At 42.2% G+C, this 71,777-nt stretch overlaps 1 protein-coding gene and 2 pseudogenes across 2 annotated transcripts; 1 reads left to right on the top strand and 2 right to left on the bottom strand.

Annotated features, from left to right (window-relative positions):
• Positions 1-33,508: 33,508 nt before the first annotated feature.
• Positions 33,509-33,596, bottom strand: LOC122730211 (annotated as a pseudogene).
• A 93-nt stretch (positions 33,597-33,689) lies between these two features.
• Positions 33,690-37,017, bottom strand: LOC122728892 (annotated as a pseudogene).
• A 3,125-nt stretch (positions 37,018-40,142) lies between these two features.
• FOXJ2 (forkhead box J2) lies at positions 40,143-69,390 on the top strand. Of its 2 annotated transcripts, XM_043966766.1 has the most exons (11): positions 40,143-40,497; positions 48,932-49,278; positions 55,203-55,277; positions 56,218-56,286; positions 56,480-56,620; positions 57,052-57,253; positions 61,116-61,496; positions 62,442-62,543; positions 63,182-63,391; positions 65,657-65,755; positions 66,704-69,390. In XM_043966766.1, the coding sequence occupies exons 2-11, from the start codon at positions 48,946-48,948 to the stop codon at positions 66,790-66,792; spliced, it is 1,701 nt and encodes a 566-aa protein (XP_043822701.1). In that variant the 5' UTR covers positions 40,143-40,497; positions 48,932-48,945; the 3' UTR covers positions 66,793-69,390. The 2 variants fall into 2 exon arrangements, with proteins under 2 accessions (XP_043822701.1, XP_043822702.1); XM_043966767.1 differs by lacking the exon at positions 63,182-63,391 and having other exon boundaries at positions 40,368-40,497.
• Positions 69,391-71,777: the final 2,387 nt, after the last annotated feature.

Below are 71,777 nucleotides of genomic sequence, written 5' to 3'. Positions count from 1 at the left end.
TAAGGGCAGAGAGTAGTCTAGTTTTGATGGAGCTAATGAGATAAGGTTGTGATAAGAGACTGATGTCAAATTTAAATTTGCCTTGAATGCCAAAGTAAAATATTTTGAATTACACTCAATAAACCATAAGGAAACAATGAATATTTTTTTAGCAGAATGGTAACCAAAGTCATAATCAAGATTATTCTGTTAATGTTGTAAAGAATAACTTGAAGGGGGGCAGCTAGATGGCGCAGTGGATAGAGCACCGGCCCTGGAGTCAGGAGTACCTGAGTTCAAATCCGGCCTCAGACACTTAACACTTACTAGCTGTGTGACCCTGGGCAAGTCACTTAACCCCAATTGCCTCACTAAAAACAAAACAAAACAAAACAAAACAAAACAAAACAAAAAAAGAATAACTTGAAGGAAGAGAGCAGAGACAGGCTGTTGAGATTGCACATATATAACCTATATCAAAGTGCTTACCATTTCAGGGAGGGGGATGGTATGAAATCCCTCCTGGGAGAAAATTTGGAACTCATTTTTTATTTTAATTATTATTATTTTTTGTGGGGCAATGAGGGTTAAGTGACTTGCCCAGGGTCACACAGCTAGTAAGTGTCAAGTGTCTGAGGCCGGATTTGAACTCAGATCCTCCTGAATCCAGGGCCGGTGTGCTTTATCCACTGTGCTACCTAGCTGCCCCCTGATTCCCTTCTTTCTTAAATGTGATAGGAATGATCATAATTGCTAGCGTCCTGTGCTATTTTTATCACTTCATTTATTAATGTAGCACCCCTGTGGAATGCTCCTCCAAATCAGCACTCAACGGTTGGGTCCCTAATGGTTCAAAGTCCAACTGTAGGTTACACTACTATTGCTTATGAGTCCCCACCATGGTGTATTTCCCATTAGAAATCAGGCAGAAGACACAATAGGCATTTACTCAGATGCACAGTACAAAGAGCAGCTACAAAGCAGTCAACCTGGGCTGCACTTTCCCATAAACACACTATATGCCATGTCTGTGAGAAGAGTGAGTACAATTGTGTAGTACAGTGGTGAGGCAATGAGGCACGTATGTAGTATACATATGTGTAAAAGGCAGAGCTAATAACTCCTGGTACTGCAGGGTCTAGAAGCCTTTTCTCTCTTTTTAAGGTCCTTACACAGCTTGTTTCCTTTGCAAATCAGTGGCTGCTGAGTTGCTGATCTACTTTTCCAAGATTTGCTCCTCATCATAGTTCAACTGTTCTCTGCTTATTCTCACTGGATGAAGTGTCTCCTACTGATTGAGTAGCTTCCCTTCAAACCTACAGTGGATGTGGTAGGAGGGAGAAATTCCCTTTCCCCCTGGCTCAAGGGTCTCTTCCACAGAATAAGCTCCTAGCTAATTCTTTTTTTTTTTTTTTTTTTTTTTTTTTTTTTTAGTGAGGCAATCGGGGTTAAGTGACTTGCCCAGGATCACACAGCTGGTAAGTGTTAAGTGTCTGAGGTCGGATTTGAACTCAGGTACTCCTGACTCCAGGGCCGGTGCTCTATCCACTGCGCCACCTAGCTGCCCCTCAATTTCTTTTTTTTTCTTTTTTTTTTTTTTTTTAGTGACTAGCTAATTCTTAAATGTCTCACTTTTAAAATGCTGAAATGCCTTCAAGGTTTAGCTAGTTAATGTCCCCAGGGGAGTGACTAAGATATATGCTCAGCCAATCCAGTTGTTTAACCTTTTTCTCCTAGTTAGAGAGCTGTTCCCACTTTATCAAGCTATCAGGTTGTACATTTAAATTAACCCTTGTATTTATATCTTGGCTTTGCCACATAGCTGAGCTAGAAAGCTCTGCTTTAAATGAAATTAACACCATACTAAAGCAACATTAAAAGTCATGAATATGATTTTAACCTAGGGAGCACATACAGTCATCTTTTTTGGGGGGTGGGTGTGGGGCCATGAGGGTTAAGTGATTTGCCCAGGGTCACACTCAGGTTCCCTTGAATCCAGGACCAGTGCTTTATCCACTGTGCCACCTATTTGTCCCTACAGTCATCTTTGGGGGATATATACATGGAATATGTCACCACTCTACAGTAATAGTGAACATATTAGGGCATAAAGAACATATTAGGAATATATTAGGGTACAAAGAAAAATAATGCATTGAGGTAATATATCTTGGTTAAATCAAACATTTTGGTAATTAAAGTCCTTCTTTTGTAATTTAAGGCACTTTTATAGACCAAATGCAGTTCAACTTTTATTTAGTGCCCATATGGAGCAGTGTTAGCCTTAGTACCAGATCAAGAAAAAGAGCTCAAAATCCCTCTGCTTCTAAGTATTACCTGCTAGACATTAAGATTGTCCTTATCTTCTCATTAGGAGATAATGACATATATCAAGATATGTATGATGTATATTGAGCAGAACCCTGGATCTCTATCAAGCACTCTGCCACGTATACTATAATATCTGGAAATTGCTGATTAATAATGAAATTCTCTAACTTGGTTTGCTTATGACTGACTTCTGAACTAGGTCAGGAAATCTAAATAGGTTTAATTTCTTAAGGATGTACTTGAGAGGTTATGCACTGCAGTAAGAGGACTCTTTGTTGAGTCAGAAAACCAGGCTTTAAGTTTCAGCTCTGATACTTTCTCAAATGACTGGCCAATCTATTAGTTGATAAGTATTTATTAAGTACCTACTAAGTGGCAGACATTTTGCTAAACTCTGTGGATAAAAAGAAGCTAGACACTTCTTGGCTTCAGGGAGTTCCCAATTTAAGTCACTTAAGCTCTTTAAGCTTCCATTTCCTCAACTGTAAAACAAAACAAAACATAGAATTTTTGTAAGGAAAGCACTTTACACATGTTCAAGCACTCCAGCCAATTTATTTTGTCGGCTTTGTGAAGTACAAATTGGAGGAAGCAGAGAACCCAGGCAAAACTACCTGTTAAATGGCTATGATGAACCCAGCAGATTTCCTCTTGGAGACCTGAATTATGGATAAACTAGCAAACAATGCTAGGATATTCCAGTTATTCCAGGCCTCCTGGCTTGTGAGTTAGCCTGCAGTTAGCGTATTTGTTCAGAGAAAGAAGTGTTGGCCAACCCAGAATTTCCCTTTTTTTTTTTTTTTAGTGAGGCAATTAGGGTTAAGTGACTTGCCCAGGGTCACACAGCTAGTAAGTATTAAGTGTCTGAGGCCGGATTTGAACTCCGGTCCTCCTGACTCCAGGGCCCGTGCTCTATCCACTGTGCCACCTAGCTGCCCTCAGCATTTCCCTTTTTAAAAAAATATTCAATAATAATTTACATTCATATTTAAGGTTTACAAAGCACTTTCTTTAAATTCCATTGTCTTTTTGAAGAAGAGCTTTAATTTTATTTTCCTCCTTTAGCTTACAATTAGAGCCTAAGAAACTCGAAGCAAAATAGCCTGTTATTTACCTAAGCCTATCTCTAACTTTATCACTCCCTTGTTCAGCACAGTAAATGTTTGCTTTGCCTCCAATTGTTCTATAAGGCCACCACTTTGGAGCTAAAGACATTTTTACCACATGACATAAAGAATATTAAACTTCGGTAAGAAGAAGTCTCTGGGACCTCTAGTGTTTAAGAAGGAAGAAGGGAACAGTGTCGTAAATTGGAAGTGGCAATAAGCGGACCATTGTCCAGTCTTCAGAGGACTGAAGACCTAACTTCCTGCGTTGGGTTGGAGTTAGGGGCAGGAATCAGAAAGCATGATGTCTACTATCCCTTCCAGCTTAAAAAGGCTAAGATTCTAGGATTCTAAGATTTCCTCCTCCACTGCCACTTTCACTCATCTAGCCTTTCTCAATTTCCCTGACTGTTAAATAGAAGGGAAGACATATTTGTTGAAAGGAAGGTTGAGGGTTAAAGGCTTCTAGGTAAATCTCACACATTTTGATTGGGTTTGGGTTCCTGAGATTTCCTACCAATTCCTGCTGTTCTTCCTGTATTATCCTTCAAATGAGTGAAGTCAAGACGTCTCCCTTTTCCTTTTTGCTTCCTATTTCTCCTGGAACAGAGAGGCCCTCCCAGTGAGATAATACACAGTGAAGGCTGGGAAGCATGTTTGTGGCTGTCCAATGGGGCCGTTGACATCTCACCTCATTGCCAGTCTTCTAACTCGGTTCACTAAACCCTACCTGAAAAATATATCAGGAATTTAGCATTCCAGTCCAGGATACCCTTTCCAGACTTCTTTCCCACTTTAGAAATGATGGGAAATTCCTAAGTCGTTCAGAAATTTCTGTGCCTGGATTTTGGTTTGTTCTCCAGTTTAATCACTGAACTGATTATTAAAAGAACTGCTGGGATTGGATGAGTCATTGGGAAATGATGGTGAAGCTTAAAAAGGGTGGAGGGGGAGAATCAATAAAATCTAATAAAAGTAGAAAGAAATTTTAAGTGAGAGAGAATCTGTTTAATGAGTGGGCCATAAATGCCTTTCTTTGACATAATAGCATTTTGCAAAGATATGGGGTTGTTATTGAATTCCTATTCCACTCCATCTCCACCCTTAATCCCTAAGAGACTTTATTTTTAGATTTTTAGAATAAAGGAAGCCCTCCTCTCAAATACCGGATAAACTTCACTGGGCAACAGCATCCCTATTCTTGGCAAGACTGGGATGTTATTCCAGGGAAGGCCTATAGTACCAAGAGAGACATGTGCATGAACCATCTGGGTTCTGAGGGAAAAGAGGAAACAGGATTATTTCTGTGCCTGTCTATGCCAGAATTTGGCTCTCTTGCTTTACAAAGCACTTTCTCATTTTTCCAGAACCCAGATTGTCCATGCACACATATCTCTTGTCACACTGGCCTTCCCTGGAATAACAAGCTGACCACACTAAAAGCAAGGTACTTTTGCCCAGGGAAGTTTATCTTGTATCTGAAGGCTGCTTTCTCCAAATGGGTGTATTGTTCTTCATTTTTGAAGAGGACCATGAAATTTCGAGGTGATGTCATGACTTGCACTGAATTGGATTTAAGTGTGGGAGGGCTGTGCAAGGTCACCAACCTCACACTCTCCTCCAGAGCCATCTGGGTCCAGTGGCAAGATATACATCAGGATGACTGGAGATGGCCCTGGATGTTTAAGGTGATTGAGGCTAGGTGACTTGCCCAGGGTGACACAGTAATTTTCTGAGGCGAGATTTGAACTCAGGTCCTCTTCAGGGCCAGTGAATGAAATGACATCTCTGCAACAACCACCTTTGTAAAATGCTATTGAGGGGGAAAGGAAACTACTACTCTGTGGAATTCCTGTACTAAATCATAGGAGTCTAGTCACCTCTCAATTATATTCCTGTGGCTTATCTGTGACAAAATATGAATCTCATACTGGCTTCCCTCTTCTGGTTTCTCCTCACTTCAGAACCCTTCTGAACCACCTTTCAGTGCTGTTCATTGGCTTGTACTCAAAGTACGGGAATCTAATTTTAGAATTAACCTCAACATAATCACAAAGGCAAATATGCTAAAATAAACAAACATAATACTCCAAAACTTAATTTAAGTACTTTTGTATTACCAGACATTTTGGATATACTACGGAACTCCTTTCTATTAGCTGAGATAATTAGGAGCTAATTATATGCACACATGACTTTCAGGGCAACTTTAAATATCTGGACCGCTCCTGGTAGTTTCTTTGTTGAGGGTCCAGGTAGACCTTCTCATTTGTTCAATAGCATTTCTTCCCATAGAAGACCCGAGGCAGCCATTGTCTGTGCTATCTCCCCAGAAACACGATTTTGTTAGCTGCCAAGGTGACCCCTCAACCGCCACCTTGGAGACCGAACCATCTCTGCATTTCTGCACATGTCTCTGTCTCCCTCAGGGAGGCACCGGAACCTCTGTCACCTTGTGCTTTTTTTCTCCTTACCGGAGTCTTACTCATGAGAGATGTGATTAGATCTTGATCTTCACCTAAGCCACCACATTCCTCTGAGGTTGGCTGGCAGCACCGCCCTAAGCCTATGGCTCTTCTCCTCTCCCCATGCCCCCATTGCTATTTTACACACAATTTTCCCATTCCATATACATCGTACACACTGCCAGCTCTTGTTTTAGGTGTGTATTCTCCAGTGCCTGATCTCTGATTCTCATCATTGCCTTTTCCTTTGCATTCAGGCCTTTCCTCCAAACCTGGTTCTTGGATTCCCCCATATCTTGCCCCCGACCCTGCCTTCTGGGGGTTCCCTGAATGGCTCTTACCTCCATCTGGGCAGGCTATTTTCAGCATATGTGTTCAGGTCTGATTGCAAGTCAATAGCTCCCACCTCATCCTCCTCAACTCAATTTTACTTATGCCTTTTTCTCAGTTATGGTGATTTGGCTCTCATTACAGCCAAGAAAAAAGCCTGCTTTCTAGTCAAGGCCCTTTTTCTTAGGAGACGGGGACATTTGATATACACTGACACCTGGTGGCCTTTCTGTGAATAAGTGGTAGGCACTACGTACAAATAACTTTAATCAAGCATTTTGGTAACCAGCCCTTGAGTGTGGATGGGTGAGGTTGCCAAGTATATGGTGTGTTCTGACACAGACAGATACAGGCAGAAGAGGTTTTTTGTTTTTGTTTTTGTTTTTTGGCAGGGCAATGAGGGTTAAGTGACTTGCCCATGGTCACACAGTTAGTAAGTGTCAAGTGTCTAAGGCCACATTTGAACTCAGGTCCTCCTGAATCCAGGGCCGGTGCTTTATCCAGAAGTTATTGCTGAGCTTTGTACCATTTCTTCCACTTGGAATATGCCTCCCTTCCCTTCTATGCCACCATCCCTTGTAATCTCCTTTAGTTAATATCCTACCCATCCTTCAAAGTAGGGCTCCAATATCACTTCCTCCATGAAACCTTCCTTAATATTCCTAGTTGAAAGAGATCTGATCTGTCTTCAAGATTCTATATAGAATTCTGTTAGAGGAAAAGTGCAGCCATTCGTCCTTTGGGGAGGGAACTACTCTGTTTTTTTACTTCAGGCCTTCTAGTATCTGAGTATTTGAGTAAAAAGAGCAAATTGATTGGGAGGGGTGAAAGAAGAGGGAATTACTATACTACAACTAATAGGAGCTTAACAAATGTTGCATGAATGAATGAATGAATGAATGGAAGTTAGACATGAATGTAGGCAAGTGCAAGTTAATGTATTTAGGGAAGTATCTAAACTGTGATTGAGGCTAAGTGACTTGCCCAGGGTGACACAGTCTTGCCCAGGGTCTTAAGAAGATGAGCTCCAAATTCTAAATGACATAATACGAAAGCTTTCTTAAGAATCAGACAATTGGGGCAGCTAGGTGGCGCAGTGGATAAAACACCAGCCCTGGATTCAGGAGTACCTGAGTTCAAATCCGGCCTCAGACACTTGACACTTACTAGCTGTGTGACCCTGGACAAATCACTTAACCCCAATTGCCTCACCAAAAACAAAAACAAAACAAAACAAAAAGAATCAGACAATTTAGAGAACCAGCCCTGGAGTCAGGAGACTTGAGTTCAAATCTGGCCTCAGACACCTAGCTGCCCCCACAATCACTTCTTATGAAAGAAAAAAAAACTGGAAATAAAGTGGATGTCAATCAATTAAGAATGTAATGGAGTATTAGCTCACTATAAAAATGATTAATATGAATTCACATAAAGGACGACTTGTATGAAATGATATAGATCAAGGAAATTATAACCAAGAGAATAATATATGTGATGACCACAATAATGTAAATGAAAACAAAAGCAAAAGACATTAGAATTCAGATGAAATGCAAGGATCTTGGTTCCAGAGGAACAATAATAATATCAACTTCTCTAGGATGAAAAGTGGTAGACCACAGGTGCAGAATGTTCCCAACACTATAAGATAGGGAAGAGACCTTCCCTTTCCTTAAACCAGCCTCCAGGAACCTGTTGTCCTGTTCTTACTAGACATCAATGCCAACTCTCAGCTGGTTGCTGACCCTCTCCCTCCCATTCCCACTTCTACTGGAGGTATTACAGTGCCATCTGCTTTCCTCTTGGTCTGGGATCATCTGCCCTGCCTTTCCTCCCAAGGGCCTTTGGGGCTTTGCCATCTGCTGGCTACTTTGCCACCAGGACTTTTTATCCGCCGTGAAACTGAAACCTCCTTTATCTTACCTAATTAGAATGTAAGCTCCTTGAGAGCTGTCTCCATTTTCTATTTATATTCCCAGCGCTTAGATCAGTACTTGGCTACCTATACATAAATGTCCAAACCGTAGGTAATATGCAAAGTATACTAGAGATCCTAAGCAAAAAAAGGCAAATGTCGCTGTAAGAGAATCACTGACATTTGCTGGGAAAATATCCATGACTAGAAATCTTGGCTAAAAAGTTGGGTAGGGGCTGGAGCAGCGTTATAAAAAGATGTACTCATGTGAGCATGACAGCTCAAAATCTGAGAGGTTTGCTGTTATACAGAAGAAAGGCAGGAATGAATGCCAAGTGAATGAAGAATAATGACCTAGAGTAGTGTTTCTGGGGATCCAAAATATAAAATGGGGCTGCCCCAGGTGCTACATAAAGAAATCAAGGAGAGGGCAGCTAGGTGGCTCAGTAGATAAAGCACTGGCTCTGACCTGAGTTCAAATCTGGCCTCAAACATTTGACACTTACTAGCTGTGTGACCCTGGGCAAGTCACTTAACCCTCATTGCTTTGCCAACAACAACAGCAAAAAAAAGTAAAAAAAAAAAGGAATCAAGGAGTGGATTGGAAGAGGGGTGAGGAGAAAGCAAAGTATAAAGAAATTAGGATTAATGTAGATAGAAACAGAATATTTCTCTCAACAGACCACCATCAGATAATACAACAGATTACCTAGAGGGAGGAAATCAATGAAGTTTGTGAAACATCACAATCCTGGCATACACAATGCATCAAAGGAGGAATGGGGATTGGAATTTGGGGACAATTAAGACAATGTTAATAGAGGACAGAGTGAATGCACAAATAGCTCTTAGTTTGCCTTTTGTTTCTTTGTCAAAGACACTGGAGAAGACAGAACAAAAATGTCTAAACAGGACTTGACATTCACAATATGTAGGAAAACAGCAAGAGCACCTACCTGCCCTTTATGTGTTCATGTCACCAGGCCCAGATGAACTACATCCTGAAGGAATGAAGGACTGGTTGATCTGATTGCTGAGGTACTGTCATTGAACTCTGAAAGACCATGTAGAATGGTATCACAGGACTGGAGAAGGGCAAATGTTGTCCTAGTTATCAGAGGGAAGAGAAAGGGATCTGTGTGAATTCTGGGTAAGACTTTTTTTTTTAATTAATAAAGTATTTTATTTTTTTCCCATTACATGTAAAGATAGTTCTCAACTTTTGTTTATACAAGCTTTACAATTTCAGATTTTTCTCCCTCCCTCCCCTCCCTCCCCCCTCCCCATGACAGCAGGTAATCTGATATAGGTTTATATATATGTGTATATATATATATATATATATATATATGTGTGTGTGTGTGTGTGTGTGTGTGTGTGTATATACACACACATAATAACATTAATCCTATTTCTGCATTAGTCATGTTATGAGAGAAAAAAATCAGAGCAATGATGAAAAACCTCAAAATAGAAAAAAACAACAGCACCAAAAACAAAAGAAATAGTATGGTTCATTCAGCATCTATACTCCACAGTTCTTTTTTTTTTTTTTCTTGGATTTGGAGATCCTCTTCTATCATGAGTTCCCTGGAACTCTTCTGTACCATTGCATTGGTGAGAAGAATTTAGTCCATCACAGTAGGTCAACACTCAATGTTGATGATACTGTGTACAATGTTCTTCTGGTTCTGCTCATCTCACTCATCATCAGCTCACGCAAGCCCCTCCAGGTTTCTCTGAACTCCTCCTGCTCATAGTTTCTTACAGCACAATAGTATTCCATTGTATTCATATACTGGGTAAGATTTTCAATGGACTTCAATTCTAGGTAAAATTCTAGAACTCGTTAATAGAGACATGGTTAGTGAATATCTAGAAAAAGAAGAGGTCATCACAAAGAGGCAATATGGCTCTAATAAAAACAGGTCATGCCAGAATAAATGACCTCATTTTCTCTTTTGACCAGGTTATTGATTGAATTTACCTAATTTTTTTTCATACTTAGATTTTGGAGAAAGCATTTGACAAAATATTTCATTTTATTTCTGTGGAGAACATGGAAAAATGTGGGTTAGGTAAGAGTAGAGTAAGAAGTATTTAGAACTGGTTGAAGGGTCTGAACTAAACAGGAGTCATTAAGTTTGGTTGGTTTAAAGAGATCTGGTGATTATACAGTAATCTTTTATTGCCTATATGCTATTTAATGTTTCTGTAAATGATTTGGGTAAAGGATGTTGTGGGATATTATTAAATCCCCAAGAGACAGTGATTATGAGAAATTCAGAGAAACATGGAAGATACCAGTCAAGAAGGTAGAAGTAAGGACCACCTAGTTCTCCTTCCTCATCTATGAAAGATTTAAGTAAAGCAGATCTAGTAGTGATCAGGAAATCCAAGGAAAACACACTATCATTTTTCCAATCCAAGGAGCAGAAACAGGAGCCAATCAGCAGCTGTATCATTCTGACCTCAAAGTTGGGTTACAGATCCACCAGGAAAAGGTTCTGGGCTAGGTTCCTGGGCCTGTCTCCTTTGAAGATCCCTTCAGGTCATGCCTGCTAACTGTGGCTATCCTCTGTCCTGTATAACAACTCCTCTTTGCAGTCTTCTTACACATTACACAGCCCCACTAACTCTTCAGTCCAGTGACACTGGACTTGTTATTCTTCAAACAATTGTTTTCACTGGATATTTTCTTTGGTTGTCCCCCATGCCAGCAGTGGAGTGACTTTCTTCCTCATCTTTGCTTTCAGAGATGAGCCATCATTCTGGTTGCTCTGTCTTCCTTCAAGTCTCAGCTAAAATTCCATTTTCTATGGCAAGCCTTTCCTGATCTCTTTTCATTCTAGTGCTTTACCTCTCTTGATTCTTTCCAATTTATCCTTTACGTAGCTTGTTTGTTCATCATTTTTGCATGTTTGTAGTTTGTAGCTCCTCCCGAGCAAGGCCTCTCTTTTCTCTTTCTTTGTATCACTTAGCACTTAGCACAGTGTCTGGAACATAGTAAGGCTTAATCCATAGGTATTGACTGACCTGCAGGTGAGGTGTGTACTGCAAGCAGCAATAGAGCAGCTGTGTCTCCAGCAGGGACTGACCCTGTGTACCATGCAAGGAGCAGGAATAGGAGCCAGCCAGCAATGTTGCTGCAGGAGTCAGAGTATTGCTTAGACTCCCCAGCTGGGTTGCTTCACCGGAGTCCAGACTAAAACAGGAGCCTACATGGCTTGGGCTATGTTCTAGGGTTAGGAGAAGTTGCAGTTCCACTTTAGGCCGAGTTTGAAGCTGTGACTAGACAGAAGTACACAGAAGTGAACAGTAGCTGTGTGGCCTTGACTCCAGAGTAGAGTCATGGATTCAGTCTCTAGCCTTGTCTGAGGCCTGCAATTAGGTAACTAGGGCAAGGAACTCAGATCAACCAGTGGAGCCTTCCAGCTAGCTGATAGGGATGGGATGGAGCCAGAAGAAGTCTAATAGAATTCTTTTTTTTTTTTTTTTTTTAGTGAGGCAATTGGGGTTAAGTGACTTGCCCAGGGTCACACAGCTAGTAAGTGTTAAGTGTCTGAGGCCGGATTTGAACTCAGGTACTCCTGACTCCAGGGCCGGTGCTCTATCCACTGCGCCACCTAGCTGCCCCTAGTCTAATAGAATTCTAACCAAGGCAAGACCGTTATATCATAGAGACTTAAACCGTGGTCAAAGCCTGCAAAACCCAGATCATGAGGGAAACAATCAGATTTCATCACGGAACAGACTGGCAAGGGTGTGAAAATTTGCAGATCACCAAGCTTGGCTGGCCCTGAGATCCTCAAAAAACATAGCACCTAAAACTTGGCTCTAATGCAAAGTACCAATTAGGGAAATAAGGCTAGAAGAATTAATAAACAACCACAACAAAAACTTCCCCAATTAAAAAAACAAACAAACAAAAACAAACTTCCCCAATAAAGAACTATGGTGTCAAGAATATCCAAGATACAATAACTCTAAACCATCTACAAGAAAAGCCTCAAAGAAAAACGTAATTCAACCACAGTATCAATTAGAATTCCTACAAGGTTTAAAATTACATTATAAATGAAACAGAGGAAAAAATTGAAAAGAAAGCTTTCATAAAATGACTTGGAAGGAGAATTAACAGCTTAGTAAAAAGGTCCCTGGGGGGGTGGCTAGGTGGTGCAGTGGATAAAGCACCGGCCCTGGATTCAGGAGTACCTGAGTTCAAATCCGGCCTCAGACACTTGACACTTACTAGCTGTGTGACCCTGGGCAAGTCATTTAACCCCCTTTGCCCCGCAAAAAAAAAAAAAAAAGTCCCTGTACGCAACTTTACTCATATAAGAGACTTCTTGACAATTAGAATGAAGGAGGCAGCTAGGTGGCACAGTGGGTAAAGCACTGTCCCTGAATTCAGGAGGACCTGAGTTCAAATCTGGCCTCAGACACTTGACACTTACTAGCTGTGTGACCCTGGGCAAGTCACTTAACCATCATTGCCCCGCCAAAAAAAAAGAAAGAAAAAAGAAAGAAAAAAGAAAAGAGAATTAGAACGAACCAAGCAGAAATTGACTCCACAAGAAAAGAAATACTAAAATTAAGTTAAAAGCCTGAAATAATAAAGAAAATGTAAAGTTTCTTATATTAAAAAAAAATTACCTGGAAAATAGATCTAAGAGAGATATCACCAAAAAGAGTCTCTGGTTATCATATTTCAAGGCATCATGAAAAAAAATGCCTAATTTTCCACATGCAAGGTCTCCTGCCTGGTTCCCTGACAGTCTCAGAAAAGAGAAACACCATTCCAATAAGCTCTAGACTCCTCCATTTTAGGGAAGAGGAGGAAAGTCATTCCCTAGAGTCTCCAGCCTGGTCTCTTGTCTTGTCTTCAGCTTTTAGCATGTGTTCCTTCCCTTGAACTGCCTGACCCTGGAAGAACCCTACCCTGGGCAATGAAAGCCTACCATAATTCATTGCTCAATAATGATTAAGCTTGGGGACAGCTAGGTGGTTCAGTGGATAAAGCACCGGCCCTGGAGTCAGGAATACCTGAGTTCAAATCCGGCCTCAGACACTTAACACTTACTAGCTGTGTGACCCTGGGCAAGTCACTTAACCCCAATTGCCTCACTAAAAACAAAATTTAAAAATTATGATTAAGCTCTCTCCCCGCCTCACCCCATTTTCCTCATTCCAGTGATTCTGAAAGTCTTCACCATCATTTAAACCCTACACCTCATCCCCTACTGTCTGATCCCTTATTCCAATTTCAACCCAACGCCCTCAGTGTCCCTAAATCTACCCACTCCTTCCATTGTGCCCTCTGGAATGCTTGCTCCATAGGCAACAAAATTGTTTTCCCCTTAAAGTCTTTCCTTTCCATCTCCTCCTGATGATACAATGACCCAGCATTCCTTTCCAGCACTAGTCACACTTTCACTCATTCTCCCCAACTCACTGGTTGAGTTGGGGAAGTTGGAATATTCCTTGGCCCCCATTTCTACTCAGCAACCTCTCCTCCTCTGAGGTACACTTAATCCATCTCTACCACCCAGTCATAATTCTGGTGGCTGTTGTCTCCCAATGTCCAAAACATTCCCTTTCTTCAATGAATTCGCTGCCTGGCTCACAGTTTTCCTCTCTTAATCAACTCCTGTTCTTATACTGGGAGACTTCAACATACATACTGATAATCTCTCAAACACGCCAACCTCAAGCTTCCTCAGATTACTCATTTCCACATGACCTACTTCTCCCCATCTCAGCCACACACAGATTATCATGCCCTTGATCTTACCACACACACAAATACATCACTTCTCTATTTGTATATGTATATTTCTAATTAACTCACCATTCCATTCCAAATCTTTTCATCCCTCTTAAAATGTCTTAAGCTCCCCAACCTACCACCCTCCCCCCAACCACCATCACCACCATCTCTGCTGAAAACTTTGCCTCACAGTTTAATGAAAAAATTGAGGCTTGTCATACCCTTTTCTTCCTTATACCTCATCTTATATGACTCAGATATGTTCTGCTACTATCTCCTCTTTGACTCTATCTCACATAATAAGGCAGCCCTTCTCTTTACCAAGGCAAATCCCTTAACATGCACATATGATCTCATTGCATCCCATTTTCTCTTGCCAATTGCTCCCTCTATAATCGCCACACTCTCACTTATCTTCAATCTCTTCCTGTCCACTGAGTACTTCCTGACTGCCTGCAATAATGCCCACATCCCTCACTTGAATGCTGCAATCCTCACTAGCTATTGTCATATACATCTCTTCCCTTTTGTGGTTAAGCTTCTCCAGAAGGATATTTTCCATATTTGCCTTTACTTCCTTTTTTCTTTACCCTCTTAAAGCTCTACCATCTGGTTTCTGACTTCATCATTCAAGTGAAATTTCTCTCCCCAAAATCACTAGTGATCTCTTAATTGGCAAATCTAATGGCCTTTTCTCATTCATTTTTTTTTTTGGGTGGGGCAATAAGAGTTAAGTGACTTGCGCAGGGTTACACAGCTAGTAAGTATCAAGTGTCTGAGGCCATATTTGAACTCAGGTCCTCCTGAATTCAGGGTTGATGCTTTATCCACTGCGCCACCTAGCTGCCCCCTCAAGCATTCTTTTTTTTTTGGTGAGGCAATTGGGGTTAAGTGACTTGCCCAGGGTCACACAGTTAGTAAGTATCAAGTGCCTGAGGCCTGATTTGAACTCAGGTCCTCCTGAATCCAGGGCTGGTGCTTTAATCCACTGAGCCACCTAGCTGCGCACCCCCCCCCCCCAAGCATTTTTTTTGTGTGTGTGTGGGGCAATGGGGGTTAAGTGACTTGCCCAGGGTCACACAGCTAGTAAGTGTCAAGTGTCTGAGGCTGGATTTGAACTCAAGTACTCCTGAATCCAGGGCTGGTGCTTTATCCACTGCACCACCTAGCTGCCCCCACCCTCAAGCATTCTTGATGAAAAGATCAGAGTTAAGTAGAAATTCTGAAATGCCAACATGAGTAAGAAATAGAAAAGGTAAATATGAGGAATTAGAAACAATGATACAAGGACAAAGTGCTTACCTTCTAATGGGAGATGATATGTGTCTTTTTAGAACCTTAATTCAGCAAAAGGTCACAAAATAAGTTGAACAATACAAAGACTTGGGAGTGGTTTTGTTTTGTTTTGATGATCTTAAAAGGAAGAAAAAGGAGAAATATTGGAAGACTTGCATGAATTAATACAAAGCAAAGAAAACAGAAGCAGGATAACAACATACATAATAATTATCATCATGCAAATAAAAATAGTGTTAAAATAACACTAACACTCTGAACTCAGATTAAAGCCTATGATCAATATTAGTATCATTAAACATGATTCTTTTCTTGATTTCATATATGTAGATAGCGGGTCAGTTGGTTTTGAAGAAATCTTTTCTTTAACAGTGAATACATGTGGTTGCCTAGGTGAGCCTGAGATTGCATTTCAAGTCCCTACCTATATTTTCTGCTTTGTGTTTCTTTCCCTGAGCATAGGCAACCAAATGGTGATTTTGAAGATGGCTGCTTCTAGCCCTGGTGGATACTTTGGGAGCTCAAGAGGTCTGAAGTCACTGAGAGGTCCTGGTACTGGAAGCAGGAGGTCTTTCCTATACCTGCCCTATAACTTGGTAGAGAAGATGATCCTGAATAGGAGGATGAGCCCTCCATCCCTTGATGGCCAGAAGAGCCAGACCTGGAATTGTTCAGACAATACAAAGTTCCACCACCATTTTCCTACTTTGCCACTATAACACAGTATAGTGTCACATATAAAATAGCCCCTCTAAGACTAGTTTCCCCAGATTCTTAGTGTACTGTGTTATGGAAATGCTTGTTTTGTTCTATGAATTGAAAATAAATTTTTTAAAAACACTGTTGGGCCAGGACCCCATAGGGGGCATAACATCTCCTAATTAGATATTTATTCCCTGGGAAGAATGGGCTTATGCTTAGATAGCACATGCTTTCTAGAAGTCCTTTTTCTCACATGAAACTTCCTTTTGGTGGGAGGAGCTCTCTCCTGGTCTGGGGGGGCGGGGGTGGGCGGAATCAGTGACCTTGCAGGGCCGTAATGCTGCCTTACTTTGGTCTGCTAGTTATTGCTTGGCTTCCTGATTCTGTCACTGGCACACTGCCACCTGGGCTAATAGGGTGCAAACATCTTTTGACATCTATCCTCTGGTCAAGGGGAGGGGAGGAGGGAGCCATTCTCCCCTTGACACAATAAACCTTCCCAAGTAATTCCTTCTCAGGGCCTTGGATGGAGCTGCTCTACAACTAGGCTGGCCAGGCATTGGAATGCTGGATTCTGAATTGGCTTGTTGTTTCATCTAATCTCCAAAGATCATGACTGATTCTATTTAACTAACTCTAAGACTTCCTGTGGGGTATCATCAGTTTTCAATCAATCCCAGGACTTTAGTCTTTCAAATTGATTATTTGTACCTAATTTATCCCTTTGATTGAATAGAAGTACTTAGGAATTATTCATATCTATTTTATGACTTTAATTGATTGATTCTGTAACTTAATCAAAGAGGAATTCTTACCTGACAAAGGTAATCAAAGCTCAGAGCATCTTGTTCTTTGGTTACATTAATTGAGATTCAGGGATATGGAATGACCCTCTTACACCACCATGCCGCCTGATCACTAAACTCTCTCAAGTGGACCCCTACTACCCAGCCTGGGGCCATGATGATTGGGGAGAGCTCACTGTATCTAGCTGACCCCAGATACATACCCATACTTCATCCAGCATCTTCTTTCCAGCCCCAATGTACATGCACTCAGCCATCGCTTCCAGGTAAGGCTATGTCAATCACTTTATCATTCATCACCACTCCTCTATACAACCAGCCTTTTCCTTTTAGAATATATGATCCTTGAGAGCAAAGCCTAGTTATCTTTTGCATTTGTAGCCCCAGTTCTTAGCTCAGTTCCTGGCACATAATAAATACACAGGTTCCTCTTCATTCATTTATTTATTATAAGAAAGAAAGACCATATATGACAGGGCTTTTTGGAAATGTCTATGTTGTAAAAAACACATTAAAAATTTTTATTGTAAAATTCATAGTGCTGTGATGAAATAATGGGATTTAGCAGATACTCAAAGACCCACCTGGAGATTAATCTGGACTGATTGAATCAAGTGAGAGTGATTGACTGCTGATTAGCCTACTCCAAATTAACTGAATTGTAATCACACCTGGCTATCCCTTAAGAAGCTATTGTTCTCAGAAGCTAGACTGTGAACTCAACTTGAGAACACCTTCAAAAACAATGGATTTGGATGATGCCAACCAATCATCTTGAAGCAGTGTGTAAGGACCGCCTCTGTTCCAAACCTATAAAAAGCTTCCTGATTAAAGCAGGCTCTTGGAGGAGGACTTGAGGAAGAACCCAACCAGGCTGGAACTCTAGGCTAGATAGGCTTTTTCTTAACTTTCTGAACTCCTTGTGAAAATTTGCATGCTTTAATAAAGGTTTAAAGCCCAAAGACTGGTGCTAAATCTTCTAATTTAAGGTGATCAAACAATATAGATTTTAAACATCACAGTTTGACGACCACAAAGGGACTCGAACCCTCAATCTTCTGATCTTCACATTTGGTTTCATTCACTTAACATTGTGCAAAAAACCCCACCATGGATAAAGGTGTGCAGAAGACGTCCAGTCTACTTGAAGATGAGGAAAAATGGAGAGCATTTCAGTCTACCAGTGGCATCTCAAACCCATTTGACATTCTAGATTCCCTCCTGCTAAAATTAAGTGAGGAAAAGAATGAGCTGAGTCACAACCAAGGGATTGGATTAATCAATTGTGATTCCCTAGTCAAAGATACCTCAGAAAAGGACAAGGTTTGTGACAATGATACCACTAGGAAGAGTAAATTCCTGGAGAAGAATTGCAGTCAACCTAAGAATTTGGACCATGGTAAATTTCAGACTACCAATCACCTCCTGGATCTAAAGTCTACTGAACATTACTTCCTGACTAAATTTCCAGAGGCAAAAGAACAGGACCAGAATCAAGTGACAGAACATGTGAATCTACCTCACTCAAGTAATGATATAGAAATCCTGCCAAGTTCACAAAGTGACCTGTCCAGCCAGGAGCAAAAGGAGCCAAAGCTGAAAGTAAAAAGGAAGAAAAAGAAAAGGAGTTCCGTAAAAAGTAAAAAGTCTCTCAGAAGAAAGAGGAAAGAGTTTTTTCAAAGGACAATGACATACCTCTTGGAAATAGCTGAAATTATGGTAAATGTTATAGACAATTTCATGAGAAAATGAAACCATGAGATGTGGTATGATAACCTTTCCATAACATTTTCAGGTGTCATGAACACATTACTAAATTTGGCTTTGATCTAGACACATGGTGGTAAGAAGTGTTATAGATTGCATAACTACCTCAACCCTCTATTATATAAAGGAGGGAATGTAATGGAATGTATTAAATTTGATCATTGACAATGCTATGCTAAGGTTTAGTAAAAAATCCAGCAATTCAAACAGTTAAAGAAGAGAATCCAGCTTTCCAGACCAGAATCCAGCTTCTTCCTGATGACATCTTAGCACTCCAAGAACACAAGAGAACTGAGAAAAGACTTCCAAAGACTTAATTAATTTTTTTACTGTTTCATCAAAGAACACCTGTTCCTAGAAGAAACAAAGGGGGGAATGTGATGAAATAATGGGATTTAGCAGATACTCAAAGACCCACCTGGAGATTAATCTAGACTGATTGAATCAATTGAGAGTGATTGACTGCTGATTAGCCTACTCCAAATTAACTGGATTGTAATCACACCTGGCTATCCCTTAAGAAGCTATTGTTCTCAGAAGCTAGACTGTGAACTCAACTTGAGAACACCTTCAAAAACAATGGATTTGGATGATGCCAACCAATCATCTTGAAGCAGTGTGTAAGGACCGCCTCTGTTCCAAACCTATAAAAAGCTTCCTGATTAAAGCAGGCTCTTGGAGGAGGATTTGAGGAAGAACCCAACCAGGCTGGAACTCTAGGCTAGATAGGCTTTTTCTTAACTTTCTGAACTCCTTGCGAATATCTGTATGCTTTAATAAATATTTAATGCTCAAAGACTGGTGCTGAATCTTCTAATTTAAGGTGATCACACAATATAGATTTTAAACATCACAGTGCTAAATGTCAAGTTTTACACTTGTATTAAGAAAAATCAATTTAAGAAGAAAGCTATGGGAGTGGGGTGGCTAGGTGGCACAGTGGATAAAGCACGGGCCCTGGATTCAGGAGGACCTGAGTTAAAATCTGGCCTCAGACACTTGACACTAGCTGTGTGACCCTGGGCAAGTCACTTAACCCTCATTGCCCTGCAAAAAATTGTATATGTGTGTGTGTGTGTATGTATGTGTATATGTGTGTGTGTATGTGTATATGTGTATATGTGTATGTGTATGTATAGCTATGGGAGGCATGGCCAAACAGTAAATTTTTCTTAGGTTGCATTGAGAGGAATTAGGGAAGTCAAAGTGCCAGGCACTGTGATAAGCTCTGGGGACAAAAAAAAAAAGGCAAAAGATTGTCCCTGCCCTCAAGGAGCTCACTTTTTTTTTTTTAATTTTATTTATTTATTTATTTAATTTTTTTAGTGAGGCAATTGGGGTTAAGTGACTTGCCCAGGGTCACACAGGTAGTAAGTGTTAAGTGTCTGAGGCCGGATTTGAACTCAGGTATTCCTGACTCCAGGGTCAGTGCTCTATCCACTGTACCACCTAGCTGCCCCTGGAGCTCACTTTGTAAAAATTGTTTTTGTTTTTTCTGTTTTTTAATTTTTTTTTTTAAGGAGCTCACATTCTAATGGGATGTAGTCCTGCCTTACTCTGCCCTAATCAGACAACATCAGGAGTATTGTGTTCAGTACTTGCTGCCACATTTTATAAAAGACATTGATTGATAAGCTAGATGGCACCCAAAAGAGGGCAACCACGTTGTTGAACAACCTTAATGTTGTCAGGTCATAGGAGAATCATCTGAAGAAACTAAGGCTATTTAACCTGGAGAAGTTATTTAATGGGGACAATTCTGGCCCTGTTCCTAATTGTTTGAAAAGCTGTGTTGTAGAAAGGTTTTGAGTTAGATGTGTGGCCCTAGAGGATAGAATTAAGATAAATGGGAGTTGCCAAGAGGCAAATTTAGGCTTGATAGACTGGAAAACTTCCTAACAATTAAGAGTTGCTCCTATGTAAAATGGGCTGTCTTCAGAGAGTGGGTTTCCATCTCTCTTGAAGACCTTTAAGGAAAAGCAGGATGAATGATTATTCTTCCAGTATGTTGTAAAGAATATTCTTATTTAGGCAATGGTTATTATGCTAAACTGGGGCCTTGGAAGCAATTCCAACAATTCCAACTCTGAGAATATGATTCTGAGATCCAAAAAAAGGGCAGTTAAAATTGATCTATTATTTACTATTTTCTATTTGCTATTATTTTCTGAGCCCTGTCTGGTAAGATCTTCTTTAAAATTCTTAATTAGGGGCAGCTAGGTGGCACAGTGGATAAAGCATGGGTCCTGGATTCAGGAGGACCCGAGTTCAAATTCCACCTCAGACACCTGACACTTACTAGCTGTGTGACCCTGGGGCAAGTCACTTACCCCTCATTGCCCCGCCTAAATAAATTAATCAATTAATTAATTAAAATTCTTAATTAATTCTTAAAAATTATAACCACTACTAATAAATAAAAACCATCAAAAGAATGGTTCGTTTCACACACAGGCAGAAGGCCTGTTTTTACTCTGCTACTACTTCAGTGTGTGATCTTAGAAACCTCTCTGGGCTTCAGTTTCCTCCTCTATAAAAATAGAGGGGAAAAAAAAATGAAAAAAAACCAACAACAGAGGAGAGAGGGCTGCAGTGGACGATCGCTAAGTCCTCTTCCAGCTCTAGAAACTGAAATCATTGGATGATTGGCAAGCAAACCGAGTGTGACAACCCTAAGGCAGGTCAGTCATTTTGATGCAGATCAGGCTACATCTGTTCCCAGCGTTCCCCTCTGTCAGGTACCCCGAGTTGCTCTTTCCTTGCTCAAGGCCCACCTGAGAAGGCCACCTTTGTTGTCCTCAAGGTCCTGCTTCTCCGCTCCCTTAGTGTTTTTTTTTTTTTTGTGAGGCAATGGGGGGTTAAGTGACTTGCCCAGGGTCACACAGCTAGTAAGTGTTAAGTGTCTGAGGCCGGATTTGAACTCAGGTCCTCCTGAATCCAGGGCTAGTGCTCAATCCACTGCGCCACCTCGCTGCCCCATCGGCTCCCTTAGTGTTAAACTCCCCACAAACCCCTAGACCCTGAACTTGTCTTTTGGGATCATCTGGCAAGAGTTCTGATGGGGTGACATCATCCTCATCCTCTTTGGGGGACACTTATGGCAGGGGTTTCTGGAGCCGGAACTTCTATTCCAGGTTGGGCCACTCGTAAACTACGTGACCTTGAACAGGTCCATTCAACCCGGTTTCCCCCTGGCAGCGAAGGTGGAAGGCCTGGGGAGGTGGGGTTGGGGTCCTTTCTTTCCTGACTTCCGAGCCCGAGGCGGGCACTAACTAGCTGCCAACCCCGAGAAACCAAACCGAGCCCGGGGCGGGGGCTGTATGGGTCTTCTGGCCCATGGCTCTGCAGGTCTAAGCCCGGCGGAACCTAGTTCGAATTATCCGTTATCTTGGTTCCTTTTGAATTTTATCCGTTCACCTGCTCACCCCCAGGTGCAGAGATGCCTCTAACATACCCCCCCCCCCCCCCCAAGGCTGGAAGGCCCCATCCCCATCCCTATCCTCATTGCTATCTGCATCCCTACTCCCTCCGGTCTGGTCCTCCCCAGCCCCACCCCACCCCACCCAGCCACATCCTCCTCATCCTGGCCTCGCCGGGTCCCTATCCCCGCCCCGCACCTCCCCCTTGGTCACTTACTCAGCTCCGGGCTGGCCGCCCTAGCTCTGTTAGCCTCGGGAGACGCTGGGCCTGTCAGCGTTCTTGGTGCCCACCATTCTCGCCAGCCGCGTGAGGGTCTCCTCCCATTTCTCCTTTCAGAGCTGCCCACCGGGCTCCCAGAGATCTTCCTCCTGCTCCCCCGTCCCCGGGGCCTTGGGACAGCCTCTGGGGAGGAAGAGGAGGAGGAGGAGTAAAAGGAGAAGAGCCGGGGCTGCCCCCAAACTCCACTGCCCACTGCCCAGGAGGCCAACGGCTTTTTCCCCTCGGGCTCCTGGAAAAGGCCCCGCTCCAGGGTTCGAGCCCTCGAGTGTCCACGCCTCACCTCCCCCCTCCCCCTTTCCACCGCTCCCTGGCCTCAGTGGTGCAGTCCATAAGTGGGGCTTATTCAGGCGGTCCTGTGGTCAACTGTGTGTGGTTGATTTAGGAGTTTGGGAATTTTATTTCTTAAATACGGTCTTGAATAAATTTGGCCTGAAGGATCATAGGAAAATATGTAGAATCTTGTTTTGAATTTGAGGCTGGAAGGGTCCATCCTACTTAGGGGCTTAGAATCGAACTATCTAGACCCAAGCCCCTACTTTTTTTTTTTTTTTTGCAGGGCAAGGAGGGCTAAGGGACTCGCCCAAGGTCACACAGCTAGTTAGTGTCAAGTGTCTGAGGCCGGATATGAACTCAGGTCCTCCTGAATCCAGGGCTGGTGCTTTATCCACTGTACCACCTAGCTGCCCCCAGCCCCTACTTTTTTAAAGATGAAGTGACTTTTTGGAGGCCAGGAGAGAGCTCAAGTGTCTTGCCCAAGGTTCTCACAGGTAGTACTCATTTGAGGAGGGTGTTTGCACCCAGGTGTTCTGACTTCAAAGCCAGTGTGCACTCGACTAGACTTTAACATCATGGGATCTTGGCCTGGAAGGGACCTTATTAATTGTCTAATAGTTACAACTTGCACTTACATAGCACTTTAAACATTTTAGTTTAAAAAGAAGATCAAGGGCAGCTAGGTGGCACAGTGGATAAAGCACTGGCCCTGGATTCAGGAGGACCTGAGTTCAAATCCGGCCTCAGACACTTGACACTTACTAGCTGTGTGACCCTGGGCAAGTCACTTAACCCCCACTGCCCCACAAAAAAAAAAAAGAAGAAGAAGAAGATCAAAACCTTGTAGCAGAGTCAAGCAAAAAACAAAGTATTATTTTATACCCTGAGGCCACCACCTCTCTGTCAAGAGGTAGGCAACATACTTTACAGGTGGTTATCTGGAGTTATGATTAGTCCATTGAAAAACCATGCCTTTCAAAATCATTCCTCTTTCCATTGTTGTTATAGCATCATTTCATTCTACATCAGTTCAATACTGTCTTCCTAGTTTTTTTTTTTTAACCATCCCTTTTAGTCATTTCCTACAGAAAATTTACATTCATGTGTCATACTTTTTCTGCATTCTCCAAATGGCAAATATCCCCTTAGTGGAACACTTGTTTGCTAATACAAAAAACTGGTATAAATATTTTTGGATTTTCCCTTCTTTTCTTTTTTGATCTCTTTGGGGTATAGGCTTAGTAGTGGCATATCACAGAGTCCAAAGGGAAGAGCTATCAGGAATCAGGGAATCAGGAAAGGATTCATGTAGAAGGTGGTGTCTGAGGTGAGCTTTGAAGGGAACTAAGCACTCTAAGAGGTTTGAGTGAGGAGGGAGTATATTTCAGGTTGTGCAATGACATAGAGATTGGATATGTGGACACCAATTGGCAAAGAAGGATGTTGAAATAGTCCAGGGAAGATATCAGTTAGAAGAGCCTAAATTGGGATAGTTGATATGTGAGTAGAGAAAGAGATTCAAGAGAAACCTGCAAACAGCAATGTATGAACACAATATATATAGGATAAATAGGATATAATCTCAGAGGAAAGGGAAAAGGGTGACATTGGGAAAGGCTTTTTGTAAAAGATGGGATTTTAGCTGGGACTTGAAGGAAGCCAGGAGTTGGAAAGGAGAAGACAGAAAATTCCATGCATGGAGGAAAGCCAATGAAAATGTCCAGAGTTGGGTGTCATTTCTGAGGAAGAGCAAGTGAATAAGGTTTGGTGGTTGTCCTTCCTTCTCAAAGAGGACCAAAAAATGACATCCCTATTTTAGAGTCAAGTGGCTGATCAGTCTAGTTCCAGCTTGGAATGCTCTACCACAAGTCAGTCATAAATAATCTTTGTGAATATTTGAGTTGGATTCTCTCAATTTGTATATCTTGTGTTTCTTTTGGGCTATTTCAATTCTGTTTTGCTCATTTGGCAATTATGAAATCATTAAATTATTCTTATTTGAAAATTATAAGTCTGGGGGGCAGCTAGGTGGTGCAGTGGATAGAGCACCGACCCTGGATTCAGGAGGACCTGAGTTCAAATCCAGCCTCAGACACTTAACACTTACTAGCTGTGTGACCCTGGGCAAGTCACTTAACCCCAATTGCCTCACCAAAAAAGAAGAAGAAGAAGAAGAAGAAGAAGAAGAAGAAGAAAAAGAAGAAGAAGAAGAAGAAGATTATAAGTCTGATACTTCCACCGCCTCATGCTTGTTGGTGAGGTTGCCTGCCTCATCTATTTATTCCCACTCCAATACATCCTCATTCAACCACCAAAGTGATTTTCCTAAAGGTCAGGTCATGTTACTCCCTTATTCAATAAACTCTAATGGTTCCCTATTGCCAACAGGATCGAGGTAAAAATCCCATTTGAAGTTCAAATAATTTAACCTCTTCCTACTTATGCCTTACTCCTTGACACATACTCTTGGATCCAGGGACACTTGCCTCCTCATTGTTCCACAAACATGACATGCTATCTCTCAGATTTGAACATTTTCTCTGGATAGTCTTACTCTTGGAATGCTTTCCCTCCTCATCCTCCTCCTGGCTTTCCCGACTTCTTCAATTTCATGTTAAAATCCTATCTTCTACGGAAAGTCTTTCCCAACCCCTCTTAATTCTGGTACCTTCCCTCTTTTAATCGTTTCCTATTTATCTTCTGTATAGTTTGTTTATACATGTTTGTTTGATTCTTATCTCATCCATTTGGTTGTGAGCTGCTTGAGATCAGAGTCTGTCTTTTGCCTCTTTGTATCCTCAGGGCTTAGCACAGTGCTTGGCATCTGATAGTAAACACAATACATTTTTTTGAATTGTCTGACTGATAGGTTATGGTTAGATTAAAAAAAAATTCTGGATTCCTGATCATGGAAGTAGAGTACCCATAGGTGATGGTAAGATCGGGGTATAAGGGTCCCTGCGTGTGGCTGTGGTGGAGTGAAAGAGTAAGTTATGGGAATTGAGATTGCAGAACCAGGAAACTAAAGCCAAAGTGTTTGACTGTTGATAATGCATATGTAATATTATAAACATATATGTTGAAGTTCCCTCGTAAAAGGGTAGGAGTTGGGGTGGGTAAGAATACTAGAGGGAGGATAACCTAGGGTCTAATTGCCACAAAGATGTAGACTGGGTAATTTATTTGAGTAGCTTGAACCTCAAAGGAGGAAAAGCTGTTGAAAAATAGTGGCAAAGGAAAAGTGGCAGTAAGGAGCAAGGAGTATGCCAACTTCCATCTAGGACCAGCATGTTTTGAAAGACAGGCTGGAAAATGTGGAACCAATATTGGTAAGGGCGTGTCTTCTGAGTGTACACAGTGTACTAGCTGTAGCTAGATCTCGATATGTACCAGAAGATGGAAATAGCATGAGAGGCACTGGCCCTGGATTCAGGAGGACCCGAGTTCAAATCCGGCCTCAGACACTTAACACTTACTAGCTGTGTGACCCTGGGCAAGTCACTTAACCCCAATTGCCTCACAAAAAAAAAAGCAGAAATAGCATGAGAGGACAAGTTCTAAAAATGAAGAGAAATTCCTTGAAGATAAAATGAGAGTTCTAGAGGGCTCAATGGAAGGGGTGGGCAGAGCTGTACTGGGATGTAGGAGAGGTAGGGTTGAGGTAGATAGAGATGAAAGAATGGGAAGTAGAGATATGAAGTAGACAACAGGAACACACCCATTTTACAGATTAGTAATTGGGACGAGAAGTGCTAAGTCAAAAGACCCAGACTCAAACTCAGGTCTTTTGATTCCAAGTTCAGTGCTCTTTCTATTTTAAGTTGCATCATAAAGGATAACATATACAAAACAAAACATATGTTGGCATTTATTGAATTTTTGTCAATAGTTTTCATACTTGATAATATACATTTCAACAATTTCCTGCTCTCTAGCCATCACCATAATGCTATTTCTAAACCACTGGTTTAGAAGGGTATAAAGGAGGGGAAATCCATAAAAAAATATAAATACATTGATTATGAAAAAATAAGATGCTCCAAGTCTCCAGCCTGCTTGCTCCAAAGTTGTCATTTCACCATTTCCTTTCCCCTGCTATTTTCTCTCTCTCTCTCTCTCTCTCTCTCTCTCTCTCTCTCTCTCTCTCTCTTTTTGCGGGGCAATGGGTGTTAAGTGACTTGCCCAGGGTCACACAGCTAGTAAGTTTCAAGAGTCTGAGACCAGATTTGAACTCAGGTACTCCAGAATCCAGGGCCAGTGCTTTATCCACTGCGCCACCTAGCCATCCCCTATTCTTTTTTTTGAGGGGGGGTGGGGCAATGAGGGTTAAGTGACTTGGCCAGGGTCACCATGTATCAAGTATCTGAGGCCCAATTTGAACTCAGGTACTCCTGACTCCAGGACCGGTGCTTTATCCACTGCATCACCTAGCTGCCCCCCAATCTGGTGCTTTCTAGGTACTGTAGGTACCCACTAAGACATCTACAGGGAAGAACCCTATGATTATCCTTGTTTTAATAGGGGAAAGTTAGTTTAGCTCCAGGACATGAGGTTCCCATATCCTAGGCTATATGTCTGATTGAACTATCATTAACAAACATTTAGCATCTCCTTTATGCTAGGCACAGTGTTAGGCAAAGGGGATGCAAATGATACAAATAGAAAACTGAGATGGCCCTTGCTTTGAGGAGGATTCTACTAGAGAATACATGATTATGGATAAGTAAATTAAAATATCTATGAAATGAATACACCTTGTTTTGTTTTGTTTTGGTGAGGCAATTGGGGTTAAGTGACTTGCCCAGGGTCACACAGCTAGTAAGTGTTAAGTGTCTGAGGCCAAATTTGAACTCAGGTCCTCCTGACTCCAAGGCCAGTGCTCTAGAATACACCTTGTTTTTATTAGGAGACACTAACAACTGGGAGAATCAGGAAAATTCTCTTACAGGATCTGATGGCACTTAAACTGAGCCTTGAAGGTAGAACAAGGGATTCCATTAGACAATAGGTAAGTAGTAAGATCATTCTAGGAGTTTAGGCATAGCCTATACAAAGGCTCAGGAGAGGAGACAAAATGTCCTGTACTAGAGAATAACAAGTAGACCAGTTTGGTTGGAATATATTACCTAAAGGGAATAATTTGTAATCATCCCAGAAAAATAGCCTTGAACCAGATTGTAAAGGGTTTTTAAATGCCAAATAAAGGAGTTTATATTTTATTATACTTCTTTCACCTCCTCTAAAGTAAAGGAAATCTGGAATCAGTGATTGAAAACAAATTTTTAGACTTGTAGTTGGACTTTGGAATTTTCTAAGGGCAATCACCACTACTTCCACTGAGCTGGCGGATTTTCTAGTTTTGTTAATGTCAATATTAAAACATGAAAACAAATAAGGAAATGACACTAGCATGGATTATATTGGAATCATTTATTCCTATGCTTTTGCTAACAGGGTCTGAACCCTACCCTAACAAAACCAGAAAAATCTGCCAGCTCAGTGGAAAAAGAGGTGCAGAGTAGGGTTTAGACTGTTAGCAAAAGCATGGGAATAAATGATTCCAATATTATCTATGCTAGTATCATTTCCTTATTTGTTTGCATGTTTTAATATTGACATTAACAAAAATCTACTCTTGTTTGATTAATTAAATATTCATTAAATAATCAAAATCCCTAACCATTTTTCCTTCTTCTCCCTGCCCTTCGTGGCCCTGTGAGGTGGAAACAGTGTAGATTTGTAGTCAGAAGATTCTGATTCAGATGCCAAAGTCTCAGTTTTCTTAGCTATAAAATAAAGATAATAGTTCCTCACACAGGATTCATGTAAAGATCAAGTGAAATAATACAGAAAAATTATATAAATGAGCTATAATCCTACAGTTGTACCCTAGAAGTGGCAATATGTAAGTTACCTTGTCTTTCTGCTTTCTTCTGTACTCTACCAAGCTATACCTATAATGATGATGAAAAGTCAGAGTAGGAGTCTCACTGTCATCAGTTACTCATGGCCTCTTCTCAACCCTAGACCAATCCTCCTGATCTTCCATCTCGGAAGATCTTAATAAAAGGTCCTTTTGGCTAAGCAAAAGGTATCTATAGAAGAATTAATCTTGGGATGGACAGGAATAGGATACCACTAATTACTTTTTTTTTTCTTTTTTTTTTTTTAGTGAGGCAATTGGGGTTAAGTGACTTGCCCAGGGTCACACAGCTAGTCAGTGTTAAGTGTCTGAGGCTGGATTTGAACTCAGATAGTCCTGAATCCAGGGCTGGTGTTCTATCCACTGTGCCACCTAGCTGCCCACTAATTACTTTTATTTTTTCTGAGACCTCACATCATACTAGGATTAAAAAAAATATGAAAGATTAACTGATGTCTGGTCATATGTAGCCTAATCCAAAAGACCAATTTATAATCTTCATAAACTTCTAAGAAAGAACATATTCCACAATTGGTGGCTTATATGATTTCCTAACAGCTACATGAAAGCTCACATTGTTTATCTCAACTCCTCCTGCTGCAAATTACTTTTCATGTTTTCTTGTTCAGTGTACAAAGAACAAAAGCTGCTCAACATCCCCATTCATGCTTTCTACCTTCTGGAGACAGACGAAAGAAAATCCTCCTCAGCATTTATAGAAAGGCATTGAGCAGAGATTATAATATAGGTACAGTATTGGGGACCAGTTTAATCAGATTCAGAGCGTTCATCACCAGATTAGTTGCAGGGTGATGGATTTTTTTTGGACATAGTAACTCCTGAAAACTATTTACTAAGTCATAGAGAAGTTGAAATTTTACATTACTAGAGGCACTATACACACTGATAAAACCACAGGTCTTAGTATCAAAAGATCCCATGTTGGGGCAGCTAAGTGGCGCAGTGGATAGAGCACCAGCCCTGGAGTCAGGAGGACCTGAGTTCAAATCTGCCCTCAGACACTTGACACTTAACTAGCTGTGTGACTTTGGGCAAGTCACTTAACTCCCCATTGCCTCACCAAAAAAAAAAAAAAAGATCCCATGTTATAATTTTGTATATGTACTTTATCTGCTTATTAAACAAACTAAGCTTGTAAAATATCTTATTCAAACGCTATATCCCTCCTACCCCTTACCCCCATGCCTAGCATAATGTTCTATACCCAACAGGTGCTTAATATTGTTTGTTTTTTTAAAAAATATATTTTATTTTCTCCTATTCCATGTAAAAACAATTTTTTTTTTGATGAGGCAATTGGGGTTAAGTGACTTGCCCAGGGTCACACAGCTAGTAAGTGTTAAGTGTCTGAGGTCAGATTTGAACTCAGGTCTTCCTGATTCCAGGGCCGGTGCTCTATTTGATTTGATTTGATTTGATTTAATTTGATTTCTAGTTCTTTGTTGCCACAAAAACAGCTGCTATAAATATTATTGTACATATAGGTCCTTTTCTTTTATTTGTTTATTTCCAACATCTGTCATTTTCCTTTTCTGTCATATTAGCCAATCTGATAGGTGTGACATAGTATTTCAGAGTTGGTTTAATTTGCATTTCTCTAATCAATAGTGATTTAGAACATTTTTTCATATGACTATAGATAGCTTTGATTTCTTCATCTGTAAACTGCCTGTTCATGTCCTTTGACCATTTATCAGTTGGGGATTGACTTATAGTCTTTAAATTTGACTTAATTCTCTCTATATTTGAGAAATAAGGCCCTTATCAAAGAAACTTGTAAAATTTCTCCCCCACTTTTTTGCATTCCTCCTAATCTTAGCTGTGTTGGTTTTGTTTGTGCAAACCCTTTTTAATTTAATGTAATTGAAATTATACATTTTGTTTCCCATAATGCTCTTCCTCTTGTTTTGTCATAAATTCTTCTCTTGTCCATAGATTTGACAAGTAAACTATTCTATGCTCCTCTAATTATTGTATCACTCTTTATATCTAAATCATGTACCCATTTTGACCTTATCTTGGTATATGGTGTAAGATGTCGGTCTGTACTTAGTTTCTGCCAAACTGCTTTTTAATTTTCCCAACAGTTTTTGTCAAAAAGTGAGTTCTTATTCCAAAATCTTGGATCCTTGTGTTTATCAAAAACTATATTACTTTGTTCATTATCTACTGTATATTGTGTACCCAATCTGCCACTCTGTTTCTTAGCCAGTACCAGATTGTTTTGATGATTACCACTTTGTAATAGTTTGAGATCTTATACAATTAGAATACCTTCCTTCACATTTTTCTTTAATTCCCTTGATATTTTTTACTTTTTGTTTTTCCAGATAAATTTTATTAATTTTTTCTAGCTCTGTAAAACAATTTTTTCATAGTTTCATTGGTATGGCACTAAATATATAAATTAATTTAGGTAGAATTGTAATTTTTATTATATTGGCTGGGCCTACCCATGAGGATTAATATTTTCCCAATTGTTTAGGTATGACTTTATTTATGTGAAAAGTGTCTTATAATTATATTCATATAGTTCCTGGGTTTGTCTTGGCAGGTAGACTCCCAAGTATTTTATATTGTCTACAATTATTTTAAATGGAATTTTTCTTTCTATCTCTTGCTGCTAGATTTTGTTAGTAATATATAGAAATACTCATGATTTATGTGGGTTTATTTTATATCCCATAACTTTGCTAAAGTTGTTAATTATTTTTATTTATTTATTTATTTTTTGCAGGGCAATGAGGGTTAAGTGACTTGCCCAGGGTCACACATCTAGTAAATGTCAAGTGTTTGAGGCCAGATTTGAACTCAGGTACTCCTGAATCCAGAGCCAGTGCTTTATCTACTGTGCCACCTAGCTGCCCCTGAGTTGTTAATTATTTCAACTAATTTTTTAGTTTATACTTTAGGATTCTCCAAGTATATCATCCCATCATCTGCAAAGAGTGATAGTTTTGTTTCTTACTCACCTATTTTAATTCTTTCAATTTTTTTCTTCTCATTGCTATAGCTAGCATTTCTAGTACAATATTGAATTATAATAGTGATGATGGGCATTCTTGTTTCATCCTTGATCTTACTGGGAAAGCTTCTAACTGATGGTTTTAGACAAATACTAAACATTTTAAGGAAAGTTCCATTTATTCCCATGTTTTCATGTATGTGAATCTGTGTGTGTGTTTAAGTAAGAATGAGTGTTTTTTGTTTTTTGTTTTTTTGGTGAGGCAATTGGGGTTAAGTGACTTGCCCAGGGTCACACAGCTAGTAAGTATCAAGTGTCTGAGACCAGATTTGAACTCAGGTCCTCCTGAATCCAGGGCTGCACCACCTAGCTGTCCTATGAGTGTTGTATTTTGTCAAAAGCTTTTTCTGCATCTATTGAGATAATCTGAATTTTGTTATTTATGCTCAATTATGCTGATAGTTTTCCTAATATTGAATCAGCCCCATATTCCTGGTATAAATCCTACCTGGTCACAGGCATTTTTGTAAAATCCTTGCTAGTATTTTATTTAAATTTTTTTCATCAATACTAGGGAAATTGGTCTGTAGTTTTCTTTTTAGTTTTCACTCATACAGGATTATAAACAACATATTGTTGGATTCTGTTTTATACAGCATCCAGGGTCATCTCCTTTCATTCTGACCTATGTCTTTTTTTTTTTTTTTTTTTAGTGAGGCAATTGGGGTTAAGTGACTTGCCCAGGGTCACACAGCTAGTAAGTGTTAAGTGTCTGAGGCCGGATTTGAACTCAGGTACTCCTGACTCCAGGGCCAGTACTCTATCCACTGCACCACCTAGCTGCCCCTGGATTCTGTTTTATAAACCACTGTTATATCTGTTTCTATTTTATGGGTGAGTTCATCCCATTCATATCACACTTATGACTGCTGTGTATTTCCCTCCATCCTATTTTTCCTGTTCATCCTTTTCTCTCTCACCCTTTTGCTTCTCAAAAATGTTTTGCTTCTGATCACCCCCTCCTCCAATCTGCCCTTCTTTCTATCAGTCTCTCCTAACCCCCTTTTCTTTTTTCTTTCTACTTTCCTATAGAGTAAGATAAATTTGCATACCCAACTGAGTGTATATATGATTCTTTCTTTCAGTCAATTCCAATGAGAGTAAGGCTCAAACATTGCTCACCACCCCTCTATCTTCCCCTTTATTGTAAAAGATCTTTTGAGCCTCTTTTACCTGAGATAATTGATCCCATTCTACCTCTTCTTTCCCCCTTCTCCCAGTGCATCCCTCTTTCTCACCCCTTAATTTTTAAAAAATATCATTCTATCATAGTCATCTCACACCCATGCCCCCTGTCTTTGTATACTCCTTTTAACTGCCCTAATATCGATCAAATTCTTAGGAGTTACAAGTATCATCTTCCTATGTAGGAATGTAAATAACTTTATTGAATCCCTTATAATTTCTTTTTCCTGTTTCCCTTTTTACGCTTCTCTTGAATCTTGTATTTAAAAATAATTTTTTTTTTCTGTTCAGCTCTGATCTTTTCATCAGGAATGCTTGAAAGTCTTCTATTTCATTAAAAATCTATTTCCCTCCCCAAAGGATTATACTCAGTTTTGCTCCTTAGGTGATTTTTGGTTGTAATCCTAGCTCCTTTGCTCTCCAGAATATCATTTTCTAAGCTCTCTAATCTTAATGTAGAAGCTGCCAAATCCTGTGTAATTCTGACTGTGGCTACACAATATTTGAATTCTTTTCTTTCTGGTTGCTTGGAGTATTTTCTCCTTGACCTAAGAGCTTTGGGATTTGGCTCAAATATTCCTGGGAGTTTTCATTTCAGGATCTCTTTCAGGAGGTGAATGGTGGATTCTTTCAATTTCTATTTTACCCCATGGTTCTAGTACATCAGGGAAGTTTTTCTCAATAATTTCTTCAAAGATGATGCCTAGATTCTTGTTTGTTTGTTTGTTTTGTTGATCAAGGCTTTCAGTTAGTCTAATAATTATTTTTTTGGGGGTGGGGCAATGAGGGTTAAGTGACTTGCCCAGGGTCACACAGCTAGTAAGTGTTAAGTGTTTGAGGCTAGATTTGAACTCAGGTCCTCCTGAATCCATGGCCAGTGCTTTATCCACTGAGTCACCTAGCTGCCCCCAGTCTAATAATTCTTATTTGTGTGTCATCTTTGTGCAGGGGTCATGCTAATCTTCTCTGTATCATTCCAATTCCAGATTTCAATGGTTTTGAAAAAAATCAAGGAAAAAGAAAGACACAAAGCAAGCAAGAAAGCAGATAGGCTGATATTTTCATGAGGTGATTTTACAAGTGGGCTTTAGCAGAATCAAGCAATGCTGCCAGTATTAGATGCAATTCTGGGCCACAAGTCAGCATACTCTTTGGCAACAGGCCCCGTGATGGCTGAACCTTTCATCTCGTCTTTGTTTACTATGACCCCTGCATTGTCTTCAAAGTATAGGAACACACCATCTTTTCTCTTTTATGACTTCTGTTGCCTTATTACCACAGCTGGATGAACCTTCTTCCAGAGCTCTGGTTTTCCCTTGTTGACTGTGGCCATTACCATGTGACCCACACTATCTGCAGGAAGCCTGTTCAATCTTCCCTTAATTCCCTTCACAGAGATGATGTATAGGTTCTTGGCACCTATATTATCAGCACAATTGATGATGGCTTCCACTGGTAAACCCAGTGAAATTCAGAACTTGGCTCCAGAAGACCCACCACATCCTCACTTAGAGATCTTGGCTCCCGGAAAGGATGCGAGCACTAATAATTCTTATATATTTTTCAGGCTAGTTGTTTTTCCATTGAGATATTTCACATTTTTTTCCATTTTTTCCATTCTTTTGATTTTGTTTTATTGTTTTTTGATGTTTCATGGAATCATTGGCTTCCACTTGCCCAATTATTATTTTTAAGGAATTATTTTCTACATTTAACTTTTGCACCTGCTTTTCTACTTGGCCAATTCTACTTTTTAAGTTGTTTTCTTCAATGGATTTTTGTTGTTCATTTTTTGTGCTTCCTTTACCAAGTCAATTTTTTTTCCACGATTCTTTTGCATCACATTCATTCTTTCCCCAATTTTTCCCCTACGTATATTATTTGATTTTTAAAATCCTTTCTGAGCTCTTCTAGAAATTATTTTTTGGGGCCTGATACCAATTCACCTTTTTCTTTGAAACATTGCATGTAGCTGTTTTGACATTATTGTAATCTTCTGGGTTTGTATTTTGATCTTCCCTATCACCATAGTAATTTCCTATGATCAGGTTCTTTTTTCTTCTTTTCTTCATTTGCCCATTTTCCCAGCCTATTTATTGTCTTTTTACTTTATGTTAAAGTTGTGCTCTGCTCTTGGGTGGAGGGTACATAATCCTAAACTTTATTTATTTATTTTTTTTGTGCTGCTGATTTCAAAGCTAATTCTGGGGACCTGTTTTCAGTTATTCCAAGGTGGTATGATATAAGGAGAGGTTTGGTCACTGCGCTCCTGGCCTGTGTTCTGGTCTGTGAGTGACCACAAGCACTCTTTCTGCCCCGGAACTGATCAGTGTCCCATTCCCCTGTGGCTCTGAGCTCTAGTGTGCTAGTGCTGCTCCTCAACCTGAGTCTACGATGTGGACTTGCAACCTGAATCCCCATATGGGCAATGCAGCAGAGTCTTGCATTCAGTACCAGCAAAGTATCCCCTGTAATTTCTTTTTCTTTTTTTTTTTTTTTTTTTGTGATGCAATTCGGGTTAAGTGATTTGTCCAGGGTCACATAGCTAGTAAGTGTCAAGTGTCTGAGGCTGGATTTGAATTCATTTCCTTCTGAATCCAGGGCTGGTGCTCTATCCACAGTACCAACTAGCTGCCCCTGTAATTTCCTTTAGACCATTTCTCTAGCACTCTTACCATCAGTTCTGTAAGAGCTCCTGGAAGTCACTGCTATTGATTCAGTGTGCAGACTTTCCAGGGCCCATCTTGCTGATGGCTTGCCACCTGTGCTGGACTTTTTTCCACTTTTACCCAAGAGAGCCAGACCTTTAATGTTGACCTTCCAAATTGTCTTGGGCCAGAAAATTGTTTTGTTGTTTCTGCCACTCCAGAATTCATTTGGAAGCATTATTTAAAGTTGTTTAGAGGAGAATTTGGAATAACTCAGGAGAGTCCCTGCCTTTACTACATCATCTTGGCTCTGCCTTAACATGTTGAGTTGAACTATTAGAGACCGAGATTGCTGGTAAAGGGAGGACAGCTATTTATTTGTCTGCAATGCTGCAAAGCGGAATATATCTGCTAAATCTGTTATCCTATCACTCCCATATTTCCTAAGTCTTCCCAGAAGACTTATATTTCACATATACTTATGTTACATACAGAGTTGAGCTACCCCAAATTGCAATTCATATAATCCAACAGGCATTTAGTTATTATTTATTATGAGCAGAGAGCATAGTGCAAGGCACTGGGGATCCAAGTTTAGATAACACATAGGTCCTGCCATTACAATTTTTAATTTAATAGAAGGATATAATACATGTACAATAACTACAATTTAAAAATAAAAGACTTAGAATTGCAAGTGTCATTTTTTTTGGCAAGTATCCTTATATAAATGTATCAAAAATATGAAATAAATTGTTGAGCAAGGTATAAGGAGCAAAAGGACTTCAGGGAAAGCAATTAGGAAAACTTTTGCTACAGGTGGAAAGATTTCGATTTGAAAACATATCCAGGGGTTTGGCATATCTATATCTATCTATCTAGCCATCCATCCATCCATCTATCTTTTTTTTTTTTTTTTGGTAAGGCAATTGGGGTCAAGTGACTTGCCCAGGGTCACACAGCTAGTAAGTGTCAAGTGTCTGAGGCCGGATTTGAACTCAGGTCCTCCTGAATCCAGGGCCAGTGCTTTATCCACTGCACCACCTAGCTGCCCCCATCCATCTTTTTAATTAGGCCAAATTACTTTGTAGAGATCCTGCTACTCTGGTGCCATCATATGCTAGCTGCCCACCTTCCTACCACTCCATCTGCTGCTACATTTAGAGTGATGGAAAATCCACCTGTAAACCTACAATGGGGCAGGATTATGCTTTGTGACCCTGGGACCAGTCCCCGGGCTTCTCTGCACCTCAATCTTCTGTCCTCTCCTGGGATGAGACATGTTTTTTCCTTCCCTGCCTTTCTCGTCCCTCCCTCTTAAGAGGCATGAAGTCATGTGTAACAGGTGTGTCACAAACAAATGAGAAGCATAAGGAAATATCGTTTATATTCCGGGTGACCAGGAAGTTTGTTGATTTTAATGAGTTAAGAACCCATACACAAGACTATGAATTTGGGTGAGGGTACCTTGGTAGACCCCACGAATTATTTATACCTTCTGTCTTCTCTCCAGCCCCTTTTCCTATTTCCGGGTTTTCTTTCCCTTCCGTCTTCTCTGAAATAATTGAGTTCTCCTGGTCCCGCCTCCCAAACCTAAACCTAACCCGGCGAGAACTGGAAAACCAATGAGAACCTTTTCTCTGCTGTGCTTTGTTTATGCTTTTTCATACGTCATTCCCCCGCTTCAACCAATCACTAGGGCAAGGGGGCGGGGTCAATTTCTTTACCATTTCCTGCCCGTGCAGCCGCCTCTCGCTCGCTTGTTTCCGACCTCATGACAGACTGTTACATTAGCCAATTAAAAAGCAGATTTGTGCCAAACCTACTCAGACTCCAACCAATCAGAGAGAAGCAAAGAGCACTAGGGGAGGGGAATGGAAGCTTGACCCTTCTTTTGGAATGGGTTTGAGGAAAATTTCAATTGGTTGAACTCCCAACTAAAGCCTGGTGGTCGCTGCGTGGAATTTACTTCAAAGGTCGCACCTTTCTCCTTCTTCCTCCACCGCAGGCCAAGTTGGGCCCTCCACCCTACTCCCCTACCCCCTAGATCATTTCCTGCTTCCAGGAAAGAGGCCAACCTTTGAGTGTTATGCCATACTCCCCATCTCCGGCCACCCAGCCTAGCAGCCCTTTTCGACTCCCCCCCTCGGTCTGGTGTCAATCTCCCTTTTCTGTGCGTCTCTTGACTCTCCTCCCATACACAGGTTCCTGAGTCCAAGCTGCAGGGGTGGAGGGAGGGGGGAGGAGGGAGGAGCTGGTTGCTGGGGAGTGACTGAACCATCTTAAGGTGGAGCAGGACAGTTGTGAGTGTCTGGACCTCAAAGCGAGACGAATGCCACTTTCTCCAGAGTCTCTGCTTCTCCAACTTTGTGCCTTGCCCAGTACTGATTGAAGCGATCTCCCAATACTGAAGCCCCAGGATGCCCTCCATATCTTCCTGCATCACTTCCAGACCAGCCTTTGCCCCCAAACTTTAGTTAGCTCCGTAAAGATGACTTAAAGGGACCACAATGTGGTATTTTAGAGGGTAAGCAGGAGAGGTAAGAAAAAGATATTAGCCAGAGATAAATTTAATAATCTTGCTATATGGTTTATCTGTCTTTAAGGGTTTCAATCAATCAAAAAATCAATTATGAAACGCCTGCTTTGTGCCAAGCACTGTGCTAAGCGCTGGCGTTACAAAAAGAAGTAAAAGACAGTTTCTACACTCAAGGAGCTCACAATCAAATAAGAGATGTAACTTACAAAATAACCACGTTCAAACAAGGTATATATATGATAAATCGGTACACATTCCCCCTCTCCCCCCCCAGGAGGGTTAAGTGACTTGCCCAGGGTCACACAGCTAGTAAGTGTCAAGTGTCTGAGGTCAAATTTGAACTCAGGTCCTCCTGAATCCAGGGCAGGTGCTCTATCCACTGCGCCACCTAGCTGCCCCCACGGTACATATTCTTTATGGACACCTCATAGTATTTGAGAAATGGATGGAGCAGGGGGCGTTATTGAGAAGGAAGAGAGTCAATACTAGAGGGTAGGTGGGAGATGTCCAAGGAGAGTGTAAGCTTTGTGCAGCGGCGACCTGTATGAACTGATGCTGAGTGAGAAAAACAATTTATACAATAACAACACAATAAAGAAAAACAACCTTGAAAGACTAGAAAACTGATCAATTTAATGACTAACCACGATTCCAGAGAAGTAATGTGATGAAGTGCACTACCCACCTCCTGACAGAGAAGTGTGGACCCAAGATGCAGAATAAGAGACACTTTTGGACACAGTCAATGTGGAAATTTGTTTTGACTATACATATTTGTGACAAGGGCTTTGTTAATTTTTTTTCCAATGGGTAAGGAGGTTCAGAGGCCAAAAAGGAGTAAGGATAGAGAAGCCAAAAAAAAAAAGTGATTGCACAATGATGTTAATATGTATCTGGGGTCAAGGGGGCCTGAAGAGGGAGGTGAAGGGGATAAAAAGTGCTCCCATAAAGGGTCCGGAAGTTGTGAAGTTTTGGGAGTGAGATGTTAAAGGTATCGTCAAATGAGCCGCAGGATAGATCTGGTACCTTGCTTGTGTTTGGTGTTAAGAATCCCACCTTCTGCCAAAAGGCTTTTGCTATCCCTTTTAATGCGAATAGCTTCCCCCCAAGGGAACGTTTAAACGTACATCCTTATTTGCATGTTGTCCTCCCATTTAGATTGGGAGCTCCTTGAGGTCAGGGTCTGGTTTTTTTTTTGTTTGTTTTTGGTCTTTCTATGTATCCTCAGCGCTTAGAATAGTGTCTGGCAAATAATAGGCGCTTAATAAAAGCTTGCCGACTTGATTTAAAGGTCCATAAAGGCCTTTGGGCTGCATATATATATATGTTAACTCACTTGACCTCATAGTCTGGTGGGAGTTAGCCTATCATTTTACAAACGAGGGAGAGAGAGGCTGCGATTTGCCAAGGTCACAAGCTACTGGACCCCCAGGCTTCTGACAGTTAGACTTCGCGCCTCCTACTCTAAGTGGATGGAGCATCTTGGATGATCCGGGGGCTTCGGGATGGGTAGGCGGAGGTGGCGATTATCTTGCGGGAGGGAACGAGCCTTGGGCGGCCGCCCGGGCCAGAAAAAGGTGGGAGCCCATGCAGCTCCCCGAGCCTCCTTAACCCGCGCGGGGAGACGCCGGCCGTGACTGCCGGGCTGGGCCGGGGGGCGGGGAAACGAGGGGAGGGGGGCGAGGTACCGCGCGGAGGCCGGGGAGGAGCCGGGGCCTGCAGCGGAGCGCAGCCGGAGCCCGAGCCGAGCCCGGGGACCGCGCGTATGCTCGCCAGCTCCCCCGCTCGCGCGGAGTCCGGATAGCGTGGCGTCCGGGGTGGCGGCGCGGGCAGTCCCGCGGGCCCCGGGGGACGAGGCGGCCGGGCTGCCGCCCCTGCTCCCCCGCGCCGAGCCCGAGCCCGAACACGGAGCCGCGGCCTCCCTGCCCGGCCAGCCGGGCAGCCCCCGCGGAACGCGAAGAGCGGCGAGACCCCGCGCCCGGGGCGCCCGGCCGGCCTCCGCTGGACCGGAGACCCCTAGACCCCGGGCCGTGGCCGGGGGGAGCGCGTCCACTCCCGGGAAGCAGGGGCACCCTCCTGCCCACCCTCCTGCGTAGACACACTCACTTCTTAGTTCCAGACTTTCTGGGCAAAGGGGGAAAGGAGAAAGGTGCCCTCCCTCCTCGTGCTGGCTCCCCTCTGGCGAGAGCCGAGAAGAGTACCTGGACCCAGAGGCTGAGAGGACACAGCAGGGAAGGGGGGGGGGAATTCGCATTCCTCCCAGACTTGGGAAAGGGCAACAACATCCCCACCCCAGCTCCCCCGGCTTCTTCCTAGGACCTAGAAAGTGGAACAGGGCAGTGCCTCTCCCCTTAATTCTCCAGCAGACCGAAGAAGTCCCTCGCCCCTGAAGGAGTCAGTTTTGAGGGGAGGGGGACTCTCCCAAAGGGGAGGAGACAACCCCAGGTTGGGTGAGGCTCCTCCCCTTCTCCCCAGGACTACTGCCAAGGCGTGGGGGGTCTGCCACCTCCCGCAGGTAGGACCTCCTTCTCCGCCTGCTGCTGCTCCTCCTTCTCGGGGGACTCACCTCCCCACCCCAGCTTGGGAAACTCGGCAAAGCCCACGAAGAGCTACTGAGGATGGGGCCCTTGACCTGCCCCTAAAGAGAGATATCCCTTCAGCCCCAAACTCCAGTGCCAGGTGGTTCCCTTCCTTTGCCTGGAGAACCTCTGAGGCAGGTGAGTAATGTCTGTGGTCAACATCTCCCTCCTTCCCCCTCCCCCCCCTTCTTCCTCTGACTCCTTTTATGTATGAAGTGGATCAAGAAGGCGGAGGGCCAGAATTTGGTTTTGACAGCTAGGAAGTGGATCTTTCTGGGCCAGGGAGTTGCAGAAGGGCAGAGAAATGGATCTCCTAGAGATGACGAATAGATCCTGGGAGGTGGAGCTTCTGAAGCTTATGGAATATGGATCCTATTGCCAAGACTCTGGGAAATGGGTTCCCTGGAGTTTGGGGAGAGGTGGAATTCCCTTCTCATCCCCTAGCTGATCTTGCTGAGCATGCTGAGAAGCAAAGGGCCTGGAAGGCATCAGAAAAATGCTCCAGCTCTTTTTGAGCTTTATACGGATTATTTATCACCCTCAACTCACCTTGCTCCCTGGCCAGTACAGCTCTGAATTTGGCTTTCATTCACCAAGCACTTCTTAAGGGCCTTGCATGGGCCAGGCTCTGTGCTAGGCCTGACAGGCCCAGGGCTGGCACACTTGGATAGATCCTAGAACTCTGTGTCTGCTTCCTGATGTCTCCATCATAGACCTGAAGAGTAGGTAGCCCCAAGCTCAGAAGGCTTGTAGTCATTCGAGGTTTTAATTTCCCCCCAGCCCCTTGTGTGTTTGGAGATTTTATTTTGTGTAATAAAATCATAGGATGGTCATTATGGGGTATAGAAGAGACCCCTTCATTTTTACAAATGAGGAAACCGGTCCAAATGTGTGAAGGGGATTTGCCCAGGATCTCACAGGTATTGAATAGTAGAGTTGGGATTTGAACCCAAGTCTTCTGACTCCAAATCCAGGCATCTTTGCTGCCAATTGCTTTGAGAATTGACATTGATGGGGGATTCCATCAGAGCTACATCTGTGTATCTCTATGGCAGTGAGGATGGGAGCAGTGTCATGGAAAACCCTCCTCCTCTGCATCTCCATCACTGGATGGGCTATTTCCCTCTCACAGCTCATAGACACTATTTAGTCGGTATCTTTAGAGGTCATCTAGTCCAGTCCTCTGATTTTGCAGATGAGGAGTTGGGGCAAGAGAGGTTATGTGACTTGCTGAAAGACACAAAGCTGATGGGGGGCCTGGGTCTCCATTAAGCTCAAAAGCACTGTGGGAGAATCAGAAGTCAGTGGACTGCATAAAGTCCCTCCCTAAAGAATACCACTATGCCTCAGGGCTTCAGTCTCAGTATGACTATACTTCAGGTGAGAGCAAGTATGATTTAACCGGAAAGAGATATGTGTAGTCAGCGCTAAGATCCCTCAAAAGAATCTTTACATCAAGGATGGAGTGACCTCCAAGAAGTGTCTTAGATTAAGGTTCACTTCTAGAAAAGGCTCAAATAGTCTCTTTCTGGTTCTTGGCCTGGGGTGAATGACCCCTAGCTTGTATATGAGCTCTTCTTAGACTGTCAAGAGGGAAGCCAGGGTTGCAGCAGAGAAGACATGACTCCAAAATAGCAGGGAACTGGGGATTCCCTCCTGTTGACCCTTAGACTGTCTTCAGCAAAACTGTCCCTTCAGGAGATCTGTTAACCTTTTTCCTTTTTTTTTTTTTCTTTTATGCTCCTAGTCACTCAGTTAGCTGGATGACTCCAAGCCTTTCAGGCACCTTATCTTTTTCTGAAGTGTTCTAGCCTTTGCCCTCTACTTTATCCATTCCCACCCATCCCACATCCTAGCTGGGTGTGGAAGAATGACTATGCTTGGTTTCTTACTCTTTCCTTCTGCTTCTCCACCTCTAGCCCAGTTGCAGGGAGGGCTGCCTAAGAGCCCCTGAAATTGTTTCTTCATTCAAAAATAGCACACATTTGGAGGGAGAAACAGGATCAAGTCTGATGGATTAGAGCCTCCTAGGCTATGGGGCAGGGTCTTCCCCACAGGGGAATGAGATATTGTGGAGTAGATTTGAGTTTAAATACTACTGAGGAGGCATCTAGAGGTTGCATATGTTGGGACGATATATAACCAACTGAATGTCTCCATGTATCTATGGTTGGGGTGTATATGTCTGGGTGTGATTGAACATAGAGCTGCAAATACCAGGGGACCTAGAAATGTGTTTCTTGTAGGGTCTGCACATAGGGTGGACTGTTATGATTCTTGGTGAGGTGTAGGCATACACAGAGTAAGGAGGGATGGGAAATGCATTTTGCAGTCTGGCATCCTTGAGTGGTTATAAAGCATTAAGCAAAAATATCAGATTAGCTCAGGTTGGCTTCAATACCCCTGGAACCTTGGGAGTGATAGGAGAAGGCCCTCTGGATTTGGAGTTTGCCTAGAGATATTTGAGCCTTCACCCCAAGAACTTTTCATTCTGGCAAGATCCAGCTTCGCTCTGACACCTTCTCTCTTCTCCCAAAGCACCTGACCATCTGGTCAGGAATAAAAATTATTCCACCACCCCAACTACATGGGAGAGCTGGATCACAGCCTAGCTTAAAATGGTCCCTTTCTATCTCACCCCTAAGTGGGGCCAGGTAGAATGATGGGTTTGGTAGAGGACTATAGAGTTAAAGATTCATTGATCTAATGCAACCCCTTCATTTTATAGATGAGGAAACAGGCCGAGAATGGCTAAGTACATTGCCTAAGGTCACATAAGTAGTAAGTGGAGATTCTGGGATTTGTGCTTTAGGCTCAAGTTAATCAGTTCCTACAACTCTCAGCTTCAGAGTAGTTGAGTGGATCTTTCTCCTTAGATAAGCTCCTAGACCTGGTTAGAGTTAGAGTGATTCTAGTTCTGGAAGTAATTGGATGAACCCTAATGGCTTGATGATGAGGATGAACCAAGCTGAACCCAGCAAGTTTTAGGTTTTTATCTTGTCCCTGATTCCTTCCTTCCTTCCTTCTTTCCTTCCTTCCTTCCTTCCTTCCTTCCTTCCTTCCTTCCTTCCTTCCTTCCTTCCTTCCTTCCTTCCTTCCTTCCTTCCTTCCTTCCTTCCTTCCTTCCTTCCTCCTTTCCATCCTTCCAGTCTTCCTTTCCACATCAGTGTTGTCAATGCTTAGCCCTATGATCTCATAGAAAATATTTGGGGTCTCCAAAAGAGGTTATCCCAGATTGAGTGGAAGAAAATACTGTACTCTGATAACTTGTATGACCCGTTCAGTTTCTACCTTGGTACACTGGAAAGATGACTAACTCTGGAGTCAGAGGACCTGGGCTTCAAAATTTGCATCTTATGATCACTACCAGTGTGACCTTAAGGGAATCACTTCACCTGCCTAGGCCTCAGTTTCTCACTTGTAAAATAAGGGGTGGTGATAGTGTTTTAGGTTATATGGTCTTCCAACTCCGTGTCTATGATCTTATGATAAGGGAAAGCATAAAGGAGGGGAGGGAATAAACATTTATATAGTACCTGCTGTCTATTAGGCATTCCACTAGGTACTGTTACAAATAGTATCTCACAACAACTCAGGGAGGTAGATACTGTTATTATTTCCATTTTACAGTTGAGGAAACTGAGGTAAAGAGAGCCTGGGGTCATCCAGTGTCCAAATTTGAACTCCGGTCTTCACAATTCCAGACCCAGCGTTCCATCCAGAGTCCTACTGGCTGTATGTAAACAACATACATCTTCCTGTCTAAGTGTGTATGGGAGAGGCAGGCAGGTTGTAGTGTAAGGAACTTTGACTTTGGAGTTAAAGCCTCCGTCTGAATCCCAGCTCTGAGTCTCTGTTTCTTCTGAAAAATCGGGATAATAAACTCACAGGAGTGGAAGCAGGACTCGATTTACAGACCTTAAAGGGGTAAAAAATGTGAGTGATTAGGAATGGTCATTTTATTAGGGAGTAAAGAGCTGATTATGACTGAGAATGGGCCTTCTGTGACACTTACAGGCTATGACCCTGGGCAAGTCACAACCTAAGAATGTCATTTGCAAGAAGGTGCTGATCTGCACTGGTGGGTAGGATAAATTCCTCACTGGGAGCTCACTCCCTACACCAGGGAAATCACCGGACTGGGGAGAAAATATTTATAAGGCAGCCCAGAGTGGTGGAGGGCTGCAGAGGGGAAGGGAATAAGCATTTATTAAGCACCTACTATGTGCTAAGTGCTTTATAAATGAGAGAAAGCTGGCCTTAGAGTCAGGAAGACCTAGCTTTAAGTTTGGCCTCTGACGCCTTGTGGCTGAATCACTGACATAAGTCATTTAACCTGTCAGTACCTCAGGCAGTACTCTAAGACAGCAGTTGGCCAAACAGTTGATCTGCATTGGTAAGAGAGAGGAGTTTCTATACTTAGAGCTTCCTACACATTGAAGTTGTAGGTCCAGGCAAAAAAACCTTAGTAGTAAAAATACTCATAAGTCAGTCTGTTAGGAGAAATCACTTCTATACTACTCTTATCACTCTCAGAAGGCATGTTGATATGGGGAAAACTGTCCCTTTAAAAATTATTTTTTCTAAGAAACAAAAATATGTCTTTCTCTTTGTACTTCCCCCATATTGGGGGAAAAAAGAAAAACACAACCCTTGTAACAAATATGCATAGTCAAGTGAAACCGATTCCTCTAATGGCCACATTCAACAAAGATATGTCTCATTTTGCATCGAGTGTCCATCGCCTCTTGGCCATTCTGTGCTGACCTTTCCCAGCTCCTGATAAGTATTTCTTCTTGGCCTCCCAGCCCAAAAAGAAGAAGATGTGGCCTAACTTAGTTTCTGCTGCAACATAGTAGCATGAATCCCCCCCTCCGTGGAAGAAAGAGACATCTGCTCTAGTAGTGTTGGGAGTGGGGGGGATGTTGAAATGGAAGCACCTTGTATTTTTTCCTTCTAATAATAACCCGATGATTAGCCTCATGCCATTATTTTGGGGAGCATGAAGCATATGATAGCTATGAGCACAATAAGGCTTAATGACTTCTTTTGGTGGGAGAAGGGATACATTGTTGGTAGGGATTGTGGTCTGGCTCATTTTAGTGAAGAGAACATCAATGTTTTGAATCGAGAGGGTTGGTTAGGTATATTTAGGAAGTTGATGGCAGCATTGGGAATAGAATTGAGATGACATGTTTGGGAGTCACTTTTATGGGAAGCAGGGACGGGGTGAAGAAAAGATGATGGGCTAAAGGAGAATGGGGATAGCGGATCTCTGAGCTGTAGCCAGTTGTGGGTACTGGGGTAGCTCCAGGGAAGGGCCTGACCTCTTTCTCCAGGGGAACTCATTCATGATCACCATATCTCTGATATGGCATATACACACAATGAGGAAGGAAAAGTTCCCCGATACTTTTAATTCACCCTCATGCTCCTGCTCAAGGATAGGACAGTTTTTAAAAAATGTAATTTTCTGAGGCTTTCCACGTGCTATTTCCTTGAGCTCCTCCACAGAGATCAGAAATATATTTTGGTAGCAAATATTCCATTCCCTGTAGCACCCAATCTGGAGAAGTTGGAAGGCCTGACCTCTTGAGAATGGAGTTAGTTCTCTATTCTCCTTCCTCTCCCACCCCTCCAAGTATGGTGTTTTGCTTTGGCTGGCAAGAGAGGCCTGGCTTTGGCTCAGTCTGTGACGGCTGTCACAGCTGCCCCGCTCCCTCCTAGACATGGCAGCTTTCTGATTTGGTTTGGTTTGGTTTGATGAGGTGCTGGAAGACCTCTTGGTGTCTGAAAAGACCTGGATGACGGACCCAGAGCATTTCTGCAGTGTAGATTGGGTCCAGGGACTGGAGGATAGGAGAGAAATCTCTTCCTTGTGCTATTTATAAACATAGCATATTTTTTCCCCCCTGTCAGTCGGCCCTGCTGTTTAGACCCCTATGGCACTAAGGTGTTTCCTTCTGCTCTAGGGAGCTGGGCTTTCACTTTGCATTGTTGCATGGGTGTGTTTATTCGTGTGGATGTCAGTACTGGGTGCGTGTGTGTACATGCAGGAAAAGCTCAGGTGGGATACACCCTTGGTGGAAGAGCTGTGGAGATTCCTGAACCCTGGCGGGAAATGAGGGCATTTGTTAGAGGGGAAGAATTGTCATTTTCTAGCAGGTGGCTTAGGTTTGAAGGTAGACTGGGAATCGTTAATAGTAGAGTCTGTGTAGGAACATGTGTATCTGGACAAGGAGGAGAGGTGGCATTCATGAATGTGGCTCAGCACACAGTGACTGGAGACGTTCCAGCTCAGGTTTTTCCCGAGGAGTGACCAGGCGGGACTCTCAGCAGCCCCACAGAAGAGGTTGGACCAGCCAGAACTAAGGGGGAGCAGGCATAAACCTGTTAGGTGGCAAATCCTGAGGGGGATGAATGCTCTGCTCTCCTCGCCTCGAGGGGAGTGCCACTGGGGGATTTCTGTCAGCCCCAGCCAGATACCACTCCACAGGTGTCACCCATCTTTCTTAATTTTCCATCACTGAGGCTTCACTCTCTATGAGCCACCTCCCTGCCCTCGAGAGTACCCAGGCTGTGTGGGTGGCAGGAGGGTTTGCAAACTCAGGCATGGGCGGCCTGGCAGCCATAGAAGTTTGCTTGGGGGTTTAGGCAGGGTGCGTGCCTGGCTGGGAGAGAAAGACAGAGGGAGGGAGAAAAGGAGTTCAGCTCATCACCCTAGAGTGGCTATTTTTAGCCAGCCTGTCTGATTGTTACCGGTGCACACGCAGCTGGGTGTCTCCCTGGCTCAGTGGAGCCATCAGGCTGGAGTGGTGGGAGGTGCCTCCCATGGCTTCTTCCTTGTGTGCGCATGTATGTGTGTGTGGGCGTGTTTGTTCAGGGGAAACTGCTGAAGGTGTGTAGGGTGGCTGTGCGCTCAGGATTTGTTACCTTTATATGGGATTGCTTTATTGGTCATTTCTTGTAGCTGTGACCTCTGTGAGTGTGGCATATAGAACTCTGTGTGTGTGTGTGTACATGTGTATATGTGTGTGTACATGTGTATATGTGTGTGTGCTGGTATCTTTTATTTGTGGGCGTGTGGATGTTCTCTGTGTGTATATATGGTGTGCCCAGTAAGCCTCAGTGTACACGTGAGCCCGATTGGCAAGGTGGTTCCTTGTGATACCCCTTAAAGGTGCTTGTGCATACTGAATATGGCCATGTGATCTAAATCTGTACTGTGGTTTTGTATATGTATGCCCAGATTGAGTCAGGATACCCGTGTAATTAATTCTAAGCAGTATAGATGTGGAATTTGAGTCCTAGCTTTGTAAAATGAGGGCTTTTGTATTCTTTCCTTCTTTTTTTTTTTTTTTTAGTGAGGCAATTGGGGTTAAGTGACTTGCCCAGGGTCACACAGCTAGTAAATGTTAAGTGTCTGAGGCTGGATTTGAACTCAGGTACTCCTGACTCCAGGGCTGGTTCTCTATCCACTGTGCCATCTAGCTGCGCCAGGGCTTTTGTATTCTAACTTTTCTTTTAGATCCAGACCAAATGATTCTGGAGGCCCAAACAGCTTTCCCTCACTATTGGCTGTTTGTATACAGGTTTTAAACCTTTCTCTAAACCTGGTTCTAAAAGGGTGGGCTTTGGACCCCTAAAGTTTCCCAAGACCTTTTTAGGGGATGTGTGAGATCAAAACTATCTTTATAATAAACTAAGATGTTATTTATGTACTAGAATACTCCCTCCTTCCCAACTATGTATCTGTGAGGCTAGATTTTCTTGATATATTTCAATCAAAAGAATACATCCCAAAAGACTGAGTGCAGAAGGCAAGAGAATCTATTCTTCTATTATGCTAAGCATTAAAGAGATTTGCAAAAATATGTAAAACAATTCCACTTCTCTCACTGAATTTTTGTTTTGTTTTGGAAAATACTGTTATTTTTCATAAAAATGTTATTTGTTATTATGTAATAGCTTTGTTATTGTTTTGAATGAATTAATATAGAAATATTTAAAAAATCAGTTTTAATTTCTAACATGGTCGAGATCAAAGGACATAACCCACATATACAAAAAGTCTTTGGGCTCCTCAGTAATTTTTAAGAGTGTAAAGGGATCCTGAGACCCAAGAGTTTAAGAACCACTGGTGTGGAACCATAAATGGAGAGAGTTGAGGGCCTGGGCAGTTGTGATTTTGAGCTATTTACCCATCTGTTCTTGGTTTGGATAATGGCTTAGACTCTTGTTATACCTTGTCAAGGTAGGATGGAAAATGAGGTCGAGTTGCCATGATTCTTTTGGACCATCATCAGATAGATGGGATATTGGGGCTTATAGGAATGAGTTGAAAGGATTAGGACTTGTTCACAGAGGAGGGTAGTTTCAGGAAACAACAGCTAGCAGAATGACAATCCTGTAAGGGATTGGGGGTAGAATATGCTCCTCAGGAGCTAGGGAGTATTTCAGTGAATCATTCAGTGACCACTAAGTACCTGTGACCTATCAGACACTCCATATATTGCGCTCTATATGCTGCACTCATTCATGCCCTTGTCTCCCCATCTGTACTCTCTTGCAGAACCTGGCAGCACCATGGCTTCTGACCTGGAGAGCAGCCTCACCTCCATAGACTGGCTTCCCCAGCTGACCCTTCGGGCCACCATCGAGAAGCTGGGAGGAGCTGCACAAGCTGGGCCCCCCGGAGGTAGCCGCAAATGCCCACCTGGCTCACCCACGGATCCCAATGCTACCCTGAGCAAGGATGAAGCAGCTGTCCATCAGGATGGCAAGCCTCGATACAGCTATGCCACCCTTATTACCTATGCCATCAACTCGTCCCCAGCCAAGAAGATGACCCTCAGTGAGATTTACCGCTGGATCTGTGATAACTTCCCTTACTACAAGAATGCTGGCATTGGCTGGAAGGTACGACTGTCCCTGTAACTGTCCGTGCTTTTGTTCTTAACAACTATGCTTTCTACCCCAGCTCTTTCTTATCCAGCTCTGATTCATTCTGTTCCAGCACAGGGAGATAGGGACTTTTAAAAACTATCTTTTGCTCTTATTGCCTGCCTTATTTTTAGGTAACTTGATCATGGGCAAATTACTCCTACAAGGTACGCCAGGCAAATTCTCCAGTGCCAGAACTCTAGACATAGTTTCCAGGCTATTACTAGTTTTTCCTACCATCCCCATTTCCTGTCCCCAGATAGACCATTTTTTCATCTTGTGCTTCAGGTCAGGAGTACCATCACATTTCTGTGTCTGTTTTGCATTTTTACTGCTATCCTCTGTTGTTCTGTCACATACATTTCCCATTATATCCCTCTATCTCTCCTGACCCTTCCTTTATAATAAAACATAAAGAAGGGTGGGGGGAGGTTCTGCAAAACTAACTAATACATAAAGTTTGACATTATTTGCAATGTCTCCTACCTGGACTTCCCCACCTCTGCAAAGAAGCAAGGAGGTGCTTTCACATATTTGTTTGTTGAGGCCAAGCTTGGCCATTATAATTTCACGGGATTCAGCTTTGATAGTTTTATTGTTATTGTTCTTTCCATTTACATCATCATAGTTGTTCTGTATATTGTTTTATGGGTCCTGTTTATGTCATTATGTCACTTTGTATTACTTCATATGACTTACTTTGCTTCTCTGTATTCATTATATTGATTGTTTCTTATAGTACATAATATTCCATTATAGTCACAAGCCACAGCTTTTTTCTCCTTTCTCAGATCAAAACATCCAGTTGGTTTCCAGTGTTTTTGCTACTATAAAAATGTACCCCAAGAAATATTTTGGAGTGTAAGGTTCATCTTTTAATCATAGAGTACCTTGGGACCTTTGAGCTAAAGGGTATGGATAGTTTGGTCGTCTTTTACCATAATTCCAAATTGCTTTCCAGAATGTTCAGATCAATTTACAGCTCTGCCAACAGTGCATTAGTGTGTCTATTTTTCTATAGTCCCTTCAATGCTGACGACTTGTTTCTAGTTCTGTATTATATTTGCCAATTGGTAAGCATAGCTTGAGAAATACGTCAGTCACAAAAAACTGACAGCAATGAAACTACCTCTGAATGTAGCAGCTTATTTTTCAAGCAAGTTAAAAGTGGCTAAGTTGTTTAGTTAGAGGTGAGAATGCATGGCCTGTCTCTTTTGGCAAGGAGAACACCCTGTGTCCTCACTGATGTTTCAGTAAAAGAACTCATTTGTCAGTTGTTGAATGGGAATTGAATAGATGTATATATATAGTTCCTTCACTTTTTGATTTCAGAAGGCTTTTATTAAGCCTCTGCTAAATATAAGGCACTGGAAATACAAAGAAAAGATGAAAAGCAATTTCTGCTCTCAAAAAGCTGACATTGTACTGGAGGAAGAAGGATATAGTATTTATTTGTTTTGAATTTAAACACCAAAAAAGAACATTTTCATACACACAGCAGAACACACAAAAAGGATTCTCTATGAAACCGTTGGTTTCCATTTCATACTTATTACTTTAAAAAAGGTAAATAATAAATTCTACATGTTACTTTTAAACTCTATCGTGATTCTCTGTGCTTCCTTCCAGATTTTCTTTTTTTCTTCGGCGCATTTAAAAATTGTTTCATTGGCCCAAGAGAAAGATATGAAGGGAAAAAATCCCCTTTGTAACAAGTAAGAAAAATTAAGAAAAACAAATGTACGTGGTGGCCATGTTCAAAAATGTCTTTTTCTGTACCTTCATTTCTCTGCACCCACTTCTCAGAAAGTGGGTAACATCAGTCTTCTGCTGATATGGTTTGTCATTGCAATGATAATTCTTAAGTCTTTCAAATTTATTTTTCTTTATTATGATGTTGTGGTTCTTAAATAAATTGTCCTCCTGATTCTACTCAATTCAGTCTGAATTGGTTCATACTACCTACAATTCTCTGAAATTGTCTCTAGTGTCATCTCTTACTGGTCAGTAATATTCCTTTATGTTCATATATCATGATTTCTTCATCTATGACCCAATTATCTAAGATGCAACATAAGATATCCCTTTATATTCTTTTTCTTTTTTTACCCTTTTACTCTCCACTTCACCATCAGGGAATTTGTTTGGCTTATAGGTATTAACTCCTTGATATTATTTAACATCCTTCCCAGCCCCCCACAACATACACTCCTGCTTTTTTTCCCTATTGAGTTTGTTATATATTTGTGTGTGTTCAACCCTCTCTTGTTTCTTTTACATAAAAGTGAGGGTTAGCTGATGCCCAATTTTTTCATGTTTGTATACTCTTCTTCCCAATTATGAGAAATAGCCAATTCTACCCTATTTTTACTTCTTTATACGCTGCAGCATTCCTTTTATCGTTTCTTCTCTGTCCCCATTTTGAACATTCAGAACATTCATTAGAACACATCTAATCCACTTCCATCACTTTTGTTTTTCTTATTTAACTTCATCAATATGCTTTGAAGACATTAAAATTATGAAGGGACACATTTCTTCACCCCCTTTTAATGTTAGCACTATTCCATCATATAGTTCCTTCTAATTACCCTGGGCAGCTAGGTACGCAGTGGGTAGAGCACTGGACCTGAAGTTGGGAGGACCTGAGTTCTAATATTAATTCAGACACTTACTAGCTGTGTGACTGAGCAAGTCTTAAAGATCTGGGGCCATTTCTCATCATCCTGATAGATATCTTGCCACTGGACCCAGATGGCTCTGGGGAACAGAGTGAGGTTGGTGACCTTGCACAGCCCTGCCTCACTTAAATCCAATTCAGTGCAAGTCATGACATTACCCTGATGTCATGGCCCTCTTCGAGAATGAAGAACAAACAATAACAACAACTACTTCCCTAATATTTATCTTTTGAAGTTTCTCTGGGTTCTTGTCCCTTTCACAGTTCTTGCTCAACTCTGGTCTTTTCATCAGGAATGCTTGAAAATCCTCTATTCTATTAAAGGTCCACTTTTTTTTAAACATGTAGGATTATACTCAGCTTTGTAGGGTAAGTTATTCTTGGTTGTAAGCCTATCTCTTTTGCCTTTTGGAATATCATATTCCAGTATCTCCTCATGTTTATAGTAGAAACTGCTAGCTCTTATGTGATACTGACTTTGGTTCCTTACATTGAACTGTTTCTTTCCAGGTATAAGCCGTATTTTTTCTTTAGTGTGGTAGCTCTGGATTCAGGCCATGACATTCCTGGCACTTATCTATGGATTCATTCTTTCTTCACTTTGCCCTTGGATTCTCATAGATCTGTGCAATTTTTATTTATGATCTTTTGAACTACAGTGTCCAGGCTTTTTTAAAATCATGATTTTTAAGGGATCCAATGATTCTTAAATTATCTTTCCTTGACCCATTGTTGATGTCAATTTTTTTGATGTCATATATATATATATATATATTTCAATCTTTTGATTATATTTTAATGTTTCTTGCTATCTCATGGAGTCATTGCTTTCTTCTTTTTTAGTTAAACTTTTTTCAATTAATATATTTTTTCTTCCTTTCACTCCCACACTTCTACTGGGAAAAAGAAAAAGAAAAACAAGAAAAGTTAGACCCTTGTAACAAATACTCATGGTAAAACAAAAAAATTCTTACATTGGCCATCTTTAAAAATGTGTCTCATTCTGTATATTTAACCCATCACTTCTCTTTCAGGAAATGGGTAGCATTCTTCAAGGTGTTGATTTCTGTTTTGCCTATTCTAGTTTTCAGGGAGTCTATTACTTAGCTTAGGTTTACCACTTTCTTTTCTAAACTATTTCTTTTTCCAATTCTTCCGGAATGTTTATTTTGTTAAAAAAAAATCTCTTACTCAATTTCTTTTAGGTATTTATGTAATACTTGTGAAAAATCCACTCCCCCCCTTTGAATTACTCATTGCGATTGTTATGGAGTTACTGATTTCTTCTTGTAGGGGATCTCTAGATTTGCAATAATTTTTTGTACTGGTTAATATTTTCTTTTCTTTCTTTATTTATCTTTCCATCTTTAGTTCATGAATCAGGGCTTGATGCCATAGCTAGTCTTTCCTTGCCCTGTTGCTCTTTTGTATAGTTGTAGTGGACGCTGCCTGGTTTTGCCCTGGGCTCCTGCACTCACCTGCCCCTCCAGAGATTAGGTTCACCTGGATCTGTGAGGTTCATGTCTTCAGGCCTCTCCTGTTTTCAGGATACAGTCTTAGGGTGTCTTGCCCTGAGTGCTGCCACAGAACTGACCTCTTGCTCCCAAGGTTTCCAGCTTCCAAGGTACCAACCTTAGGCCTTTTTTTTTTCCTTTTTTTTTAGTGAGGCAATTGGGGTTAAGTGACTTGCCCAGGGTCACACAGCTAGTAAGTGTTAAGTGTCTGAGTCCGGATTTGAACTCAGGTACTCCTGACTCCAGGGCCAGTGCTCTACCCACTGTGCCACCTAGCTGCCCCCTTAGGGCTTTCTTAAGAGAGCTCTCCATTCAGAATCTTACAGGTTACATATGGTCCTAAGCCCATCTCTGCTCATCCAGGGTAGCTCCTGAAACTGGCTTTGCTGGTGGCATTGTCTCCTATTGCCAGTAGGCTTCTATTTGATCTCTTCTGTGGTTCTGGGGTAGAAGAATTCACTTACTGCAGTTTGTCTTTGGATTTCTAGATCATTGTTCAGTTTGTTGTGAACTTCAGGGTTTTGCTGGGTAGTATGGAGAAGTGTGCTAGAGCCAATTTTTGTTGAAATTTTGATGTGAGCATCTGCACCTTGGACATTGGAAAAAATTATATGAATCAAGGCTTGACTTATTGGTTTGTTGGTTGTTTGGGCTTAGGTAAGTGATGGAGGAAATGTTAATAATGCTTTTTTCAGAGAGCTGGTTTTAAACATTTAACTGCACACCCCTGATAATACATGGAGGCTGAAGGGCTTTGCTGCTTATTAGGGCAACCATTTTCTCTATGAACTCTTTATTTCCTAGTTAGCAGTTGTCTTCTGAAAATAGATGCCAAAAGTTAGATATGGAACCTCCTTTTTCTTTGGACATATACTCCAGAGACCAGTTTTTGGATTCATTATCTAAGTATCCTTTCAATTGCTGGTTTGTGCTGCTCATTTTCAAGGGAACAAAGTGGGTAGGTTCCTATTTTCCTCTTAATTAATCCTTTGTTGTTGAAACCACTTTTCAAAAATGTATGGTCATATTTCCTATTTATGCCCTTATTGCCATTAACTTAACTCCAGTAGGAGCTTTCCTGGCCCAATTACTGCTGCCATCTGACATGTCACTTTTAATAGCATAAGTAAATCTGCTCTAATCCTACCTTATATCTAGCTTTGTTTTTAAAGTCTTTATTGATTCCTTTAAAAAATTACTATTAATTTCCCAGGACCCCCGTCTCATAGAACACTCTCTTATAATGAATAAGAACAGTTAACCAAACCAAACCAGCACAGTTATTGTGTCTGACAGTCTATCCCTCCATCTGAACATGCAACCCACCTCTTCTCTACAGAGAGGAGGGTGGTATGCCTTCTCATCAAAAGTCTGGAGACAAGATGGCTTGGTACTTCCATTAATTTAAATTCTGTTGTCATACATTCATTTATCTACGTGGTTTCATTGATGCTTTTTTTTTTTTTAAACATCAATGACTTTCCTCTGACTCTCCCACATCCCTAATGGAGTCCTCCTTTGTAGCAAATAAGGACAGTCAAACAAAACAAATCTGTTACATTTTAGGGTTATTATTCTTTTACCTTTACTGTCCTCTGCTCTATTCTGTGCTTGGGTTCCTTAGCCCATCCTCCCTTTGTGTCTTAAGAAACAGTCTCCTGCCCCATGCAACCCTGAAGCTTGATTTTTCTCTCTTGTGTCCCTAGAACTCAATTCGTCACAACCTTTCTCTCAATAAATGTTTCCGGAAGGTGCCAAGACCTCGGGACGACCCTGGGAAGGTGAGCTGTCGCTAAAGCCTTTGAGGAGAGCATCAAGAACTAGAGTATGGTTGGTAACCCAGGGCTTCTGTGTATTGAATGCCCCATAAGAGGAAATAATGTCAATCACACCAGCGCCTTTATTTTTCTCAGGATGAGAACTGTTGAACTTGCGAGGTCCCTCCGGGACTGGTGATTAAGGGGGGCTGTGGAATCTATTTCTATAGATCTTTAAGAACAGTGTCAATATTGGTATGCTGCTTTAGCTTCATTTTTTTCCTGGAGTCTTGACATTTAGAGGCCCTCTATGGCCAATCACTCTAGGATTCTGTTTTGAAAATTTTCTGAACTGATAACTTAGTGTTTTTTTTTTTGTTTGTTTTTTTTTGGTGAGGCAATTGGGATTAAATGACTTGCTCAGGGTCACAGAGCCAGTAAGTGTTAAGTGTCCGAGGCCAGATTTGAACCCAGCTCTTCCTGAATTCAGGGCCGGTGCTCTACCCACTGTGCCATCTAGCTGCCCCCGATAACTTAGTTTTATAGAAGGAAGAGTATATTATCTTACTCACTTTATAGAGATTCTTGAGGCCCCAAGATAGGTAGGGATTTGCCTGACATCATAAAGGGAGAAGAATTAGGTAAAAACTTTTTAGCCTTTTGTACTATTTCCAACTTATTCCACCCCTAGTACTTTTACTAGCCCACACTGAGCTTATAAATTGGACCATTGGAGTACAGCATCCTGCCTCCAGCCCATAATTGACACAATGTTCCCTGTTCAAGTTCTTCTTCTTAACATTGAACAGTACTTTGGAGAGATGACTTGACCCTTTCTTTGGCTATTTGCCTCACCATTTGTACCACATACATTGGAAACATGTCCTTCCCTTCTCCATCAAAGCTAATTTACCTCCTTCAGGCTAATAATTCTTTAATCTTTTGGCATGGAATATGTTTTCAGGGCTCTTATTGGACAATTGACACCTGTCCTGACATCTCTCGTAAGAGGCGGCACCCTCCAGATGATGAAGTAAGTTCTAACTCGGGAATGAAAGACCATAGGTTGTCTCTTCTACCACTTCTCATCTTGTTTTTTACCTAAGTTGGACAGAGGCTGAATGTAGATAGATAATGAAACCGAGGGTACTGGGGACATGGTGGGGGTTTTTTTTGTACTTTTCTGATAATTTTCCATATTCTTATTCATTCCTACCAACATACAGCTGTCCCAAGACTCCCCAGAACAGGAAGCGAGTAAGAGTCCACGAGGAGGTGTCCCAGGGAGTGGAGAAGCTTCATTGTCTCCTGAAGGAAATAATCAGATGTCCCTGCAGAGCACCACACCCATCACCAGCTTCAATCAGGTAGGTAGGAGAGATGGAAATAGAGTAGAGATGAAAGAGACAAGGTAGAGGGAGCAGGAGGAAAGGAAGTAGGCAGAAATTAAGGAAAAGAAGAGAAAAATAAAAGTGGTAGGAAAGGAAGTAAAAGAGAGAGTGGGAGAAGAGATGATGGAGAAGGGGGGTGAAACCACAAAGGAATGTAATATCTTCAGAACAAGAAGGGAAGACAGAAAAGTTTGTGAGAAAGGAAGAAAAGGGGCTTCAGGACATGATAAGAGAGGGTCATAAAGGAAATAGAGTGAGGAGGAAGGAGAGAACATAGGAGAAAGGAACCAAGAAGGAAGAGAAAGAAGAAAAATAAGAGGATAGAGATGACAGATAGATCCTCTCAGGTAATTGACTGAGAAAGACTACACTGGTTTTTCAGCTAGGGCACTGACCTCTGGTTGCAGGGTTCAGGACCCGTGGATGGTGCAGTAGTTGCAGCTGGTGGTCCAGGACGAGATGGGACTGACGGGCCACCTCCATTGTATAATACCAATCATGACTTCAAATTTTCCTACTCGGAGATAAACTTTCAGGATCTGAGCTGGTCCTTTCGAAACCTCTACAAGTCCATGCTAGAGAAATCCTCCTCTTCCTCTTCCCCACATGGTGAGTCATTGGTTGGAATGGGGGTCATGGATTTTTTCTTCTCTTGGGATGAAAGGATGTCTTTGATCTTTCTTCTTCCTTGCTTCTGGAGCAGGTAGAAACTTAGCAGAAGGGATAAACAAGGTGAAGATGTTTGGCATAGGGTTCTAGCTTAGTTCTGATGAATAACTTTCTTTAAAAATAATTTCATTGGTGACTTTTCAAAAACACCATAATTATCTTCCCTTCCTTTCCTCTCTATTCCTTGTAAACCAAACCAAACCCAAGTATTTAATCAAAGCCAACCAGCTACCAAGTCTGAAAATGTACATGACATTCCACATCTGTAGCCCCGCTACTGATTTTACAATGCCATTGTTAGTATATAAATTGTTCTCCTTATTCTGTTCACTTCAGTCTGCTCAATTTGAACAAGTCTTCCCATATTTCTCTGAAACCATCCTTTTCATCATTTCTTATGGCACAATAGCATTTCATTACATTTGTTTCATGTTGTATATTTAGTTTCTGGGGTTTTTTTTGTCACTACAAGAAGAGGGGCTATAAATATTTGCTGGTGGGTCCTTTTCCTCTTTCTTTTATTGTGATATTTCTGCATCCAAGAGTATGTTTAGTTTTGTAACTTTTGGGGCATATTTCCAAATTGCTTTCCAGAGTGTCTAGACCAATTCACAGCTCCACCTACAGTGCATTAATAACAGCGTACCACGGACAGCTAGGTGGCACAGTGGATAAAGCACCGGCTCTTGATTCAAGAAGGACCTGAGTTCAAATGCGGCCTCAGACCCTTGACACTTACTAGCTGTGTGACCCTGGGCAAGTCACTTAACCCTCACTGCCCCCCAAACCTAACAACAGCATACCACTCTACTGAGAATTCTTTTTCAGTTTTCCAGGACTGAGATTATTTCATAATTGAATACAGATGACTATCAGGATATTGTCCTTGAATATTGAGTTGGAGGTGGACATAATCTGGCCAATCTCAGGATAACTCCTGCCAGTCATTTAGGAGACAGCCACTAGAGGACAGTGTTGTCACTGGTATGGTACAGCACCATCTTTCCAAGCTCTGTTTCCTTCTGATAATGGTTTCAATTTTGAATAAAGGGGCTTTGGGGCATCTTTGGATTCAGGCATAATTCTGTGTACATTTCCTTTTTGTAGGAGGGACTTGGAGGTGAAATTAAGTTACTCAGTCAATAACATTTAATAAACACTTACTACACATGCCAGGCACCTTGTGAGTCTTGGTGATACAAAGAAAGACAAAACATAGTCCCTGCCTCCAAGGCACTTCCAATCTAATGGATGAAAGAATATGGAAATAACTATGTACGAAAACAAGCTATATCCAGAATAAATAAGAAATAATCAGTAGAGGGAAGGTATTAGAATTAAGAGGGATAATGAAAATCTTCCTGCAGAAAGCAGGATTTAGGCTGGTGTGTGAAGAAAATCAGGAAAAGAGGGAGGCAGAGATGAGTGGGGGGGAGCATTCTAGTCATAGTGGACAGCTAGAGACAGTGCCTGGAGCTGGAAAGTGGGAATGACCTGTTTGAGGAGGTCAGTGCCACTGAATTGAGAAGTACATGGTGAGGTGTAAGAATGCTGGAAAGTTAGTTGGGGGCTAGGTTATAAAGAGCTTTGAACACCAAACAGGGAATTATTTATTTGATCCTGGAGGTGATAGAGAGCCACTGTAGTTTATAGAGTAGGGGTGGGGTGATGTTGGACCTGGGCTGTAGGAAAATCACTTTGGTGACTGAATGGAGAAATTCATGTCAGGCTATTTTAACAATCCAGGCATGAGGCGATGAGGGCCTGCGTCAGGTGGTGGCAGCGTCAGAGGAGAGAAGGGGGCATATGCTAGGGATGTTGCCAACCTGAAATCGACAAGCCTTGCCATTAGATTGGATATGGGGACTGGGGGATGAGGGAGAGAGTGAGGAGTCAAAGACACCTAGATTGTGAGTCTGGGGGACTAGGAGGATGGTGGTACCCTGAACAGTAATAGGGACATTTGGAAGGGGGGAGAGTTTAGGGGAAAAGATAAGTTCAGTTTTGGGAACGTTCAGTTTCAGATGTGTACAGGACATCTGATTTAAGATGATTTTGGAGATATGAGGGCAGAGATCTTAGGGCTGGATAAGTTGATTTGGAAGTCATCAGCCTAAAGATGACAACTGAATCTGTAGGGGCTGATGAGGTCCTCAAGTGAAATAGTACAGAGAAAGAAGAGGAGGGACCTAGGATGGAGACTGATGTGAGTATTCAGATAGAGGAAGAAAACTAAAAGAGAGAAGGGTCACAAAGACCTAGGGAAAAGAGTATGGAAGAGAAGAGGGTGATCAGCAGTGTCAAAGGATACAGATGTCAGGAAGCTTGAGGACTGGGAAAGGGCCATTGGATTCAGCAATTAAATCATTGGTGACGTTGGAGAGGACAGTTTTAGTTGAATAATAATGTCAGGAAACTGATGGTAGAGAGTGAGGAAAAGTGGAGGCGGCTCTTGTAGATGGGCTTCTCAAGGATCAAAGAATTTCCATGTCTATGGGTTTGACGGTATCTGCTTGAGAAATCTTAATTTCTTTTTGCTCATGGGGTGATGAGATGAGCAACACACAAAGGCTATGTATGGAATCAGAATAGGCCGGGGTACCAGTTGAATGATCTTATAGAATACTGATTCTGATTTAATTTGTTTTCTTTTGGGGCAGTGAGGGTTACATGACTTAGCCAGGGTCACACAGCTAGTAAGTGTCAAGTGTTTGAGGCCGGATTTGGACTCAGGTCCTCCTGAATCCAGGGCCGGTGCTTTATCCACTGCCCTAATTCTGATTTAATTTTTATCACATTCCTATTCCCTAATTCCCCTTCTCTACCTGGCATCTCCTTCTTAAGAGTATTCTCGGAGCTGCTCCCGTTCCCACGGCATTTAGCAGAGGTACAAGGATGGAAGGGACAGAATGATGAAGAGAGAGGGGCTGAGCATGGGACAGATAACCCAGGATTCTGCAGTGTTGCTTTTTATTATTTCCAGATTGGTTCCTTTTGGGCTCTTGAGCCCAAGCTGATTTGGAGATCTAGGCTGATATCCTCAAAAGGTGGTATGATGTCATTTGGTACCACATGGGACTTTTCTGATGCCCCTAGTTATACTAATCATTCATTCTCTCTCTCTCTCTCTCTCTCTCTCTCTCTCTCTCTCTCTCTTTCTCTCTCTTCTCCCTCTCCCTCTCTCTCTTCTCTCTCTTTCTTTCTCTTTCTCTCCTCTCTTCTCTCTCCCCCCTCTCTCTTTCTCCTTTCTCTCTTTTCTCTCTCTCTCTCCTCTCTCTCCTTTCTCTTCTCTTTCTCCTCTCTCTCTTCTCTCTCTCTCTCCTCTCTCTCTCTCTCTCCTCTCTCTCTCTCCTCTCTCTCTCTCCTCTCTCTCTCTCTCTCTCTCTCTCTCTCTCTCTCTCTCTCTCTCTCTCTCCTCTCTCTCTCTCTCTCTCTTTCTCTCTCTCTCTCTGAAGAAAGGAAGTTCCTAGAGAGAAGGGACTCTTTTGCTTTTGTCTTTGTATTATAAGCACCTAGCACAGTGCCTGGCACATGGTGGATACTTAGTAAGTGTTCATAGAATTGAATTGGTCGTCGGGTTCACGGTCAGCCTTGGTTAGCTGTGGCCACATTGGCCGTGCACCTCAGTTCAGCTCTGAGCTCTGTCTCATACCACAGGAGGCTACTGGATCTCTTATGGGGATGCTGCCTATCCCAAGGCAGTCTTTCCCTTTTTACTTGGGGTTTCTATAGGGATCTTCCTTCCAAACCCAGCCAACCTTACTCAGGTTACCTCTGTCCCTTATTTCTTTTTATTCTTCAGGTTTCTCGACCCTCCTGGGTGATATGCAGCCTTCCAATCACAACTACTACATGTACCAGCAACCACCACAGCCACCCCAACAACAGCAGCAGCCACCCCAGCAGTCTCAGCAGCAACCACCAGCACAAGGCCCTTCATCTGTAGGGGGTACCCCTTCACTGCATACTCCCAGCCCAGAGGGCTGCCCCACACCGGGAGGGAAGCAGCCGGGGGCTGACAGCTACGGAACACCCTCTGTGATGTCCATGCACCCGCCCCCACTGCAGCATGTGGGCTATCATCCCCATCAGCATCATCCCCACCCGCATCCGCCCCAGCAGCCTCCACCACCACCCCAGCAGCAGCCACAGTCCCAGGCTTCTATCAACAATACTGGCTTTGGTGAGTAAGAACAGTGGGGAAAGCCCATGAGGAAAGTAAGGTTGGGCAAGTGTGTGTTACCAATCCATGGCACTGGGAGGAGCTGGGTGCGCTAGGTCAAGTCACTTAGCTTCTGAACTTCAGGTGACTTATCTGTAAAATGGAGGTAATAATACCTTACAGCATGTACTTCACAGAGTTGTTAGGGTCAAATATGATATTGTATGTAAAGCACTTTGTAAACATTAAAGCCCTATCATTTGTTAGAAAAGTGAACCTGGGTCCCTTTAAAGTTGTATTTTGTGTCATGAACCTCCTTGGCAGTCTGCTGAAGCCCACGGACCCCTTCTCAGAATGACATTTTGTTTGTTTTATCTTAAATTCATAATAAAAGAAAATGCTGGGGCAGCTAGGTGGTGCAGTGAATAAAGCACCGGCCCTAGATTCAGGAGGACCTGAGTTCAAATCTGGCCTCAGACACTTGACACTTAGCAGCTGGGTGACCCTAGGCAAGTCACTTAACTCTCATTACCCCACAAAGAAAAAGTAAAGAAAATGCTGTATTTCAGTTAGAGGTTAGTGAAAATAAAGATCCTCTGGAATGGAACCACAAACCCTTTTAGAGGGGCTTGTTTACCCCAGGTTAAGAACCCTTACTTTATAAGGGTTTTTTTCTAGCCTCTTTTCTGTGCCCACAAAATTCAATATGCCACGAGATCCTTTCTTATAGAGGGGAAGATATTACTTAGAGCTCATTATTCAGTATTATAGAACATTTCTGATCTCAGGCTAAAGTGTGTTCTCAAAGATTTCCAGGGAAGGAGATTCCATGACTTCACTTACGATATGCTTAATAGCCTGTAGGTAATTCTGGAATCACGATCATGGTAATTAGTCCTCCTGTAGTTGTGTGCTGTCCCACATCTGACTGCACCTAATTTTGCCCATTGTTCCTCCTATCCCCAGCATTTCCCCCTGACTGGTGCTCCAACATCGACTCCCTGAAGGAGAGCTTCAAGATGGTTAATCGGCTTAATTGGTCCAGCATTGAGCAATCCCATTTTTCAGGTTAGTGGCCACAGGGAGAAACCTGAGGAGAGAAGGACGCCATCTTCCTTCTAATCTCCCCTAGGGTCATCACCATTTATGCTGAATATCTCATCAGGGGCCAAATCTTGCCATTTCTACTCCCTCTATCTCTTGTACTCATGTCCTTATCTTTCTCCTCAGAGGTAACACTCCAGTTCAGGCCCTCACTGACTCTCTCCTGGACTGTTATGCTCTTAGAATCAACAGTCTCTTTCAAGACTCGGGTATAAAAGGAGAGGGTTGCACAAAGGAGTCTCTAAAGTCTCTTCCAGCTTGGGAGCTCTGACCCTTTGACTTCCCTGGGCCTGGTTTTCTTACCCATGTAATTAAAGTCATGGTAGGTATCTTGTTTCACCTCACAGTATTGCTGTGAGGATCAAGTGAGATCATGACCATGAATGCAAATGCAATATGTTGTTATTACTTTTTGATAATGACGATGATGAATATTGCATATGCATTTACCTGTGGTGTAGTTGAGAGGTAATGATTAGGGAGGTGTACCTGAGAATGAGGAGAGCCAGGGATCGGTACTGGGATCTGTAAAACAGAGAAATAATAGGTAAGGCAGGGGTTATGCTTGAGGTCAGAGGTCATATGCCTTCCTTGTTTTGCAGAATTAATGGAGAGCCTCCGGCAGGCAGAAAGAAAGAACTGGAGCTTGGACCAGCACCACATTGCCAATCTCTGTGACTCCCTCAACCAATTCCTTACCCAGACTGGTCAGCTGCCCCACCCAGGGGGTCCCCACCAGCCACCACCCCCAGCTAGAATTGCTGACACCTGTGCCCTGACCAGTGGCAAGCAGGAGTCCACAATAAACCAAGGTAACAGGCAGAGGCAGAGCCCTGAGGGCAGGTAGAGACTGGGCAGCCAAACAAGATAGGGAGTGGGGAGGTAGTAGTGAAAGGGTGTTGTGAAAGGGGGTAGAAAGGCACAGTGATCTTTTTGGGTCAGGCACTTGTGCCTGTACATGTGGTAGGGAGATTTTGACAGAGAATTCCTCCTTGTCTGGTGGGAAAAAAACTGGATTTGGAATCAGAATCCTTGTGTTTAGAAACTGGCACTGTTACTTACTATTTGTGTGACCATGGGGAATTACTTCATCTCTCCAGGCTTCATCTTCCTGGTAAGATGAAGGAATTGAGTCAATGATCTTTGAGATCCCTTCTATCTACATATAAATCTGTGAGCTTCTGCTCTCAAAGGCCTTAATCTAGTTTGGAGAAAAAAAATATTTGGGGCATAAGAGGCAGGTGATGGCTCAGGGCCCAGCCCCATTTTTCACTTTTCAGTCTTCTCAACTTGTTTTATGTTCCTTTTTCCACAAGGGGTTCAAGTGGCTTGGCAATCCTGAGTAATTCATGTTCCTTAAATGAAACAAACAAAGCAATGGACTCTCCTATTTTTTAAAAAATCTTAATAGTATTTTATTTTTTTCCAGTTACATGTAAAGATAGTTTTCAACATTTGTTTTTACAACATTTCGAATTTCAAATTTTTCTCCTTCCCTCCCTCCTCCCCAAGACAGAAAGAAATCTGATATAGGTTATATCTATATATAATCACATTAAACATATTTCCACATTAGTCCTGTTGTGAAAGAATGGTTCTTGTTCTGGTTCAAACAAAAGAGAAAAACCTCAAAAAAGAAAACAAACAAAAAGTAGAAATAGTCTGGTTCAATCTGCATTCAGATTCCACAGTGCACAATGGACTCTTTTTTTTTTTTTTTTTTGTGGGGCAATGAAGGTTAAATGACTTGCCCAGAGTCACACAGCTAGTAAGTGTCAAGTGTCTGAGGTCGGATTTGAACTCAGGTCCTCCTGAATCCAGAGCCGGTGCTCTATCCACTGAGCCACCTAGCTGCCCCCCACAATGGACTCTTTTTTTTTTTTTTTTTTTTTTTAGTGAGGCAGTTGGGGTTAAGTGACTTGCCCAGGGTCACACAGCTAGTAAGTGTTAAGTGTCTGAGTCCGGATTTGAACTCAGGTACTCCTGACTCCAGCGCCGTACTTTATCCACTGCGCCACCTAGCCACCCCGACAATGGACTCTTAATAGGATTTCTATGTGTAGCTTTCTCTTAATGCCTTTAATACTTCATCAACTTAGAATTTGGGTCTCCTTTTTACCTTCTCCAGTAATGAGGGCTGGTGGCTTCTGGGGAAGCTATTTGTGCCAGTCTTTTCAGAGGCTGTGTGCTGTCCTAATCGGTGAAGGTCTCATGCCCACAATTGTGCTTCATCCATGCTGTTTGCTTGCCTTGCCACGGTGTTCCCATGTCCCACCCCATGCTTCCACTTTCCACTTCTACCATTGTATCCGGAAAGAGTCTGTCATTTGGCTACCCTACAGCTCTGTTGTTCATCGTCCCTGTGACTCCTCGGGTCAAAACACCCTTTCCCTAGCTTTAATTTCCCATAGAATTCTTGGACCGGCAAGGGTCATCCCATACTTCTGATCTCAGGCTAAATGATGTCTAGTGGCTCCCCTGTTCTTTTTTTTCCCCTTGGGGCAATGAGGGTTAAGCCCAAGGGTCACACAGCTAGTAAGTGTCAAAAGTCTGAGGCCGGATTTGAACTCAGGTCCTCCTGACTCTGGGGCTGGTGCTCTATCCACTGCACCATCTAGCTGCCCCCCCAGCTCCCCTATTCTTAAAGATTTCCAAAGGAGATTCCCTGACTTCATTTCTGATATACTTAATAACCTATAAGTGACTCTGAAATCTTGATCATAGTAATTGATCCTCCTGTATTTGTGTGCTATCGCACATCTGACTTGACCTAATTTTGCCCTGTGTTCCTTTTATCCTCAGTATTTCCCCCTGACTGGTGCTCCAACATTGAGTCCCCACCCCCACCCCATCAAGGAAAGCTTCCTTTCCCCATTAGAATGTAAGCTCCTTGAGAGCAGGGACTGGTCTCTTTTGTATTTGTAACCACAGTGTCTAGTATACAGTAAGTGATTAACAAATGACTTTTCATTCATTCAGGACAGGGAGACATTATGGGAGGTCATTATGGCAGTATCAATACAGTGAGGTCATTGGCTCTGCCCGAGTCTCAAAATGATCTTAATTGTCTCTTTCAGTGAACTCTTATGGACACCCACAAGCACCCCATCTCTACTCTGGCCCATCACCCATGTACCCAATCCCTACCCAGGACTCTCCAGGATATAACCGTCCAGGTAAGTCACTATTAGCTCACTTGATCACCAGGCCCAGGGGGATTCTTATTCTTTGGCTGGTGTCTTCCTTTTCTTCTCTGTGCTTTTTTCTAATAGCCTTAAGAGGACCTTTCACCCCTCCATCTGCCATGGGGCCAGAGAGGATTGCAGTGTGCCTGAGAATCAAGAATGCCATCTAGGCATTTTAGGGGGAGAGACTATTCACCTACAAAAGAGAGAATTGTATGGCGGGGATGGTTAAAAAATAGATTTTATTTAGCGTCCTCTTTTTAATGAATGAAAAGGGAAGAAAGAATGGATAATATGAAAGCAACAGATAGTCTGAAGCAATTTCTATTAGGCTTTAGAATGTGTTCAGAGAATATAGTCAGAAACAAATGCTGGTACCCATCGACAGTGCCTTTGTGCCAAGGTCTGGTCTCTCCTCCCCATTCTTCTTTCCCTCCTGGTCGGCTCAGTGCTGCTTTCAGCAACTTCAAAGTTGGTTAGTGGAGGGGAGAAAGTCGCTTGTTGGGGCAGCTAGGTGGTACAGTGGATAAAGCACCAGCCCTGGATTCAGGAGGACCTGAGTTCAAATCTGGCCTCAGATACTTGACACTTACTAGCTGTGTGACTCTGGGCAAGTCATGTAAAACTCATTGCCCTGCAAAAAAAAAGAAGGTTGCTTGTTGCCCTTAGTAATATGTGTGTGTGTGTGTGTGTGTGTATATATATGCATGTATATATGTATGTGTATACACATACAGAGTGGTTAATTTGCACGTGAATTCAGTTGACTGAATTTTGCCACCAGGGAATACCCCAAAATGATAATAATAAATAACTGGATTGGAAAGTGCAATAGTTTGTACTAGTTACAAGGACTTCTCTGTGATGGTGTTTTTATGCCAGCTAGGGGGAAGTAATGACTTCCTAGCCCCTTTAACCTCTTCCTTTCCTTCCTGACAGCACATCATCTGGTTCCCCGGCCACCTGTCCCACCTCCTGGTTCCAACGAGGAGATCCCTGATGATTTCGACTGGGACTTGATCACTTAGTGTATCACAGACTGAAGAACCCAGGGCCAGTTGTGGTGAACCCTGGGAAAAGATCCAGAAATAACCCCAGTCCAGTTCCCCTTCCCCAGTCTGTACATAGATATATAGATATATATCTATTTCCTCTTTTTTCTTTTTTTTCTCTTTGCCAGAGAAGCCACTGCAAGATGCTGCCGAAGATAACCCTGCCTTCCCTGTCTTTCTCCCCATTCTTTTATTATTATTGTTATTATTATATTATTGTTATTACTAATAATATTATTGATTACTTTGCTGGCCCCAACCTCCGGCCCCCAGCACCATGGACCATTGCCATCCCCAGGTTGGGCGGTGGGGCTGTAACAACCAGGGAGCAGCAGGGACTCAAACTTCCACATCTTGGAGATTCAGTGCTAATTCCACCTGTTAGCTCTGGATTGGTGTCTGCCCCTATCAAACCTCAGTTCAGGGCTAGAAAGACTAAGTGGATGGGCCCTAAAGGGCTATGCTGACATCATTGATCCCAAAGGAGTCTATGAGGTGGTGCTATTTCCTCCCCCATCCTGAAATAGTTCTTGCTCCACACCGATGTTCAGCAAGGCCAGGGCTTAAAATCCCATTGAATAAGAAGCAGGGTGAGTAAAAGGTGAGGTAGGTGGTCACTGGTGACTGAAATAAGGAAGGAGGGATGTCAGGAGATAAGTAGGGTTTTGATTAGGGAAGCAAAAAGCAGAGTGCTGCGAGGCTCTTGTAGAGAGGTGGTGGTCTGTGAGTGTGTCTGGAACTGGATTGCACTGCCATTGAAGTCAGCCACTATCGTGGCCCCCAGCCCATGACACCAGAAATTGTGACTAATCTTAACTAATGAACTCAACCCCTGCTCTTGTGGGGAGTGAATATAATCAACCCTAACTCATTTTCTAGGACAGACCTTCTCTTTTACCTTTTTTTCTTCCATTTAAAATCACCTTTTAAAATCCACATCTCATTTATCTATACAAATTGCCACCTTCAACTGTCTACCTTTCACCCAACAAATTTGATATTTTTATCCGGTGGTCAGTTTTTCATACTGATCTTCCCTTTGGTCCAATCATCCCTTTGACCTTCCGAGAAGGAAGAGGATCCCCTGAATGCTATAAATAGCAGCAAAATCAAACAAATGGTGTCAGGGGGATGAGGGTTTGGGCTGAGAGGAGAGAAGGTATAATTGGAAGTACAAGTGGGGAATTCCTGACCATTTTAGTTGCAGAGGCAAATGTTCATCTCTTAATCTGTTACTTAGGGTTGGAGGTTTTCCCGTTGGGTTTTTGAAGAGCAGGGAGACTTAAGAGAGGAATATAATGAAGATGGCAGAAGAGAACAGGGTTTGGGGATAACTTGTCTCCCTTAACAACTAGGAGTCAAGATATACCAACTAGCACAGTGCTCTATGATGAGTGTTTAATTCTGGATTTCAGAGAGAAGAACAAATTCACTTAAACCTCCACCCCATATAGTTTCACTTTTAAGAAGTAGAAATGGGTGGAAATAGGGTGAGGCCCTTTTCTGCTTCCTGAAACTCCCATGTGGGGCCTTCTATTCCTATTCCTTGTTCTCAAGATTTCCAAGACATCTGTCTCTACTCTCTGCTTTTTTCCCTCCTTCCTTAGAAAGGACTTCGGTTGGGTGTGCAGTGTTACACAATAGAAATAAAATGAGATTTGAGCTATAGGGACAGGAAGAACTAGTTACTCTTTGGGAAGAAGCATTTGTCAGAGGGAAATGGGGTAGAGGATGAATCCATTGTGTGCTAAGGTGGTAAAATTAAGGTGCAACTGGCATAATGCTTCTCATTTTGGAGGGAGACTCCCTCCTACAAGTGGGGAGTAGTATCTGTCTTTTAACTCCATTTCAGGGATCCAAGGAAGGAGGCCTCCCCTTTTTTGTACTCAGCATCTCCTACACAGATCTCAGTGAGGAGTTCCTATTGTTGATCACAGCCTCTCTCCCTGTAAATCCCTTCCCCTTATAGATAAACGCAGCATTTTTAAGATTGGACTTATTTGCACAAGAGAATGTGCCACCTGACAGAAAATCACCTTTCAGGAAATAGGCATACTTCAGGACTCTGAGTAATCCGAGGGAGGGGGACTTAGTGATCAGGACAGGAATTCAGGTGTCAAATCTCCTGGGTTTCTAGCTCCCTTCTGCCAATTTCAGCCCTATTCTGTTGCATAGGACAAGTCTCTTTCTGTACCTCAGCCCCGCCCTAGCTTCCCCAACCCCCAGTGAAATGGAGAAAATGCTACTCCCTTGTCGGTTCAAAACTCCAGTGTGTGCTGAAGATGACTGTTTGCCGAATGTGAAATGTAGTTGTCATTGTATTGAGTGATGTGTGATAGCAGGAGCTCACAGGTGGCAGAAAAAGATATGGAAAAGGGGACTGGAGAGTGGTGGGGAGGGAGCAGATCCACCCTTCCTTGCCTATCTCCCTTTAGCCCCCGTGTATCTGGTTAGGTGATTCCCTCATGTGATGCTTTGCATCGGTGTGGGCTGGAAAGGGGTGGGGGAGGAGTTTGGCCTCACATTTTTTTTGCATGCTTTCTTAATAAAACAAACAAGAATGTTGACCCTTCTGGTGTCAGTGTCAAACTTTTGTTTGGTGAAACACATTTGTTTGGGTTGATTTTCAATCCTTGGGGAGAGTCTGAGGGAAGAAAGGAGGGGAGGGATGGACACTGATTGGAACTGAAGTTTCATGTAGGTTTGATGGCCTACCAAAATGTCAGAACTCAAAGGTATATGCCCTCTACTTTTTCATTCGTCCATTAGCCACAGTGAAATTTTGTCATCCCCTTGGACTGTGGCACCGGGGATGCCTGACTTGTTTTCTGGTACACATGGAAATTTGGAACAGTCCTGGAGCAGTTGGATTCCAGTAAAGGACAGGTTTTCAAAAGTTCCTTGGGGGGGGGGGGCAGCTAGATGGCGCAGTGGATAGAGCACTGGCCCTGGAGTCAGGAGTACCTGAGTTCAAATCCGGCCTCAGACACTTAATACTTAACTAGCTGTGTGACCCTGGGCAAGTCACTTAACCCCAACTGCCTCACTTAAAAAAAAAAAAAAAGTTCCTTGGGTAGAGTATTCCCTCAGAGGTTTCTTTCAAAAGAATACCTTCCTAAAGCAATCAGAACTTTTGGGGTGATTGTATCAGGAGCTCTGTGCATTTAATGTCTTTCCTCCGCCATCTTGGCCCCAGGGGTGGGGGTGGGGGGAGGCAATCAGAACTTTTAAGAGGACCTTATCAAACTCATTTCTGCATCTTCTATGCTCCTAAGTCTTGGTCAATGCTAGAAAAGCCTTCCTAAGTCTATCCCAAGAATTCCTGAAGTTGCCATGAGACTCTGAAGGTGGGGGCTGAGATTCCTCTGAACATCACCCACTCGCAGCTCTCTGAGTCATTCTCAGCCTTACAAGAAAAAAAAAATGGTTTATTCAAACCAACGTCATACAAAAGACACCAGAAAAGATAGCACTTCAGATGTTTTGTCATCTAAGAAACTCCCAACAAAAGTGCAACTGAGAGAGCTAGTTTCTGTTTCCAATTACAAAATGAATGACTAGAAGGGAAGTTGGTCAAGAGTTAAATAATGGTGGAGTGCAATGGTAGAAACAGGGGAGGTGGTGGTATATAAATTTCTGTATAAGAGAGTTATGTAGTTGGTTACAAAGTGGATAGAAAAAGCAGCTAGGTGGCTCATCTATAAAATAAGCTGAAGAAGAAAATGCAAATCACTTCAAATCTTTGCCAAGAAAACCCCAAATAAGGGGGCAGCTAGGTGGCACAGTGCATAAAGTACCGGCCTTGGATTCAGGAGGACCTCAGTTCAAATCCAGCCTCAGACACTTGACACTTACTGTGTGACCCTGGGCAAGTCACTTAACCTCAATTGCCTTACAAAAAAAAAAGTGGATAGAAATGAGTTTCCTGAGGGACATAGTAGAATGTGGTTGTCGTTGAGTTTTTTAGTTAACTATGTCTGACTCTTTGTGACCGTATTTGGGTTTTTTGGTTTGTTTGTTTTTTTTTGTGGGGTAGTGAAGGTTAAGTGACTTGCCCAGGGTCACACAGCTAGTAAGTGTCAAGTGTCTGATGCCAGATTTGAACTCAGGTCATCCTGAATCCGGGGCCAGTGCTTTATCCAGGGTGTGCAACCTAGCTGACCCCTTATTTGGGGTTTTCTTGGCAAAGATTTGAAGTGGTTTGCATTTCCTTCTTCAGCTTATTTTATAGATGAGGAACTGGAGCAAACAGGGTTAAGTGACTTGCCCAGGGTCACAAAGCCAGTAAGTGTCCAAGACTGGATTTGAATTCAGGTCTACCTGATTCTAGTATTCTATCCACTGTGCCACCCAGCTGCCACCCAGTGGGATACTAGGAGTTAATGCACTAATAATTTCTCAATAGCAAACTTGATTTGCTATGCTTTATATAAAACATCAAAGTTATGGTCATTTATGTTCATTGTGACATGTTATTAAACTTTTGAAGGAGATATATTATGTATCATTTTTTTAAAGAAGCTTCACAGTGTGCCTAAGGTATTTTGATGATTAATTTTTAAGTGGATGATAGAATTTTTGCTATTTCTCTCCTTTTTTCCATTTAGGATGAGTTTCTTGGGAGAAGTGAACTCTGAGTATGGGCAGGAATACCATGGGGGATATGAGATTTTAAGCTATTTTGGGTATATGAGTCAACGTGCAAGATTTAGAAGCAGGGTCAAAGGATAGGAAGGACACCAAGAGAAATATAAAGAGAAGGGGAAGGTGGATTATCCAAACCACAATTTATTTTTAGCACTAGTTGTCCCTGCTAGCCACTCACCTGATCCTGTTCATCAATAAGGACTTGACACTGGGGAGGTCTATGCTCCTGGAGATTATGGACATGAATTTCACTGGGTGTAAGTGCTGAACTCTATAGTTTTCAGACGCAATATATTGCCTTTTATACCTTAGTG

This window comes from Dromiciops gliroides, chromosome 5 (assembly GCF_019393635.1).
Source record: "Dromiciops gliroides isolate mDroGli1 chromosome 5, mDroGli1.pri, whole genome shotgun sequence".
NCBI lineage: Eukaryota > Metazoa > Chordata > Mammalia > Microbiotheria > Microbiotheriidae > Dromiciops > Dromiciops gliroides.
Note: the sequence above shows the minus strand (reverse complement) of the source record. Positions and strands in the feature narration are given on the sequence as shown.

What these genes read in the sequence shown, in the direction of transcription:
- FOXJ2 (XM_043966766.1), top strand. Translation starts at nt 48,946, where the DNA reads ATGGCTTCTGACCTGGAGAGCAGCCTCACCTCCATAGACTGGCTTCCC. An exon ending in CTCTTCCTCTTCCCCACATG is followed by an intron (nt 57,254 to 61,115) that starts GTGAGTCATTGG and finishes TTTATTCTTCAG; the next exon opens with GTTTCTCGACCCTCCTGGGT. An exon ending in GGAGTCCACAATAAACCAAG is followed by an intron (nt 63,392 to 65,656) that starts GTAACAGGCAGA and finishes TGTCTCTTTCAG; the next exon opens with TGAACTCTTATGGACACCCA.